Here is a 72,089-nt window from a genome sequence, read left to right as displayed (position 1 = left end):
GGAGAAGTGGCCCGGGTTACCGAGCTTGTTGCGGACGCCGTTGATGAAGGTGACGTAGTCGGCGGAGCTGGCCGGGACATTGAACGTCTCGGTGAAGAGCGGCTTGTCCACGCTCTTCGCCGGCATCACCGGTGTCGCCGCCATGGATAGATATAGTAGCGAGGGGAGGGGAGGGGGTGGGGTGAGATATGGGAGAGGATGAGTGAATTGGCGATCAATTTATAGGCGAGCGCATGCGTTGTTAGCTATCAAGTCCAAGAGCAATTTGGTTTGATTTTCTTCGGGGAATTACTAGATAGTGGATGCCCTTTTTGTGGCGAAGAACGATTCCTCGCACTTTCTCTGCTTGGAATGGGTCGCAGCATCTCGCAGTATCTTGAACTCGATGCTTCTAGTTCTACCGAGGGAGGCCACTGACCAAACCATGGCTGTTAACTTGAATAGGAAATCTGCAGCTCGAGATTTATTAGGGCATGTACAATAATGATATCTTAGAAGTGTCATGTAGGACAAATGATGAGTGGAAGAGAGAACTCATAAGAAAAGACTTGTCTTTTTTTATTTAAGAAAAGACAAGAGATGATCTCTTAGCACAATATGTCTCACCATATTTTTAGGAATGGCTAGTTTTGAAAATAAGACTAAAAGATGGCTCATTGTAGACATTTTTTTGTCATTTTTAAATTACATGTAAAATTTAAAATAAAATTATTTTATCAACCATTGTACATGTCCTTAATGCTAACTTGGACCAGCTCTGTCTTTTGACTTCTGAGTACATGTTACTACATGCTACATGATCAAAGGCGCAAAAGTCATGGCGGTGATTGGGAAGGATAGTACTCAGTGTCAAGCTGCAAGCATAATCGTTTTATAGAAAAATAGGCGATCAATCCCGGCTCCAGTTTCTATTATGAGGCATATTATCAGTGAGGCCAAGGTAGCAGGTTCCGGTACCGACGCGGATTTTTGGGACATGCGGCCACGCGCAGCCCATATTCAGGACGTCCGCCTATGCGTCGTGATGACTACTTTTAATAAGCCATCTGGGAATACGGGGCAGCTTAATTAGCAGCTTCCCAAATACCTCAATTTATACGCCCATGGTGTGGGATACGGCTGCATTTAATGTTCTATGAATACACGGGCCAGGCGACATCCAACCGATCCAATAATTTCTTTGGGCGTTGGGTGGACATAATTGATTTGTTGCCCAAGTTCGGTTCTCGCAGTGCGTATCTCGTCTTTCCTCAACCATGGACGAACAGAGCAAGGTGTGAAGATAAGCTCTGCACAGACGGAGAGCGGCATCGGTTGCACAACACACCCACTACACGCTTCTCTCGCGTTTAGCAAGTAGGAAAAATCCATCGCTGTCGTCGTCGTCTTCTAGCTGTGGCACGCCCGTAAGCATCTCTCCGAATTTTTTGTCGCGAGAGACGCAGCTAGGAGGCCGTTGCATTGACGGATCATCAATGGATTGTTGGGTGCATTTACATTTCGCAGGGGTAGCCGAGCGTATTCACTCCTCTGTTGTGTCTTTAATATGTGCATCGCATGTGGGGGGACATATCTAGTAAATGGGATCTCAGGAGCTACAATGCTCGAATGAATCTTGAACCGCTAGATCATATTCAGAGGGACATGATAAATGCAAGGGTGATGACCAGCTCCTCCACCGCACAATATACCAGAAGCACTCTGGATTCTATACTTAATTAAGCCCAAGGGAATGGGAAGATGAGGATTTTCGGATTTCCTTAATTTTGCCCATTGTTTATTTAGCAGGAGCATGCGTGAAATGATGCACGTAACCTTGTTATCACAAGAAAAAAAGTGACACCCTCTACTGGTAAAAACCATATACACATTCTAACCTGTAGGTGTCAACTTAGAAAAAAAAGCTGTGCATTTTAATTAACCACAACATTCACTCAATTAGATTCAGTTCCTCATTAAGATAGCTGGAAATGCTTGCTTGTACATTCTGTACAAAAAACTCAGTTAGCTTCCGTGAAAGCAAATATAGCATGTACTAGGTCAGTTGTCCAACTAGTTTCAGATTGTACAAGCTAGAAAGGCACATGGAATATGTGAAGACCACCAGCGAAAATGTTCGTTTATAATAGTACTCTTTGTGGATTATCATAATTGACATTATATGCAAATTTACGGACTAGACATGCCAGACTACTATTAGTGTTTCACGGGCAAAGTAACCAAAACATTACTAGATTTATTTTGTTGAACTTTTAGCAGTATAAAAGCAAAATACGAAGATGGCATAATTTCATATGGGGATTGCACAATAGCAAGACATGAGCGAAAACCAGGTTTAAGTTTCTGTGTTTGGGCAATGAAACTAAGCCTTTTTTCTGCCCGTAAGTGAAACTGAGGCTCATAAACTAGTACAGTACTACTAGGAAAAGGGCCTGATGCTTAATTAATAACATGAATCAGAGTGTTTTTGTATATTCTGCGATGGAGAGGCTGCTCATCACGTGTGCCTTCATCGCGTCCCTTCCAACATAATCGAAAGACCCATGATCCATCAGAGCATTGCATCACTTGAGTTGCGGTATCACCAGATACGTTGCCCGCATATGGGCTGCCAGATAGTTGAATTATTGCCGTTGGGCTGCTGGGTGTGGGATTAATGCACGCGCTGCCTCGCGGGCCATGCACTGCATGTGTCAGGTAAAAATACACACGCTATACGGAATGCTATACGACGAGGCAAATTCTTTATACGGCCAGAGGGTATTAAAGCTGCACGCATAGCGCGGCAGCGTGCGGTGTGGATTTCGGACGCGCGTGGTGGCATGTCCAATCGCGATTTATCGGTTCCGGTATAGAGAAATAAAAACAACGACACACGACAGGTTCAGGCAACTAGCCCAGCAGACACTAATTCACCCAAAGAAAGGAAAGGTAACACTGGTACGTGTCGGTGCTATACAAATGGTTTGTAACCCCTTTCCTCGACGGCATTCAGAACCGTCAATTAGTGAGTGTCGGCGATAGGGGGGTCCTTCCCACACGACCCAGAAATCGTCGGGGATATGCCCTTCTGGCACACACGCTCGGCAAATTAAGGTCGTGTGCGACTGGCGAGCGAGCAAATACGGTTATACGTATAGTAGTGCTAAAAATACAATTATACAGGCAAAATCATTTCCGGTTGTAATTTCATCGCACACGGTCAGTCCCCGCGAAACGTTTCCGTTCGTGTATACATCCCACATAGTCACTGCAAGGAAAACATTTCCGTTCGTAGGTACATCACACACAATTTCCCCCGTTAAATCGTTTGTGATGGCCTTCCCATCGCACACAATACTAATAATTTTATCGTTTGCCATGAATGCATCACACATGGTGCGTATAATAAACGGTGTGGCAAATGCTATCCATCACACACAGCTTTTATGTGGTAAATGTTTGCTCAAGGTGGCCTAACGCAAACAGTTTTGAAGAGAATGTTGTGTGTGATTGCTCATCGATCCAACATGGTTTATTGCTAGAAACTGTGTGCGTTGCCTTAGGTCATCGCCCACGGTATTTTCTCAATAACCGTTTGCAATAGCAAAAACCAATTAGCAGACTAATTTCCTTATTATTAATAATCCATTTATTAATCTAATTGACATTCATATTAAACACATATTATATTTCATTCCCATATTAAGGAAGCATGATTTCATAATTGAAATACATTAGAGTACAACATGATATAACTTCAGCACTCAGCTACCCCGTTACACAACTGCACCAGCACCAAGTTTCACATGCAACATCTAGAACCTTTCGAAATTAGCATCATAGACGGTACACAGACAAATGCATCTCATCGGGAAAACTGCGGAAGCGGAAGGCGAATATTGAGCCTTCATTGGTGTTGAAGGTCTTTGCAACTTTAGGCCAGCGCCTGTGGATGATTGACCGTACATATAGGTGGTTTGAGAGGTAATCATCAGTGAACTGTTTTGGAAAGGCCTGAAAACAAGGATGTGCATAAATATCTTCTCTATACTAGAAATGGGGCAAAGGAATAAAAAAGACAAGATATAATAGCATACAATAACAGAATGCAGCCACAACAATTGAACATCGCATTGCCGAATTAAACCAAGCAGTTAACTAAACACCACAACAAAGGAACCAGCCGTTAACCGAGCACCACATTGCACAAATATAGCATACTCCTAATAGAAGATCGGATAGTTAACCAAACCAGGCATGCTTAACAACTTGGAAATATAGCAATTGTATTTGTTTCTCATGTATTTAGTACACTAAAATCGATTGATTTCTCACATGGTATACAATAACAGAATGCACACACAATAATTGAACATCGCATTGCAGAATTGAACCAAACAGTTAACTAAACACCACAACTAATGAACCAAATGTTAACTGAGCACCACATTGCATAATATAACATACTCCTAATAGAAGATCAGACAGTTAACCAAACCAAGCATGCTTAACAACTTGTAATGTTTCTCATGTATTTAGAACAGCCAAATTCAATTTATTTCTCACATGGTATACAGTAACAGAATGCACACACAATAATTGAACATTGCATTCAAGAATTGAACCAAACAGTTAACTAAACACCACAACAAATGAACCAAACGTCAACTGAGCACCATAATGTACAATATAACATACTCCTAATAGAAGATCAAACAGTTAACCAAACCAAGCATGCTTGACAACTTGGAAAATTGCATCCTAAAGAATTGAACATCACATTTGCAGAATTGAACCAAACAGTTAACTGAACACCACATTGCATGACATATAAAACATATACACTAGAGCAGAAGATTGCATGGTAAAAATAGATAGCACAATTCACTAGAATTTGTTAAGGAAAGGCAATAGCTAGCAAAGTGAACATGGGTCCTTATAGTGAGCTAATAAGACAAACTACTCATTGTCGGAGATATCAATGACGATTGGCTCCTTGGACATGGAAGAGGGCGAGTCCTCCGCATCGTGGGTGCCCTCGTTGTAGTGGTGAGTTGCCTGAGCCGCTCCGGGAACCAACCTGCTAGCTCTCGAGATGAGGTAAGCACGTGCACGCCGAGAAAACACCTGGTAGTCTTCGTCAAAGGCACCGACGATGGCCTCGAGAAAACGCCATGAACTGTCGTTCAAAGCAGCCAGCCGCGCCACGACGTCGGTGTGCGAGGCGTTGATGGTGGCCTCGACGACGAGGTGCTCCTCCAAGATCTGGGGGTTGGCACGAATGGCAGCCATCACGACCTCATCCGCGCGTGCGGTCGTGATTTGCTTGTCCGCTGCCAAATGCTCCTTGAGATGTTGGCTATACTGCATACACCATGGCTTAGGACGGCACTTATTTGGTGGAGGGGTCGGTGATTTTGGTGGAAGGTGTCGCGCTCGCGCCGACGGTCGAGACATGTGGGATGTGGAAGGAGGAGGTGGATGGGGTTCGGGTCTGGATTACCTGCCTGGATAGGCGAGGCCGAGCAGCATGAAGGAGGGTCGCCGGCGAGGAGGCGGCGCTGCAACCAAGGAGTGAAGGTTTCAACTTCGAAAGGAAGGAGGAAACAGGGGAAATATGGCTTTTGGTAAGGTGGAGGGGGCGGGGAGGTAGATATTTCCGCGGAAGCCGAAAATTTGGAATCGCTTCAGCGAAAAACTGGCGCGCAAAGTGTCATCAGACATGGCCCCTTATTCAGAGCGGGCTGTGGACTGTAGCCAACGAACCTTCTCGAGTAAGCCAAAAATTTGGAATCGCTTCAGCGAAAAAACTGGCGCGCAAAGTGTCATCAGACATGGTCCCTTATTCAGAGTGGGTTGTGGACTGTAGCCAACGAACCTTCTCGAGTAAGCCATAGGTGTACTATACACCGACGGTGCTCCAGGATATTTTGTACTGCATCTCACACAGTTGGTGATAATAAACTGTGTGAGATCTACTTGATTTTTCATCTTGATTTAAATTACATAATGGGGTCACAGCTCCAAAGGATGGTGTTTGATTTGCGAGAACTTCTATCTATAGTGAACATGCAACTATAGGTGCGTCGTCAAAAAATTTGGAATTATTCAGGGTTTGTTTGGACATTTTTATATGGTAACTTGGTTTTCTAGGCATTTCAGGTGCACAATTCAAAATGAAACCACATGCACATGCTCCGGTGCACCAAAATGGGTTGTAAAATGATATATGTTTCCTTGGGTTGATGCTTACGTCCCATTCAAGAAATGGGGATGAATTTCAAACACCACGGCACCGTGGGTCTCCGGCAAATGTTGAGGTGCTTGCTTTTGTAATTCTAGTAAATAGAAAACTCGTCTGAAATTCATGAACCTTGGCATGCTATCATGGAACAACATCAAGATGCTGGGGTAAAAAAATATTGTCCCATTTAGGCCAGGTTATGGTATAAGCTTCTCGCAAACCATAGCTTCTCTCACAAAAAGTATGATGGTTTCGGTAGGGAACGTTTCACCTTTCTGGACGAAATGATATCCGTTGCATCTTCTCGATTTCAATTTTTTTCTTAGTGTCAACATAGAAAAACAGGAGTGTTGTGTCAATTTTTGGGATTTTTCGGGGTTCGCTTGGACATTTTTATACATTAACTGAGTTTTCTATGCATTCATGTGCACAATTCAAATCTGAACTACATGCACATGCTCTAATGTATATAAATTAGTTGAAAATTCAAATATGTGTCCTTGGTTGCATGCTTATTAGGTCCCATGCAAGAAATGGGAACGAATGTCAAACACCCTACCACCGTCACTCGGACGCAAACATTGAGATACCTGGTTTTTAAATTCTAGTAAATCCAAAGTTCGTCTGAAATCCATGAAACTTGGCATGCTGTAATGGAGCGGCATCAACATGCCGTGGTAAATTTTTTGTCCCATTTGGGACAGGTTTGGGGATATACTTCTCACAAACCAGAGCTTCTCACAACAAGCCCGATGGTTTCGGTAGGGAACGTTTCACCTTTCTGGATGAAACGATATCCATTGCCTCTTCTCGATTTTATTTTTTTTCCTATTGTCAACATAGAACAACAGGAGTGTTGTGTCAATTTTTGGGATTTTTGGGGGTTCGCTTGGACATTTTTATACATTAACTGAGTTTTCTATGCATTCATGTGCATAATTCAAATTTGAACTACATGCACATGCTCTAATGCATATAAATTAGTTGGAAATTCAAATCTGTGTCCTTGGTTGCATGCTTATTAGGTCCCATGCAAGAAATGGGAACAAATGTCAAACACCCTACCACCGTCAGTCAGCCGCAAACATTGAGATACCTGATTTTTAAATTCTAGTGAATCCAAAGCTCGTCTAAAATTCATGAAACTTGGCATGCTGTCATGGAGCGGCATCAACATGTCGTGGTAATTTTTTGTCCCATTTGGGGCAGGTTTGGGGATATGCTTCTCACAAACCAGAGCTTCTCACAACAAGCCCGATGGTTTTGGTAGGGAATGTTTCACCTTCCTGGACAAAACGAAATCCATTGCCTCTTCTTGATTTCAACTTTTTTTCCTAGTGTCAACATAGAACAACAGGAGTGTTTGTGTCAATTTTTGGGATTTTTGGGTGCTCGCTTGGACATTTTTATACATTAACTGATTCTATGTGTTCATGTGCATATTTAAAATGTGAACTACACGCACATGCTCTAATGCATATAAATTGGTTGAAAATCCAAATTTATGTCCTTGGTTGCATGCTTAATTAGGTCCCATGCAAGAAATGGGAATGAATATCAAACACCCTGCCACCGTCACTCGGCCGCAAACTTTGAGATACCTAGTTTTTAGATTCTAGTAAATGCAAAACTCGTCTGAAATTCATGAAACTTGGCATGCTATCATGGAGCGGCAACAACATGACGTGGTAATATTTTTGTCCCATTTGGGGCCGGTTTGGAGATATGCTTCTCACAAATCAGAGCTTCTCACAACAAGCCTGATGGTTTCGGTAGGGAACGTCCCACCTTTGGGGATGAAACGGTATCCGCTGCCTCTTATTGCTTTCAAAAAATTTCTAGTGTCAACATAGAACAACACGAGTGTTGTGTCAATTCTTGGGATTTTCGGGGTTTGTTTGGACATTTTTATGCATTAACTGAGTTTTCTATGCATTCATGTGCATAATTCAAATTTGAACTATAGGCACATGCTCTAATGCATATAAATTGGTTGAAAATTCAAATCTGTGTCCTTGGTTGCATGCTTAGGTCCCATGCAGAAAATGGGAACGAATGTCAAACACCCTGCCACCGTCACTCGGCTGCAGACATTGAGATTCCTTGTTTTTAAATTCTAGTAAATCCAAAACTCATATGAAATTCATGAAACTTGGCATGCTATCATGGAGCGGCATCAACATGCCGTGGTAATTTTTTTGTCCCATTTGGGGCAGGTTTGGGTATAAGCTTCTCACAAACCAAAGCTTCTCACAACAAGCCTGATGGTTTCGGTAGGGAACATCCCACCTTAGGGGACGAAACAATATCTGCTGCCTCTTATTGCTTTCAAAAAATTTCTAGTCTCAACAGAGAACAACAGGAGTGTTGTGTCAATTTTTGGGATTTTCGGGGTTCGTTTGGACATTTTTATGCATTAATTGAGTGTTCGATGCATTTATGTGCATAATTCAAGTTTGAACTACATGCACATGCTTCAATGCATATAAATTGGTTGAAAAATCAAATCTGTGTCCTTGGGTGCATGCTTAGGTCTCATGCAAGAAATGGGAATGAATTTCAAACACCAGGGCACCGTTGATTGCCGGCAAAACATTGATATACTTTGTTTCTAAATTCTACTAAATCCAAAACTCGTCTGAAATTCATGGAACTTGGCATACTATCATGTAATGGCACTGACATGCTGTGGTGTTTTTGGTGTCCATTTTGAGAGAAGATGCACTCGAATAACAGCCAACAAAGGCATTTTGAAACAAATAGCTGCCACTTTAATATCTCAAACGTTTGTATAATTCAAATCGTGTGCGTTCTCTTAAGCATTTACATGATGCCACGTGTCTTGGTTTTAATGGCTACAGGAGGTGCCGTGCGGACAGCTGCTTGACTGAACGGGAGGCGTGCGAGTGCAGTCCGGTGCGTAGGCTGACCGAGAGGCTCACCGGGAAGCGTGTGAGCTGTTTAACACAGGATTTGTGCATCTCTTCAACGCAAACGGTTCAGATTGAATACGGTATGCAAATTAAAGCCAGACTTCGGCGCTAAGCCAAGAGACAATGCGATTTGTCAAAATATGCAGCTAAAAATCACTAGCACTATCTAACTTTTGCAACTAAAATCACTACCACTATCTAATTCATGCGCGTGTTTGGTACGCACTCACCTTATGGGGCGTGCTAGTAGTTGTGTGAAACGACGGTAGGCGTGCCAGTAGTTCGCCACGCAGGCTCACTGGGAGGCGAGCCAGCCCTTTGACCGCCGCCCACCTTGCTCCCACTCCTCCATATTAATGGCGCGTCCGCCTCGCTCTGTGAAATGATGGTATAGAAATGCTAGAAGTCCGCCGTGCAGGCTCATCAGGAAGCGAGACAACCTTTGACCGCCACCCGGCTCGCTCCCACTGGTCTGTATTAATGGCGCGCCCGAGCGGCCGCACCCCCCATCCTTGCCACACACACAATCCTCTCTCTCCACCCGCATCCTCGACGCCGCTCTCAGTCCTCAATGTGCACCGGAGCATGGCGTGAATATGGAGATAGAGGTTTCCGTCGCCGCCGCCGAGGTGGAGAACGAGGCTGCCAACAAGCGGAGGCGGGTCGAGAAAGAACCGCAAGCGACTCCAGTAGACCAAGACTTCATCAAAAACATCCCCGATGATATGTTGAGAGTCATCATATTCCTCCCCCCAATCAAATATGGGGCAAGGACAGCCGCCCTTTCCTGGCGGTGGCGCCCCTAAGGCTCCTCACCCCAGTCGACCACCTCGACGCTGACGAGCTCTGCCATGGCTATCGCAAAAGCTTGGATGCATTCTCCTCGATCCTCGGCAGTCACCATGGCCCAATCAGAGACCTTATCACGGGCAAGTTCCGTTCCAATGGGAAGGACCGAGCCAAGCTTGACGAGTGATTACGATCCCCCGCCATAGATCAGCTCGAGAAGCTCATTTTTAATAATGGGCATATGCACTCGCTACCAACATCCGTGCTCCGCTTCGCACCCACGCTGCGCCTCGTCAAGTTCATCAACTGCCATCCCCCTTAATGACGCGCCCGCTCTTTTTCTACCACGACTGAAGCACCTCGAACTCGTTGCCGTCCGCATCCCAAAGGATGACATGGAGCGCCTGCTCTGCGGCTGTATTGCACTTGAGTTCCTTCATCTTCAGGCGATGAATTGGTCGAGTACCTTCCACATCACCTCCATAACTTGTAATGCACAGTGATTTTTTTGAAATTAAGTCAAATATTTTCAAAAATAAATAAAAATAAGTAAGAAAAAAAGTAAAAGTAAAAAGACGAAACCAAATGAATAAAAGGAATGAATGAACCAAACCAACAACTCCGGACTGGCCGGCCGCCATGAACTCCCTTGTGACGAGTTTTTCTTCCATCTCACTAGAACATTTTGATTCACCAATAAAGTTGGGCGAGAATTCTCAAGAAAAAGAATCTCACTAGAGGCAAGATAAAGACGATAATTCTGAATCCCAGCATAGGTCAACAGTTAGCGAGCAAAGGCACACCCTCACGCAATTGTAGGCACTATATTGTGCCAGCCCAGTTCGAGGTTTTTAGTGTGTTCCCCGTTTATAGAAAAGTACTAGAACCTTCATAGACCCTTTTTTCCTTTTATGTTTTTTCTATAAGCTTCCCATTTTATTTTTCTTTCCTTTTTTCTTTTCTCTATTTTTTTAACATTTTTTACAATTTCGTATAAAATGTAGGAGTAAAAGCATAAAAGGAATATGCCCCATATTTTAATTTTTTGAACATTCTCTAAAATGCAGGGACATTTTGTGAAATTCAGGAACATTTTCAAAAATGAGGAAACATTTTTTCAAACTTGTGATCACTTTTTTCAAATTAATGAACAGTTTCTAAAATCCAGAAACATTTTTCAAATTCGTCAACATTTTTCGAAATACAGATATTTTTGTTCAAGTTAATAAAAAAAGTTCAAACCAGCAGCAGCCATGTAGGAAACCGACACCCCCGGCCCACCCAATCACCCTCTCGGTTTCATTTCCTTCCACTCCGCGCCCTTCTCCCCCTTGCTTTGCATCTGCACGCTCCACCTCTGCTGCTGCCGTTGTACGTCTAGGGCCGCCACAGTGGCATTGCCGGACGTCCGCAACCAGCACCTACACGCCCACTGGCCTTTATGACAACGCTGTCCACCCTGGAGCCGGTGTACATGAATTTCGTCCAGCTAGTTGAAATGCGGGTTGAAATGTCTTCGGGCAGCGTTGGATGGCCCCCTCCTGCATTCATGTCCACGGACTGCCCCTTCCCCCTGTCCCAGACGAATGCAGGAGAAAATTTACGGGTCGTGGTTGGAGATGCCCTTAACACCTCCAAACATGTGGATTGTAAAAAAGCACCCCAAACATGTGAACCCTCGCCCTCGCAGGAACCAGTGGCACTAGAACAACCGCGTTGTCCCTGTCTCCGGCGGGGTACTGTCCCAGTCTCGTCAGGGTTGCTATACTGAGTCAACAACTCCTTGTGGGGTCTGGCCTTGAAGCTTTGCACCTTCTCTCCCAGGAAATCCACCTATTCAATGAATACCAACTGTATATAAACATAAAATCGACAAATAAAATATTGAAATGGCACAATATAAGCCAAACTTGTATGGCGTACGATACATATAGACTTCAACATTAATCCTTCAATTAGTAACACGTTATTTGGGACATGGCTAAATGGAGCGGATTCAAATATTGCAGGACATATTCGGATAGGGATATGTGCACTGTTTTGGGCTATATGAAATTGCAAAGGTGATATGATCTTTAATGGAAAAAACTTTATCAACTTTTGCAGGTTATCCACATAGCCACGGCTTGGATCCGTACGTGGTCGTTACTCACTCATGCGGACTCTAGGGGGCTTTTGGTTACTGGGTGCAACCATTGGGAGACGGTAGCACGGGTTATCTCCAACCAATTTAAATGGCGAACTAATAATAGGCTAGGTGTTTAGTCATCTTAACTTGTTTTTTCGACGGCTGTGGCATCTTTTTATCTTTACTGTTCTTGTGCTCCTTTTGTGAGCCAGTACTGGCCCTTAGACTCCGTTTGCATACTTTTGGTTAATAAATTGGCTGCATGCATCATTATGTGGGGCTTTCCTCCCTTTTAAATAAAGAAAAACAATATAACCGTGTATGTAAGTGTGAGAATTTTCTGGCCAAAAAGTACTAAAATATGTAGATTTTCTGGAGGGGAATTTGCGGTACACTAGTTGGTTACCATGGATCCCCCGGGATACCAAAAATGCTAAACGCACGGGCTCATTACGGGGGCATTACGGACCCTTCCTTCTAATTCTTTTTCACCCTCCTGATTTTCAGGTGGGTGGGGCCTCTTCCTCCCCCTTAATCCAATCAACATCTAACAAGTCACAAACACTTCGTAAACCCCCCGTATTAGTCCGTGAATGTAGCATTGCTGCCAGGATACCTGTCCTTTCCTCGGGCGAGAAACCCGCCTGCAATCTACACCCCGGATTTTCAGGCGATCCATTTGGTAACATCGTGGAAAGGGCTTTCTCGGCCCGATCCTCCCGAAATCCCCGGGCCGCTCGGTCCGACCTCCGCACTCCAGGAGAATTCTCCCGGGCTCCCCTCGTCTCTTTTCTTGTGATCTGAGTCGCCTTGGCGCTCTGTTCTTCTGCTCTTCTCCCTTCACTCTCTTCACTCTCCCTTGGTGCCCAAATGGCAATGGGATATTTCACATGGCAGGAGGAGGATCTCATATGAGCAGGGAAATCCCCTAGGGGAGTTTACTGCCCATGGTTTTTTCACCCCAACAACCAAATGAGCCCCTGGGAGTCTAAAAGGATGAACATAGTTCGCGCTTCTAATATGTGCATATGCAAAACATATGTTGGATAGCAATTCTATGGTTGGGCCCAATATAAACTAGACATGTTTATTTATTCATATCATTCACTGACTCTGTGACATTTATTTATTTATATCATTCAGTCACTCTGTGACATGTTTATTCGACTTGTACAATACCCATGCAGATATACCTGCACAACTACTACCTATTTCCCCCCACTCTTATGAAACAGCTCCAGCGCCTGGGCCACCGTCATCCCACCGGGCACCTGGACGAACAGCAGGATCCCCAGGGTGGCGGCCGCCTGCTCCGCCGTCCTCACGCCCATCTTCTCGATCGGCGTGAACTTCGCTGGCGCCTTTCCCGGCGGGGGCTTCGCGTCCGTCTTCAGCAGCGCTTCGGACAGGTCCTGCCATCCGTTCACCTGGGCCTTCATCTCATTGCCGATCCTCCCGCTCTTCTTCTCCTTGGGGTGCAGCACTCCAGCCACGAACCCCGACACGGTCTGGAACCGCGTGGCCTCGTGCACCATGAGGAGCAGCGTCGTCACCGCCTCCCTCGCCTGCTGCTGCTTCGGGCCGGAGGTCTTGTCGGCCTTGGTGCGCCCGTAGAGCGCGGTCACCGCGTCCGCCATCTGCTGCCGGCCGAGAGCGACGTTGGTCAGCTTGTCGGTGTCGCCGAGGAGGTCGCGATACGTGCCGCCGAACCCAACGTGGGTGGCGCCGGGGATGAGTCCGGGGGTGAGCTCCCACCAGGTGCCGTCGCTGCTCTTGAAGCCCTCCCAGTAGAGGTTGTCGGCGCGGGTGGCGAGCGTGAGCCCGGTGCTTGCCGGCGATGTCTTGAGCACGATGTGGAACCACCTGCTCGGCGGGACGTTGGGCTCGATCGGCGGCAGCACGGGGCGGTTGTGGGAGGAGTGCCCCGGGTTGCGGAGCTTGTTGCGGATGCCGTTGATGAAGGTGACATAGTCGGCAGAGCTGGCCTGGACGTTGAACGTCGCCGTGAAGAGCGGCTTGTCCACGTTCTTCGCCATCTTTGCCGCCATGGATACGAGGCTTAGATGAGACGTACTATCAAGCGAGAGGGGTTGAGATATGGAAGAGGATGAACGAACTGGAGATGAATTTATAGGCGATCGACAGGTGCATGCTGTCAAATGATAGGCTTTGTATACGTGTACGTGTCATATGTAACTTGTACGTGATGCTGTGCTTGTGTGTTGTATACAAGGCAGGTTGTCAGAGATGATCCTTATCTTTGTATAGCTTGACTTAAGGTCAATCCTAATACTACTACGTGATGTGTGTGCGTATGCTTACACGAAGGCGTTTTTGGAGCTGATCCTTATCTTTGTATTGCTTGGTTTAGGGGTCTGTCCTACTAAATAACCTGCCGCCAATTGCAACCCTATTGATCTATATAACATGCACGCGTCCTTACCTAGATGTATACGCCTACACGCCTTCACTTTTACATATGCTTGCTTTCCTAGCTAGCTAGTCCAAAGAAGGAGATGCCAAGATTCAATTTGGTTTGATTTGCAGCACTGCACGGCTACGCAGAAATATCGTTCTGGAATGGAGACGGCATGTTTTTCTTCTGAGGATTAACTAGTGGATGATCCCTTTATTTATGCCGAAGATCAGTTCATCACACTTTCTCAGCTTGGAATTAATCGGTCGCAGCATCTTAAGCGCTATCCTTCTACCACTAACTTGAATAAGAAATCTGCGGATGTCATGTCTCGATTTAGTGATGCAGGGATCAGTTCTGTCTTTGGAATTCTGAGTATATGTTACATTATCAAAGGCGCAAAAGTCACAGTAGTAATCCAGAAGGATTGTACTTGTGTCGAGCTGTAAACATGATCTTTCATAGAGAAACAGGAGGATCACTCTCGGCTCTATTTTTCTGTTATGAAGCCAATGATCAGGCAGAGCAAAGGTAGCAGGTTCTGCCTCGGGTAGGGAGAAATAAAAACAAAGACATGCGACATGTTCAGGCAACCATCCCCGCGGAAATCGTCATCAGTGGCGGGTGGAAATTGGTTATCAGTGGCGTGCCCCGGTCACATTACTGTCATGTACACTAGTAGTGTGCCTTCATACCTGCAGTAACCTCTTTCTTTTACTCTCACATCGCACATCAAGGCAGTCCTAATTGTGACAAGTACACAATGAAACTTGAAACATCACTAGTACAGAAAATTGAACGGGGGGTTAACTGGATTACATAGCTAAAATAACCGTTAGTTTGCTTCAATACACATCCAATGATTTGGACCCATTGTTTAAATCCAAAATGACATTCGATGAGCTCGTCGCAAAAAGAAATATGGACCATAGAAATATTGCACACTCCTAGTCCGCCCAAGCATCTTGGATGCCGAAAACTTTCAGTTTTTTCCGAACTATTTAACCTTTTTCTTTCAATCTTAGTTTCCACCAGGAGCAAATGAGGCTATGTCGGTTTTATTTCCTCTTTCCCTTTTGAAAATCTTCTATGGACTATTTCCGGCCGGTTTTAGAATCTTCCATGCATTTTTCTTCTTCTTTGTTTCTGTGTGTTTTCATCATTTTTCTTTCTCTCTGTTTGTTTTTTCTTTTCTTATTTATTTATTTTTTCAAATACGTGCCAAGTTTTCACTACAGGTTGAACATTTTTGGTATACACGTTGTCCAATTTTTAGATAGCCATTGAACATTTTTTTCTCATACATGTTGAACATTTTAACTGAATACATTTTGAACATTTGTCAAATGCACATTGAACGTTTTTATATAGGTTGAAAAAAATCAGATACACATTGAACATTTTCCGAATAAAGTTTTAACATTTTTATTAATATATGTTGAACATTTGTCAAATGGACACTCAACTTTTTAAAATACATAGTGAACATTTTTTTAATACAGTGAACATTTTCCATAAATACGATGAGTTTATTTCAAATTTGCAATATATTTTGTAAGTGTTATGAACATTTTTTTTTACTTGTATGAACATTATTGCAAAATTAGGGTACCAAATTTTTACATTCTATAAACATTTTTTAAAAAGCCTGAACATATTACGCAACGCGTCACATTTTATAAATATGTTGAACAATTATTTGAATGATATTAACTGTTTTTATCAAATTATGCGAAGATTGTTTTCTCATTACGTGATCGTTTTAATACGCGGTGAACTTTTCTAAGTCAAAGATTTTTTTAAAGATATATACTTAAAATATTCCAAAAATAAAAAAATAAAAATCGAAAATGGAAAAGGAGTAACAAACGGAACCAAAAGAACATTAGAAATGAACCAACTACCCTCGACTGGCCCGGCTCGTATGAGCTCCTTTGAGACGAGTCGTTCTTTCATCTCACTAGAGAAAACCGCTAAAAACAAGTCTAACTAGGGGCAAGATAAATTTTTAAGACTAGATTCAAGATAAATTCTAAAATAAAATAGAGGCAAGATAAAGACGCGCCCGCCACCCTCTACTCGTCCATGCATGAGAACACTATGGGAAGGGCTAACTAATAGGGTAAGGTGGGTTCCAGTGGGCTAAGCGCGCTAGATCATGTTTTTTTATTCTTGTCCAATGGATACTCACTAAAGCAAAAATATATGTTAGATAGCAATTTTATTTTTATGTTTTGAAAGAAAAGGTGGCTCAAGGCCAACCTTATATTTCAAAACAGGCTGAAAAGCCTGTGAAAGTAACATGTTACATCAAACTTGTGAAATGCACCCAGGTGCAAGGTCACAAGGGAAGGAGTGAAAGAGAAAAGGTGGAAAAGAGGTAAGGAGTACAGGAGGAAGAGGAGAAACAGCAAAGACAGCAAAAAAGGAGATAGCAATTTTATTGTTGAATACAACATGAACTCACCCACTTTGTAACATGTTTATTTATTTATTTATATCATGCACTCACTCTGAAACATGTTTATTTATTTATTTATATCAGTCCCACGCTCTGTAGCATGTTTATTCGAATTATACATACAATATACTCATGCAGATATACCTGCAAAACTAACTATTTTCCCCCACGCGCACGAAACAGCTGCAGCCCCTGGGCCACCGTCAACCCACCCGGCACCTCGACGAACAGCAGGATCCCCAGCGTGGCGGCCGCCTGCTCCGCCGTCCTCACGCCCATCTTCTCGATCGGCGTGAACTTCGCTAGCGACTTTCCCGGCGGGGGCTTCGCATCCGTCTTCAGCAGCTCTTCGGATAAGTCCTGCCACCCGTTCACCTGGGCCTTTAGCTCGTCGGAGATCTTCCCGCTCTTCTTCTCCACCGCCTTGGGGTGCAGCAGGCCGGCCACGAACCCCGACACGGTCTGGAACCGCGTGGCCTCGTGCACCATGAGGAGCAGCGTCGTCACCGCCTCCCTCGCTTGCTGCTGCTTCGGGCCAGAGGTCTTGTCGGCCTTGGTACGCCCATAGAGCGCGGTCACCGCGTCGGCCATCTGCTGCCGGCCGAGAGCTACGTTGGTCAGCTTGTCAGTGTAGCCGAGGAGGTCGCGGTAGGTGCCACCGAACCCGAGGTAGGTGGCGCCGGGGATGAGGCCCGGGGTAAGCTCCCACCACGTGTCGTCGCTGGTCTTGAAGCCCTCCCAGTAGAGGTTGTCGGCGCGGCTGGCGAGCGTGAGCCCAGTGCTAGCCGGCGAGGTCTTGAGCACGATGTGGAACCACCTGCTCGGCGCGACGTTGGGCTCGACCGGCGGCAGCACGGGGCGGTTGTGGGAGAAGTGGCCCGGGTTACCGAGCTTGTTGCGGACGCCATTGATGAAGGTGACGTAGTCGGCGGAGCTGGCCGGGACATTGAACGTCTCGGTGAAGAGCGGCTTGTCCACGCTCTTCGCCGGCATCACCGGTGTCGCCGCCATGGATAGATATAGTAGCGAGGGGAGGGGAGGGGGTGGGGTGACATGTGGTAGAGGATGAGTGAATTGGCGATCAATTTATAGGCGAGCGCATTGCGTTGTTAGCTATCAAGTCCAAGAGCAATTTGGTTTGATTTTCTTCGGGGAATTACTAGATAGTGGATGCCCTTTTTGTGGCGAAGAACGATTCCTCGCACTTTCTCTGCTTGGAATGGGTCGCAGCATCTCACAGTATCTCGAACTCGATGCTTCTAGTTCTACCGAGGGAGGCCACTGACCAAACCATGGCTGTTAACTTGAATAGGAAATCTGCAGCTCGAGATTTATTAGGGCATGTACAATAATGATATCTTAGAAGTGTCATGTAGGACAAATGATGAGTGGAAGAGAGAACTCATAAGAAAAGACTTGTCTTTTTTTATTTAAGAAAAGACACGAGATGATCTCTTAGCACAATATGTCTCACCATATTTTTAGGAATGGCTAGTTATTGAAAATAAGACTAAAAGATGGCTCATTGTAGACATTTTTTTGTCATTTTTAAATTACATGTAAAATTTAAAATAAAATTATTTTATCAACCATTGTACATGTCCTTAATGCTAACTTGGACCAGCTCTGTCTTTTGACTTCTGAGTACATGTTACTACATGCTACATGATCAAAGGCGCAAAAGTCATGGCGGTGATTGGGAAGGATAGTACTCGTGTCAAGCTGCAAGCATAATCGTTTTATAGAAAAATAGGCGATCAATCCCGGCTCCAGTTTCTATTATGAAGCATATGATCAGTGAGGCCAAGGTAGCAGGTTCCGGTACCGACGCGGATTTTTGGGACAAGCGGCCACGCGCAGCCCATATTCAGGACGTCCGCCTGTGCGTCGTGATGACTACTTTTAATAGGCCATCTAGGAATACGGGGCAGCTTAATTAGCAGCTTCCCAAATACCTCAATTTATACGCCCATGGTGTGGGATAGGGCTGCATTTAATGTTTTATGAATACACGGGCCAGGCGACATCCAACCGATCCAATAATTGCTTTGGGCGTTGGGTGGACATAATTGATTTGTTGCCCAAGTTCGGTTCTCGCAGTGCATATCTCGTCTTTCCGTCAACCATGGACGAACAGAGCAAGGTGTGAAGATAAGCTCTGCACAGACGGAGAGCGGCATCGGTTGCACAACACACAAACTACACGCTTCTCTCGTGTTTAGCAAGTAGGAAAAATCCATCGCTGTCGTCGTCGTCTTCTAGCTGTGGCACGCCCGTAAGCATCTCTCCGAATTTTTTGTCGCGAGAGACGCAGCTAGGAGGCCGTTGCGTTGACGGATCATCAATGGATTGTTGGGTGCATTTACATTTCGCAGGGGTAGCTGAGCGTATTCACTCCTCTGTTGTGTCTTTAATATGTGCATCGCATGTGGGGAGGACATATCTAGTAATACGGGATCTCAGGAGCTACAATGCTCGAATGAATCTTGAACCGCTAGATCATATTCAGAGGGACATGATAAATGCAAGGGTGATGACCAGCTCCTCCACCGCACAATATACCAGAAGCACTCTGAATTCTATACTTAATTAAGCCCAAGGGAATGGGGAGATAAAGATTTTCGGATTTCCTTAATTTTGCACATTGTTTATTTAGCAGGAGCATGCGTGAAATGATGCATGTAACCTTTTTATCACAAGAAAAAAAGACCCATGATCCATCAGAGCATTGCATCACTTGAGTTGCGGTATCACCAGATACGTTGCCCGCATATGGGCTGCCAGATAGTTGAATTATTGCCGTTGGGCTGCTGGGTGTGGGATTAATGCACGCGCTGCCTCGCGGGCCATGCACTGCATGTGTCAGGTGAAAATACACACGCTATACGGAATGCTATACGACGAGGCAAATTCTTTATACGGCCAGAGGGTATTAAAGCTGCACGCATACCGCTGCAGCGTGCGTTGTGGATTTTGGACGCGCGTGGTGGCATGTCCACTCGCGATTTATCGGTTCCGGTATAGAGAAATAAAAACAACGACACACGAAAGGTTCAGGCAACTAGCCCAGCAGACACTAATTCACCCAAAGAAAGGAAAGGTAACACTGGTACGTGTCGGTGCTATACAAATGGTTTGTAACCCCTTTCCTCGACGGCATTCAAAACCGTCAATTAGTGAGTGTGGGCGATAGGGGGGTCCTTCCCACACGACCCAGAAATCGTCGGGGATATGCCCTCCTGGCACACACGCTCGGCAAATTGAGGTCGTGTGCGACTGGCGAGCGAGCAAATACGGTTATACGTATAGTAGTGCTAAAAAATACAATTATACAGGCAAAATCATTTCCGGTTGTAATTTCATCGCACACGGTCAGTCCCCGCGAAACGTTTTCGTTCGTGTATACATCCCACATAGTCGCTGCAAGGAAAACGTTTCCGTTCGTAGGTACATCACACACAATTTCCCCCGTTAAATCGTTTGTGATGGCCTTCCCATCGCACACAATACTAATAATTTTATCGTTTGCCATGAATGCATCACACATGGTGCGTATAATAAACTGTGTGGCAAATGCTATCCATCACAAACAGCTTTTATGTGGTAAACGTTTGCTCAAGGTGGCCTAACGCAAACAGTTTTGAAGAGAATGTTGTGTGTGATTGCTCATCGATCCAACATGGTTTATTGCTAGAAACTGTGTGCGTTGCCTTAGGTCATCGCCCACGGTATTTTCTCAATAACTGTTTGCAATAGCAAAAACCAATTAGCAGGCTAATTTCCTTATTATTAATAATTCATTTATTAATCTAATTGACATTCATATTAAACACATATTATATTTCATTCCCATATTAAGGAAGCATGATTTCATAATTGAAATACATTAGAGTACAACATGATATAACTTCAGCACTCAGCTACCCCGTTACACAACAACACCAGCACCAAGTTTCACATGCAACATCTAAAACCTTTCGAAATTAGCATCATAGACGGTACATAGACAACTGCATCTCATCGGGAAAACTGCGGAAGCGAAAGGCGAATATTGAGCCTTCATTGGTGTTGAAGGTCTTTGCAACTTTAGGCCAGTGCCTGTGGATGATTGACCGTCCATACAGGTGGTTTGAGAGGTAATCATCAGTGAACTATTTTGGAAAGGCCTGAAAACAAGGATGTGCATAAATATCTTCTCTATACTAGAAATGGGGCAAAGGAATAAAAAAGACAAGGTATAATAGCATACAATAACAGAATGCAGCCACAACAATTGAACATCGCATTGCCGAATTGAACCAAGCAGTTAACTAAACACCACAACAAAGGAACCAACCGTTAACCGAGCACCACATTGCACAAATATAACATACTCCTAATAGAAGATCAGATAGTTAACCAAACCAGACATGCTTAACAACTTGGAAATATAGCAATTGTATTTGTTTCTCATGTATTTAGTACACCCAAATTCGATTGATTTCTCACATGGTATACAATAACAGAATGCACACACAATAATTGAACATCGCATTGCAGAATTGAACCAAACAGTTAACTAAACACCACAACAAATGAACCAAATGTTAACTAAGCACCACATTGCATAATATAACATACTCCTAATAGAAGATCAGACAGTTAACCAAACCAAACATGCTTAACAACTTGTAAATATAGCAACTGTATTTGTTTCTCATGTATTTAGAACAGCCAAATTCAATTTATTTCTCACATGGTATACAATAACAGAATGCACACACAATAATTGAACATTGCATTCAAGAATTGAACCAAACAGTTAACTAAACACCACAACAAATGAACCAAACGTCAACTGAGCACCATAATGCACAATATAACATACTCCTAATAGAAGATCAAACAGTTAACCAAACCAAGCATGCTTGACAACTTGGAAAATTGCATCCTAAAGAATTGAACATCACATTTGCAGAATTGAACCAAACAGTCAACTGAACACCACATTGCATGACATATAAAACATATACACTAGAGCAGAAGATTACATGGTAAAATTAGATAGCACAATTCACTAGAATTTGTTAAGGAAAGGCAATAGCTAGCAAAGTGAACATGGGTCCTTATAGTGAGCTAATAAGACAAACTACTCATTGTCGGAGATATCAATGACGATTGGCTCCTTGGACATGGAAGAGGGCGAGTCCTCTGCATCGTGGGTGCCCTCGTTGTAGTGGTGAGTTGCCTGAGCCGCTCCGGGAACCAACCTGCTAGCTCTCGAGATGAGGTAAGCACGTACATGCCGAGAAAACACCTGGTAGTCTTCGTCAAAGGCACCGACGGTGGCCTCGAGAAAACGCCATGAACTGTCGTTCAAAGCAGCCAGCCGCGCCACGACGTCGGTGTGCGAGGCGTTGATGGTGGCCTCGACAACGAGGTGCTCCTCCAAGATCTGGAGGTTGACACGAATGGCAGCCATCACGACCTCATCCGCGCATGCGGTCGTGATTTTCTTGTTCGCTGCCAAATGCTCCTTGAGATGCTGGCTATACTGCATACATCATGGCTTAGGACGGCACTTATTTGGTGGAGGGGTCGGTGATTTTGGTGGAAGGTGTCGCGCTCGCGCCGACGGTCGAGGCATGTGGGATGTGGAAGGAGGAGGTGGATGGGGTTCGGGTCTGGATTACCTGCCTGGATAGGCGAGGCCGAGCAGCATGAAGGAGGGTCGTCGGCGAGGAGGCGGCGCTGCAACCAAGGAGTGAAGGTTTCAACTTGGAAAGGAAGGAGGAAACAGGGGAAATGTGGCTTTTGGTAAGGTGGAGGGGGCGGGGAGGTAGATATTTCCGCGGAAGCCGAAAATTTGGAATCGCTTCAGCAAAAAAACTGGCGCGCATAGTGTCATCAGACATGGCCCCTTATTCAGAGCGGGCTGTGGACTGTAGCCAACGAACCTTCTCGAGTAAGCCATAGGTGTACTATACACCGACGGTGCTCCAGGATATTTTGTACTGCATCTCACACAGTTGGTGATAATAAACTGTGTGAGATCTACTTGATTTTTCATCTTGATTAAATTACATAATGGGGTCACAGCTCCAAAGGATGGTGTTTGATTTGCGAGAACTTCTATCTATAGTGAACATGCAACTATAGGTGCGTCGTCAAAAAATTTGGAATTATTCAGGGTTCGTTTGGACATTTTTATACGGTAACTTGGTTTTCTAGGCATTTCAGGTGCACAATTCAAAATGAAACCACATGCACATGCTCCGGTGCACCAAAATGGGTTGTAAAATGATATATGTTTCCTTGGGTTGATGCTTATGTCCCATTCAAGAAATGGGAATGAATTTCAAACACCACGGCACCGTGGGTCTCCGGCAAATGTTGAGGTGCTTGCTTTTCTAATTCTAGTAAATAGAAAACTCGTCTGAAATTCATGAACCTTGGCATGCTATCATGGAACAACATCAAGATGCTGGGGTAAAAAAATATTGTCCCATTTAGGCCAGGTTATGGTATAAGCTTCTCGCAAACCATAGCTTCTCTCACAAAAAGTATGATGGTTTCGGTAAGGAACGTTTCACCTTTCTGGACGAAATGATATCCGTTGCATCTTCTCGATTTCAAATTTTTTCTTAGTGTCAACATAGAACAACAGGAGTGTTCTGTCAATTTTTGGGATTTTTCGGGGTTCGCTTGGACATTTTTATACATTAACTGAGTTTTCTATGCATTCATGTGCATAATTCAAATGTGAACTACATGCACATGCTCTAATGTATATAAATTAGTTGAAAATTCAAATATGTGTCCTTGGTTGCATGCTTATTAGGTCCCATGCAAGAAATGGGAACGAATGTCAAACACCCTACCACCGTCACTCGGACGCAAACATTGAGATACCTGATTTTTAAATTCTAGTAAATCCAAAGTTCGTCTGAAATCCATGAAACTTGGCATGCTATAATGGAGCGGCATCAACATGCCGTGGTAAATTTTTTGTCCCATTTGGGGCAGGTTTGGGGATATGCTTCTCACAAACCAGAACTTCTCACAACAAGCCCGATGGTTTCGGTAGGGAACGTTTCACCTTTCTGGATGAAACGATATCCATTGCCTCTTCTCGATTTTATTTTTTTCCTATTGTCAACATAGAACAATAGGAGTGTTGTGTCAATTTTTGGGATTTTCGGGGGTTCGCTTGGACATTTTTATGCATTAACTGAGTTTTCTATGCATTCATGTGCATAATTCAAATTTGAACTACATGCACATGCTCTAATGCATATAAATTAGTTGGAAATTCAAATCTATGTCCTTGGTTGCATGCTTATTAGGTCCCATGCAAGAAATGGAAACAAATGTCAAACACCCTGCCACCGTCAGTCAGCCGCAAACATTGAGATACCTGGTTTTTAAATTCTAGTGAATCCAAAGCTTGTCTAAAATTCATGAAACTTGGCATGCTGTCATGGAGCGGCATCAACATGTCGTGGTAATTTTTTTGTCCCATTTGAGGCAGGTTTGGGGATATGCTTCTCACAAAACAGAGCTTCTCACAACAAGCCCGATGGTTTTGGTAGGGAATGTTTCACCTTTCCATTGCCTCTTCTTGATTTCAACTTTTTTCCTAGTGTCAACATAGAACAACAGGAGTGTTTGTGTCAATTTTTGGGATTTTTGGGTGTTCGCTTGGACATTTTTATACATTAACTGATTCTATGTGTTCATGTGCATATTTCAAATGTGAACTACACGCACATGCTCTAATGCATATAAATTGGTTGAAAATCCAAATTTATGTCCTTGGTTGCATGCTTAATTAGGTCCCATGCAAGAAATGGGAATGAATATCAAACACCCTGCCACCGTCACTCGGCCGCAAATTTTGAGATACCTAGTTTTTAGATTCTAGTAAATGCAAAACTCGTCTGAAATTCATGAAACTTGGCATGCTATCATGGAGCGGCAACAACATGCCGTGGTAATATTTTTGTCCCATTTGGGGCCGGTTTGGACATATGCTTCTCACAAATCAGAGCTTCTCACAACAAGCCTGATGGTTTCGGTAGGGAAAGTCCCACCTTTGGGGATGAAACGGTATCCGCTGCCTCTTATTGCTTTCAAAAAATTTCTAGTGTCAACATAGAACAACACGAGTGTTGTGTCAATTTTTGGGATTTTCGGGGTTTGTTTGTACATTTTTATGCATTAACTGAGTTTTCTATGCATTCATGTGCATAATTCAAATTTGAACTATAGGCACATGCTCTAATGCATATAAATTGGTTGAAAATTCAAATATGTGTCCTTGGTTGCATGCTTAGGTCCCATGCAGAAAATGGGAACGAATGTCAAACACCCTGCCTGTTGGGGAACGTTGCAGAAAATTAAAATTTTTCCTACGGTTTCACCAAGATCCATCTATGAGTTCATCTAAGCAACGAGTCTAGGGAGAGAGTTTGCATCTACATACCACTTGTAGATCGCGTGCGGAAGCTTGCAAGGTGATGATGTAGTCGTACTCGACGTGATCCAAATCACCGATGACCTGCGCCGAATGGACGGCACCTCCGCGTTCAACACACGTACGGAACAGCCACGTCTCCTCCTTCTTGATCCAGCAAGGAAGGGAGGAGAGGTTGAGGGAGATGGCACCAGCAGCAGCACGACGGCGTGGTGTTGGTGGAGCTGCAGTACTCCGGCAGAGCTTCGCTAAGCACTATGGAGGTGGAGGAGGTGTTGGGGAGGGAGAAGAAGGCAACCAAAGGCCAGGGCGTTCAGGTATGAAGTCCCTCCTCTCCCCCCACTATATATAGGGGTGCCAAGGGGGGGTGGCCAGCCCTAGGAGATCAAATCTCCTAGGGGGTGCGGCGGCCAAGGGGGGTTTTCCCTCCCCCCAAGGCACCTAGGAGGTGCCTTACCCTCCTAGGACTCTTGCCCCCCTTGAACCCTAGGCGCATGGGCCTATGTGGGGCTGGTTCCCTTGGCCCATTAGGCCAAGGCGCACCCCCACACAGCCCATGTGGCCCCCCGGGACAGGTGGACCCATCCGGTGGACCCCCGGGACCCTTCCGGTGGTCCCGGTACAATACCGATAACTCCGAAACTTGTCCCGATGCCCGAAACAGGACTTCCCATATATAAATCTTTACCTCCGGACCATTCCGGAACTCCTCGTGACGTCCGGGATCTCATCCGGGACTCCGAACAACATTCGGGTTACTGCATATACATATCCCTATAACCCTAGCGTAACTGAACCTTAAGTGTGTAGACCCTACGGGTTCGGGAGACATGCAGACATGACCGAGACTCTCTCAGTCAATAACCATCAGCGGGATCTGGATACCCATGATGGCTCCCACATGCTCCTCGATGTTGTCATCGGATGAACCACTATGTCGAGGATTCGATCAAACCCTGTATGCAATTCCCTTTGTCAATCGGTACGTTACTTGCCCGAGACTCGATCGTCGGTATCCCAATACCTTGTTCAGTCTCGTTACCGGCAAATCACTTTACTCGTACCGTAATGCATGATACCGTGTCCAACACCTTGGTCACATTGAGCTCAATATGATGATGCATTACCGAGTGGGCCCAGAGATACCTCTCCGTCATACGGAGTGACAAATCCCAGTCTCGATCCGTGTCAACCCAACAGCTACTTTCGGAGATACCTGTAATGCACCTTTATAGTCACCCAGTTACGTTGTGACGTTTGGTACACCCAAGGCACTCTTACGGTATCCGGGAGTTACACGATCTCATGGTCGAAGGAAGAGATACTTGACACTTGCAAAGCTCTAGCAAAACAAACTACACGATCTTTTATGCTATGCTTAGGATTGGGTCTTATCCATCACATCATTCTCCTAATGATGTGATCCCGTTATCAACGACATCCAATGTCCATAGTCAGGAAACCATGACTATCTGTTGATCACAACGAGCTGGTCAACTAGAGGCTTACCAGGGACATTGTGTGGTCTAAGTATTCACACGTGTATTACGATTTCCGGATAATACAGTTATAGCATGAATAAAAGACAATTATCATGAACAATGAAATATAATAATACTTTTATTATTGCCTCTAGGGCATATTTCCAACAGTCTCCCACTTGCACTAGAGTCACTAATCTAGTTACATTGTGATGAATCGAACACCCATAGAGTTCTGGTGTTGATCATGTTTTGCACGCGAGAGAGGTTTAGTCAGCGGATCTGCGACATTCAGATCCGTGTGCACTTTGCAAATCTCTATGTCTCCATCTTGAACATTTTCACGGATGGAGTTGAAACGACGCTTGATGTGCCTGGTCTTCTTGTGAAACCTGGGCTCCTTTGCGAGGGCAATAGCTCCAGTGTTGTCACAGAAGAGTTTGATCGGCCTCGACGCATTGGGTATGACTCCTAGGTCGGTGATGAACTCCTTCACCCAAATCGCTTCATGTGCTGCCTCCGAGGCTGCCATGTACTCCGCTTCACACGTAGATCCCACCACGACGCTCTGCTTGCAGCTACACCAGCTTACTGCTCCACCATTCAACATATACACGTATCCGGTTTGTGACTTAGAGTCATCCGGATCTGAGTCGAAGCTAGCGTCGACGTAACCCTTTACGACGAGCTCTTCGTCTCCTCCATAAACGAGAAACATGTCCTTTGTCCTTTTCAGGTACTTCAGGATATTCTTGACCGCTGTCCAGTGTTCCTTGCCGGGATTACTTTGGTATCTTGCTACCAAACTTACGGCAAGGTTTACATCGGGTCTGGTACACAGCATGGCATACATAATAGATCCTATGGCTGAAGCATAGGGGATGACACTCATCTCTTCTTTATCTTTTGCCGTGGTCGGTGACTGAGCTGAGCTCAGTCTCATACCTTGTAACATAGGCAAGAACCCCTTCTTGGACTGATCCATTCTGAATCTCTTCAAAATCTTATCAAGGTATGTACTTTGTGAAAGACCTATGAGGCGTCTCGATCTATCTCTATAGATCTTGATGCCTAATATGTAAGCAGCTTCTCCAAGGTCCTTCATTGAAAAACACTTATTCAAGTAGGCCTTAATGCTGTCCAGAAATTCTATATTATTTCCCATCAGGAGTATGTCATCTACATATAATATGAGAAATGCTACAGAGCTCCCACTCACTTTCTTGTAAACGCAGGCTTCTCCATAAGTCTGCATAAATCCAAACGCTTTGATCATCTCATCAAAGCGAATGTTCCAACTCCGAGATGCTTGCACCAGTCCATAAATGGATCGCTGGAGCTTGCATACTTTGTTAGCGTTCTGAGGATCGACAAAACCTTCCGGCTGCATCATATACAGTTCTTCCTTAAGATGCCCGTTAAGGAATGCTGTTTTGACGTCCATCTGCCATATCTCATAATCATAGTATGCGGCAATTGCTAACATGATTCGGACGGACTTTCGCTTCGCTACGGGAGAGAATGTCTCGTCATAGTCAATCCCTTGAACCTGTCGATAACCCTTAGCGACAAGTCGAGCTTTATAGATGGTAACATTACCATCCGCGTCCGTCTTCTTCTTAAAGATCCATTTGTTTTCTATCGCTCGCCGATCATCGGGCAAGTCTGTCAAAGTCCATACTTTGTTTTCATACATGGATTCTATCTCGGATTTCATGGCTTCAAGCCATTTGTTGGAATCCGGGCCCGTCATTGCTTCTTCATAGTTCGAAGGTTCATTGTTGTCTAACAACATGATTTCCAGGACAGGGTTGCCGTACCATTCTGGTGCGGAACGTGTCCTTGTGGACCTACGAAGTTCAGCAGTAACTTGATCCGAAGTACTTTGATCATTATCATGGTTTTCCTCTTCAGTTGGTGTGGGCATCATAGGAACGGTTTCCTGTGCTGCGTCACTATCCCGCTCAAGAGGTAGTACTTCATCGAGTTCTACTTTCCTCCCACTTACTTCTTTCGAGAGAAACTCTTTTTCCAGAAAGCATCCGTTCTTGGCAACAAAGATCTTGCCTTCGGATCTTAAGTATAAGGTATACCCTATAGTTTCCTTAGGGTATCCTATGAATACGCATTTTTCCGACTTGGGTTCGAGCTTTTCAGGTTGAAGTTTCTTGACATAAGCTTCGCATCCCCAAACTTTTAGAAACGACAGCTTAGGTTTCTTTCCAAACCATAATTCATACGGTGTCATCTCAACGGATTTAGACGGTGCCCTATTTAAAGTGAATGTAGCTGTCTCTAGAGCGTATCCCCAAAATGATAGCGGTAAATCGGTAAGAGACATCATAGACCGCACCATATCCAATAGAGTGCGATTACGACGTTCGGACACACCGTTTCGCTGAGGTGTTCCAGGCGGCGTGAGCTGTGAAACGATTCCACATTTCTTTAAGTGTGTACCAAATTCGTGACTTAAGTATTCTCCTCCACGATCTGATCGTAAGAATTTTATCTTTCGGTCACGTTGATTCTCCACCTCATTCTGAAATTCCTTGAACTTTTCAAAGGTCTCAGACTTGTGTTTCATTAAGTAGACATACCCATATCTACTCAAGTCATCTGTGAGGGTAAGAACATAACGATATCCTCCGCGAGCCTCAACGCTCATTGGACCGCACACATCAGTATGTATGATTTCGAACAAGTTGGTTGCTCGCTCCATTGTTCCGGAGAACGGAGTCTTGGTCATTTTGCCTAAGAGGCATGGTTCGCACGTGTCAAACGATTCATAATCAAGAGACTCTAAAAGTCCATCGGCATGGAGCTTCTTCATGCGCTTGACACCAATGTGACCAAGGCGGCAGTGCCACAAGTATGTGGGACTATCGTTATCAACTTTAAATCTTTTGGCATCTACACTATGAACATGTGTAATATTACGCTCGAGATTCATTAAGAATAAACCATTAACCATCGGAGCATGACCATAAAACATATCTCTCATATAAATCGAACAACCATTATTCTCAGACTTAAATGAGTAGCCATCTCGTATTAAACGAGATCCAGATACAATGTTCATGCTCAAACTTGGCACTAAATAACAATTATTAAGGTTCAAAACTAATCCCGTAGGTAAATGTAGAGGCAGCGTGCCGACGGCGATCACATCGACTCTGGAACCATTCCCGACGCGCATAGTCACCTCGTCCTTCGCCAGTCTCCGTTTATTCCGTAGCTCCTGCTGTGAGTTACAAATATGAGCAACGGCACCGGTATCAAATACCCAGGAGTTACTACGAGTACTGGTAAGGTACACATCAATCACATGTATATCAAATATACCTTTGGTGTTGCCGGCCTTCTTATCCGCTAAGTATTTGGGGCAGTTCCGCTTCCAGTGACCCTTCCCCTTGCAATAAAAGCACTCAGTCTCAGGCTTGGGTCCATTCTTTGACTTCTTCCCGGTAACTGGCTTACCAGGCGCGGCAACATCTTTGCCGTCCTTCTTGAAGTTTTTCTTACCCTTGCCCTTCTTGAACTTAGTGGTCTTATTGACCATCAACACTTGATGTTCTTTCTTGATTTCAGCCTCTGCTGACTTCAGCATCGAGAACACTTCAGGAATGGTCTTTTCCATTCCCTGCATGTTGTAGTTCATCACAAAGCTCTTGTAGCTTGGTGGGAGCGACTGGAGGATTCTGTCAATGACCGCCTCATCTGGGAGGTTAATGTTCAGCTGGGTCATACGGTTGTGCAACCCAGACATCTTCAGGATGTGCTCACTGACAGAACTATTTTCCTCCATCTTACAACTGTAGAACTTGTCGGAGACATCATATCTCTCGACCCGGGCATGAGCTTGAAAAACTAGTTTCAGCTCTTCGAACATCTCATATGCTCCGTGATGCTCAAAACGCTTTTGGAGCCCCGGTTCTAAGCTGTAAAGCATGCCGCACTGAACGAGGGAGTAATCATCAGTGCGAGACTGCCAAGCATTCATAATGTCTTGGTTCTCTAGGACATATTGTTTCCTGGCAGCTATGAGGATGATCCTCAGGTTCCGGACCCAGTCCGTATAGTTGCTGCCATCATCTTTCAGCTTGGTTTTCTCTAGGAACGCGTTGAAGTTTATGTTGACATTAGCGTTGGCCATTGATCTACAAGACATATTTGCAAAGGTTTTAGACTAAGTTCATGATAATAAAGTTCTAATCAAATTATGAACTCCCACTTAGATTAGACATCCCTTTAGTCATCTAAGTGTTACACGATCCGAGTCGACTAGCCCGTGTCCGATCATCACGTGAGACGGACTAGTCATCGTCGGTGAACATTCTCATGTTGATCGTATCTTCTATACGATTCGTGTTCGACCTTTCGGTCTCCGTGTTCCGAGGCCATGTCTGCACATGCTAGGCTCGTCAAGTTAACCCTAAGTGTTTTCGCTGTGTAAAACTGTCTTACACCCGTTGTATGTGAACGTAAGAATCCATCACACCCGATCATCACGTGGTGCTTAGAAACGACGAACTATAGCAACGGTGCACAGTTAGGGGAGAACACTTCTTGAAATTTTATAAGGGATCATCTTATTTACTACCGTCGTCCTAAGTAAACAAGATGCATAATACATAATAAACATCACATGCAATTATATAGTTGTGACATGATATGGCCAATATCATATAGCTCCATTGATCTTCATCTTCGGGGCTCCATGATCATCTTGTCACCGGCTTGACACCATGATCTCCATCATCATGATCTCCATCATCGTGTCTTCATGAAGTTGTCACGCCAACGACTACTTCTACTTCTATGACTAACGTTTAGCAATAAAGTAAAGTAGTTTACATGACGTTATTCAATGACTCGCAGGTCATACAAAAAATAATGACAACTCCTATGGCTCCTGCCGGTTGTCATACTCATCGACATGCAAGTCGTGAATCCTATTACAAAGAACATGATCTCATACATCACAATTCATCATTCATCACAACTTCTGGCCATATCACATCACATGATCAATCGCTGCAAAAACAAGTTAGACGTCCTCTAATTGTTGTTGCATCTTTTACGTGGCTGCAATTGGGTTCTAGCAAGAACGTTTTCTTACCTACGAATCACCACAACGTGATTTTGTCAACTTCTATTTACCCTTCATAAGGGCCCTGTTCATCGATTCCGCTCCAACTAAGGTGGGAGAGACAGACACCCGCCAGCCACCTTATGCAACTTGTGCATGTCAGTCGGTGGAACCGGTCTCACGTAAGTGTACGTGTAAGGTTGGTCCGGGCCGCTTCATCCCACAATACCGTTGAGCAAGAAAAGACAAGTAGAGGCAAGTAAGATGACAAAATCCACGCCCACAACAAAGTTGTGTTCTACTCGTGCAAAGAGAACTACGCATAGACCTAGCTCATGATGCCACTGTTGGGGAACGTTGCAGAAAATTAAAATTTTTCCTACGGTTTCACCAAGATCCATCTATGAGTTCATCTAAGCAACGAGTCTAGGGAGAGAGTTTGCATCTACATACCACTTGTAGATCGCGTGCGGAAGCTTGCAAGGTGATGATGTAGTCGTACTCGACGTGATCCAAATCACCGATGACCTGCGCCGAACGGACGGCACCTCCGCGTTCAACACACGTACGGAACAGCCACGTCTCCTCCTTCTTGATCCAGCAAGGAAGGGAGGAGAGGTTGAGGGAGATGGCACCAGCAGCAGCACGACGGCGTGGTGTTGGTGGAGCTGCAGTACTCCGGCAGAGCTTCGCTAAGCACTATGGAGGTGGAGGAGGTGTTGGGGAGGGAGAAGAAGGCAACCAAAGGCCAGGGCGTTCAGGTATGAAGTCCCTCCTCTCCCCCCACTATATATAGGGGTGCCAAGGGGGGGTGGCCGGCCCTAGGAGATCAAATCTCCTAGGGGGTGCGGCGGCCAAGGGGGGTTTTCCCTCCCCCCAAGGCACCTAGGAGGTGCCTTACCCTCCTAGGACTCTTGCCCCCCTTGAACCCTAGGCGCATGGGCCTATGTGGGGCTGGTGCCCTTGGCCCATTAGGCCAAGGCGCACCCCCACACAGCCCATGTGGCCCCCGGGACAGGTGGACCCACCCGGTGGACCCCCGGGACCCTTCCGGTGGTCCCGGTACAATACCGATAACTCCGAAACTTGTCCCGATGCCCGAAACAGGACTTCCCATATATAAATCTTTACCTCCGGACCATTCCGGAACTCCTCGTGACGTCCGGGATCTCATCCGGGACTCCGAACAACATTCGGGTTACTGCATATACATATCCCTATAACCCTAGCGTAACTGAACCTTAAGTGTGTAGACCCTACGGGTTCGGGAGACATGCAGACATGACCGAGACTCTCTCAGTCAATAACCATCAGCGGGATCTGGATACCCATGATGGCTCCCACATGCTCCTCGATGTTGTCATCGGATGAACCACTATGTCGAGGATTCGATCAAACCCTGTATGCAATTCCCTTTGTCAATCGGTACGTTACTTGCCCGAGACTTGATCGTCGGTATCCCAATACCTTGTTCAGTCTCGTTTCCGTCAAGTCACTTTACTCGTACCGTAATGCATGATCCCGTATCCAACACCTTGGTCACATTGAGCTCAATATGATGATGCATTACCGAGTGGGCCCAGAGATACCTCTCCGTCATACGGAGTGACAAATCCCAGTCTCGATCCGTGTCAACCCAACAGCTACTTTCGGAGATACCTGTAATGTACCTTTATAGTCACCCAGTTACGTTGTGACGTTTGGTACACCCAAGGCATTCTTACGGTATCCGGGAGTTACACGATCTCATGGTCGAAGGAAGAGATACTTGACACTTGCAAAGCTCTAGCAAAACGAACTACACGATCTTTTATGCTATGCTTAGGATTGGGTCTTGTCCATCACATCATTCTCCTAATGATGTGATCCCGTTATCAATGACATCCAATGTCCATAGTCAGGAAACCATGACTATCTGTTGATCACAACGAGCTGGTCAACTAGAGGCTTACCAGGGACATTGTGTGGTCTAAGTATTCACACGTGTATTACGATTTCCGGATAATACAGTTATAGCATGAATAAAAGACAATTATCATGAACAATGAAATATAATAATACTTTTATTATTGCCTCTAGGGCATATTTCCAACACTGCCACCGTCACTCGGCTGCAGACATTGAGATTCCTTGTTTTTAAATTCTAGTAAATCCAAAACTCATATGAAATTCATGAAACTTGGCATGCTATCATGGAGCGGCATCAACATGCCGTGGTAATTTTTTTGTCCCATTTAGGGCAGGTTTGGGTATAAGCTTCTCACAAACCAGAGCTTCTCACAACAAGCCTGATGGTTTCGGTAGGGAACGTCCCACCTTAGGGGACGAAACAATATCTGCTCCCTCTTATTGCTTTCAAAAATTTTCTAGTCTCAACAGAGAACAACAGGAGTGTTGTGTCAATTTTTGAGATTTTCGGGGTTCGTTTGGACATTTTTATGCATTAATTGAGTGTTCGATGCATTTATGTGCATAATTCAAGTTTGAACTACATGCACATGCTTCAATGCATATAAATTGGTTGAAAAATCAAATCTGTGTCCTTGGGTGCATGCTTAGGTCTCATGCAAGAAATGGGAATGAATTTCAAACACCAAGGCACCGTTGATTGCCGGCAAAACATTGAGATACTTTGTTTCTAAATTCTACTAAATCCAAAACTCGTCTGAAATTCATGGAACTTGGCATACTATCATGTAATGGCACTGACATGCTGTGGTGTTTTTGGTGTCCATTTTGAGAGAAGATGCACTCGAATAACAGCCAACAAAGGCATTTTGAAACAAATAGCTGCCACTTTAATATCTCAAACGTTTGTATAATTCAAATCGTGTGCATTCTCTTAAGCATTTACATGATGCCACGTGTCTTGGTTTTAATGGCTACAGGAGGTGTCGTGCGGACAACTGCTTGACTGAACGGGAGGCGTGCGAGTGCAGTCCGGTGCGTAGGCTGACCGAGAGGCTCACCGGGAAGCGTGCGAGCTGTTTAACACAGGATTTGTGCATCTCTTCAATGCAAACGGTTCAGATTGAATACGGTATGCAAATTAAAGCTAGACTTCGATGCTAAGCCAAGAGACAATGCGATTTGTCAAAATATGCAGCTAAAAATCACTAGCACTATCTAATTTTTGCAACTAAAATCACTACCACTATCTAATTCATGCGCGTGTTTGGTACGCACTCACCGTATGGGGCGTGCTAGTAGTTGTGTGAAACGACGGTAGGCGTGCCAGTACTTCGCCACGCAGGCTCACTGGGAGGCGAGCCAGCCCTTTGACCGCCGCCCACCTTGCTCCCACTCCTCCATATTAATGGCGCGTCCGCCTCGCTCTGTGAAATGATGGTATAGGAATGCTAGAAATCCGCCGCGCAGGCTCATCAGGAAGCGAGACAACCTTTGACCGCCACCCGGCTCGCTCCCACTGGTCTGTATTAATGGCGCGCCCGAGCGGCCGCACCCCCCATCCTTGCCACACACACAATCCTCTCTCTCCACCCGCATCCTCGACGCAGCTCTCAGTCCTCAATGTGCACCGGAGCATGGCGTGAATATGGAGATAGAGGTTTCCGTCGCCGCCACCGAGGTGGAGAACGAGGTTGCCAACAAGTGGAGGCGGGTCGAGAAAGAACCGCAAGCGACTCCAGTAGACCTAGACTTCATCAAAAACATCCCCGATGATATGTTGAGAGTCATCATATTCCTCCCCCCAATCAAATATGGGGCAAGGACAGCCGCCCTTTCCTGGCGGTGGCGCCCCTAAGGCTCCTCACCCCTGTCGACCACCTCGACGCTGACGAGCTCTGCCATGGCTATCGCAAAAGCTTGGATGCATTCTCCTCGATCCTCGGCAGTCACCATGGCCCAATCAGAGACCTTATCACGGGCAAGTTCCGTTCCAATGGGAAGGACCGAGCCAAGCTTGACGAGTGATTACGATCCCCCGCCATAGATCAGCTCGAGAAGCTCATTTTTAATAATGGGCATATGCACTCACTGCCAACATCCGTGCTCCGCTTCGCACCCACGCTGCGCCTCGACAAGTTCATCAACTGCCATCCCCTTAATGACGTGCCCGCTCTTTTTCTACCACGACTGAAGCACCTCGAACTCGTTGCCGTCCGCATCCCAAAGGATGACATGGAGCGCCTGCTCCGCGGCTGTATTGCACTTGAGTTCCTTCATCTTCAGGCGATGAATTGGTCGAGTACCTTCCACATCACCTCCATAACTTGTAATGCACAGTGATTTTTTTGAAATTAAGTCAAATATTTTCAAAAATAAATAAAAATAAGTAAGGAAAAAAGTAAAAGTAAAAAGACGAAACCAAATGAATAAAAGGAATGAATGAACCAAACCAACAACTCCGGACTGGCCGGCCGCCATGAACTCCCTTGTGACGAGTTTTTCTTCCATCTCACTAGAACATTTTGATTCACCAATAAAGTTGGGCGAGAATTCTCAAGAAAAAAAATCTCACTAGAGGCAAGATAAAGACGATAATTCTGAATCCCAGCATAGGTCAACAGTTAGCGAGCAAAGGCACACCCTCACGCAATTGTAGGCACTATATTGTGCCAGCCCAGTTCGAGGTTTTTAGTGTGTTCCCCGTTTATAGAAAAGTACTAGAACCTTCATAGACCCTTTTTTTCCTTTTATGTTTTTTCTATAAGCTTCCCATTTTATTTTTCTTTCCTTTTTTCTTTTCTCTATTTTTTTAACATTTTTTACAATTTCGTATAAAATGTAGGAGTAAAAGCATAAAAGGAATATGCCCCATATTTTAATTTTTTGAACATTCTCTAAAATGCAAGGACATTTTGTGAAATTCAGGAACATTTTCAAAAATGAGGAAACATTTTTTCAAACTTGTGATCACTTTTTTCAAATTAATGAACAGTTTCTAAAATCCAGAAACATTTTTCAAATTCGTCAACATTTTTCGAAATACAGATATTTTTGTTCAAGTTAATAAAAAAAGTTCAAACCAGCAGCAGCCATGTAGGAAACCGACACCCCCGGCCCACCCAATCACCCTCTCGGTTTCATTTCCTTCCACTCCGCACCCTTCTCCCCCTTGCTTTGCATCTGCACGCTCCACCTCTGCTGCTGCCGTTGTACGTCTAGGGCCGCCACAGTGGCATTGCCGGACGTCCGCAACCAGCACCGACACGCCCACTGGCCTTTATGACAGCGCTGTCCACCCTGGAGCCGGTGTACATGAATTTCGTCCAGCTAGTTGAAATGCGGGTTGAAATGTCTTCGGGCAGCGTTGGATGGCCCCCTCCTGCATCCATGTCCACGGACTGCCCCTTCCCCCTGTCCCAGACGAATGCAGGAGAAAATTTATGGGTCATGGTTGGAGATGCCCTTAACACCTCCAAACATGTGGATTGTAAAAAAGCACCCCAAACATGTGAACCCTCGCCCTCGCAGGAACCAGTGGCACTAGAACAACCGCGTTGTCCCTGTCTCCGGCGGGGTACTGTCCCAATCTCGTTAGGGTTGCTATACTGAGTCATCAACTCCTTGTGGGGTCTGGCCTTGAAGCTTTGCACCTTCTCTCCCAGGAAATCCACCTATTCAATGAATACCAACTGTATATAAACATAAAATCGACAAATAAAATATTGAAATGGCACAATATAAGCCAAACTTGTATGGCGTACGATACATATAGACTTCAACATTAATCCTTCAATTAGTAACACGTTATTTGGGACATGGCTAAATGGAGCGGATTCAAATATTGCAGGACATATTCGGATAGGGATATGTGCATTGTTTTGGGCTATATGAAACTGCAAAGGTGATATGATCTTTAATGGAAAAAACTTTATCAACTTTTGCAGGTTATCCACATAGCCACTGCTTGGATCCGTACGTGGTCGTTACTCACTCATGCGGACTCTAGGGGGCTTTTGGTTACTGGGTGCAACCATTGGGAGACGGTAGCACGGGTTATCTCCAACCAATTTAAATGGCGAACTAATAATAGGCTAGGTGTTTAGTCATCTTAACTTGTTTTTTCGCCGGCTGTGGCATCTTTTTATCTTTACTGTTCTTGTGCTCCTTTTGTGAGCCAGTACTGGCCCTTAGACTCCGTTTGCATACTTTTGGTTAATAAATTGGCTGCATGCATCATTATGTGGGGCTTTCCTCCCTTTTAAATAAAGAAAAACAATATAACCGTGTATGTAAGTGTGAGAATTTTCTGGCCAAAAAGTACTAAAATATGTAGATTTTCTGGAGGGGAATTTGTGGTACACTAGTTGGTTACCATGGATCCCCAGGGATACCAAAAATGCTAAACGCACAGGCTCATTACGGGGGCATTACGGACCCTTCCTTCTAATTCTTTTTCACCCTCCTGATTTTTAGGTGGGTGGGGCCTCTTCCTCCCCCTTAATCCAATCAACATCTAACAAGTCACAAACACTTCGTAAACCCCCCGTGTTAGTCCGTGAATGTAGCATTGCTGCCAGGATACCTGTCCTTTCCTCGGGCGAGAAACCCGCCTGCAATCTACACCCCGGATTTTCAGGCGATCCATTTGGTAACATCGTGGAAAGGGCTTTCTCGGCCCGATCCTCCCGAAATCCCCGGGCCGCTCGCTCCGACCTCCGCACTCCAGGAGAATTCTCCCGGGCTCCCCTCGTCTCTTTTCTTGTGATCTGAGTCGCCTTGGCGCTCTGTTCTTCTGCTCTTCTCCCTTCACTCTCTTCACTCTCCCTTGGTGCCCAAATGGCAATGGGATATTTCACATGGCAGGAGGAGGATCTCATATGAGCAGGGAAATCCCCTAGGGGAGTTTACTGCCCATGGTTTTTTCACCCCAACAACCAAATGAGCCCCTGGGAGTCTAAAAGGATGAACATAGTTCGCGCTTCTGATATGTGCATATGCAAAACATATGTTGGATAGCAATTCTATGGTTGGACCCAATATAAACTAGACATGTTTATTTATTCATATCATTCACTGACTCTGTGACATTTATTTATTTATATCATTCAGTCACTCTGTGACATGTTTATTCGACTTGTACAATACCCATGCAGATATACCTGCACAACTACTACCTATTTCCCCCCACTCTTATGAAACAGCTCCAGCGCCTGGGCCACCGTCATCCCACCGGGCACCTGGACGAACAGCAGGATCCCCAGGGTGGCGGCCGCCTGCTCCGCCGTCCTCACGCCCATCTTCTCGATCGGCGTGAACTTCGCTGGCGCCTTTCCCGGCGGGGGCTTCGCGTCCGTCTTCAGCAGCGCTTCGGACAGGTCCTGCCATCCGTTCACCTGGGCCTTCATCTCATTGCCGATCCTCCCGCTCTTCTTCTCCTTGGGGTGCAGCACTCCAGCCACGAACCCCGACACGGTCTGGAACCGCGTGGCCTCGTGCACCATGAGGAGCAGCGTCGTCACCGCCTCCCTCGCCTGCTGCTGCTTCGGGCCGGAGGTCTTGTCGGCCTTGGTGCGCCCGTAGAGCGCGGTCACCGCGTCCGCCATCTGCTGCCGGCCGAGAGCGACGTTGGTCAGCTTGTCGGTGTCGCCGAGGAGGTCGCGATACGTGCCGCCGAACCCAACGTGGGTGGCGCCGGGGATGAGTCCGGGGGTGAGCTCCCACCAGGTGCCGTCGCTGCTCTTGAAGCCCTCCCAGTAGAGGTTGTCGGCGCGGGTGGCGAGCGTGAGCCCGGTGCTTGCCGGCGATGTCTTGAGCACGATGTGGAACCACCTGCTCGGCGGGACGTTGGGCTCGATCGGCGGCAGCACGGGGCGGTTGTGGGAGGAGTGCCCCGGGTTGCGGAGCTTGTTGCGGATGCCGTTGATGAAGGTGACATAGTCGGCAGAGCTGGCCTGGACGTTGAACGTCGCCGTGAAGAGCGGCTTGTCCACGTTCTTCGCCATCTTTGCCGCCATGGATACGAGGCTTAGATGAGACGTACTATCAAGCGAGAGGGGTTGAGATATGGAAGAGGATGAACGAACTGGAGATGAATTTATAGGCGATCGACAGGTGCATGCTGTCAAATGATAGGCTTTGTATACGTGTACGTGTCATATGTAACTTGTACGTGATGCTGTGCTTGTGTGTTGTATACAAGGCAGGTTGTCAGAGATGATCCTTATCTTTGTATAGCTTGACTTAAGGTCAATCCTAATACTACTACGTGATGTGTGTGCGTATGCTTACACGAAGGCATTTTTGGAGCTGATCCTTATCTTTGTATTGCTTGGTTTAGGGGTCTGTCCTACTAAATAACCTGCCGCCAATTGCAACCCTATTGATCTATATAACATGCACGCGTCCTTACCTAGATGTATACGCCTACACGCCTTCACTTTTACATATGCTTGCTTTCCTAGCTAGCTAGTCCAAAGAAGGAGATGCCAAGATTCAATTTGGTTTGATTTGCAGCACTGCACGGCTACGCAGAAATATCGTTCTGGAATGGAGACGGCATGTTTTTCTTCTGGGGATTAACTAGTGGATGATCCCTTTATTTATGCCGAAGATCAGTTCATCACACTTTCTCAGCTTGGAATTAATCGGCCGCAGCATCTTAAGCGCTATCCTTCTACCACTAACTTGAATAAGAAATCTGCGGATGTCATGTCTCGATTTAGTGATGCAGGGATCAGTTCTGTCTTTGGAATTCTGAGTATATGTTACATTATCAAAGGCGCAAAAGTCACAGTAGTAATCCAGAAGGATTGTACTTGTGTCGAGCTGTAAACATGATCTTTCATAGAGAAACAGGAGGATCACTCTCGGCTCTATTTTTCTGTTATGAAGCCAATGATCAGGCAGAGCAAAGGTAGCAGGTTCTGCCTCGGGTAGGGAGAAATAAAAACAAAGACATGCGACATGTTCAGGCAACCATCCCCGCGGAAATCGTCATCAGTGGCGGGTGGAAATTGGTTATCAGTGGCGCGCCCCGGTCACATTACTGTCATGTACACTAGTAGTGTGCCTTCATACCTGCAGTAACCTCTTTCTTTTACTCTCACATCGCACATCAAGGCAGTCCTAATTGTGACAAGTACACAATGAAACTTGAAACATCACTAGTACAGAAAATTGAACGGGGGGTTAACTGGATTACATAGCTAAAATAACCGTTAGTTTGCTTCAATACACATCCAATGATTTGGACCCCATTGTTTAAATCCAAAATGACATTCGATGAGCTCGTCGCAAAAAGAAATATGGACCATAGAAATATTGCACACTCCTAGTCCGCCCAAGCATCTTGGATGCCGAAAACTTTCAGTTTTTTCCGAACTATTTAACCTTTTTCTTTCAATCTTAGTTTCCACCAGGAGCAAATGAGGCTATGTCGGTTTTATTTCCTCTTTCCCTTTTGAAAATCTTCTATGGACTATTTCCGGCCGGTTTTAGAATCTTCCACGCATTTTTCTTCTTCTTTGTTTCTGTGTGTTTTCATCATTTTTCTTTCTCTCTGTTTGTTTTTTCTTTTCTTATTTATTTATTTTTTTCAAATACGTGCCAAGTTTTCACTACAGGTTGAACATTTTTGGTATACACGTTGTCCAATTTTTAGATAGCCATTGAACATTTTTTTCTCATACATGTTGAACATTTTAACTGAATACATTTTGAACATTTGTCAAATGCACATTGAACGTTTTTATATAGGTTGAAAAAAATCAGATACACATTGAACATTTTCCGAATAAAGTTTTAACATTTTTATTAATATATGTTGAACATTTGTCAAATGGACACTCAACTTTTTTAAATACATAGTGAACGTTTTTTTAATACATTGAACATTTTCCATAAATACGATGAGTTTATTTCAAATTTGCAATATATTTTGTAAGTGTTATGAACATTTTTTTTACTTGTATGAACATTATTGCAAAATTAGGGTACCAAATTTTTACATTCTATAAACATTTTTTAAAAAGCCTGAACATATTACGCAACGCGTCACATTTTGTAAATATGTTGAACAATTATTTGAATGATGTTAACTGTTTTTATCAAATTATGCGAAGATTGTTTTCTCATTACGTGATCGTTTTAATACGCGGTGAACTTTTCTAAGTCAAAGATTTTTTTAAAGATATATAATTAAAATATTCCAAAAATAAAAAAAATAAAAACCGAAAATGGAAAAGGAGTAACAAACGGAACCAAAAGAACATTAGAAATGAACCAACTACCCTCGACTGGCCCGGCTCGTATGAGCTCCTTTGAGACGAGTCGTTCTTTCATCTCACTAGAGAAAACCGCTAAAAACAAGTCTAACTAGGGGCAAGATAAATTTTTAAGACTAGATTCAAGATAAATTCTAAAATAAAATAGAGGCAAGATAAAGACGCGCCCGCCACCCTCTACTCGTCCATGCATGAGAACACTATGGGAAGGGCTAACTAATAGGGTAAGGTGGGTTCCAGTGGGCTAAGCGCGCTAGATCATGTTTTTTTTATTCTTGTCCAATGGATACTCACTAAAGCAAAAACATATGTTAGATAGCAATTTTATTTTTATGTTTTGAAAGAAAAGGTGGCTCAAGGCCGACCTTATATTTCAAAACAGGCTGAAAAGCCTGTGAAAGTAACATGTTACATCAAACTTGTGAAATGCACCCAGGTGCAAGGTCACAAGGGAAGGAGTGAAAGAGAAAAGGTGGGAAAGAGGTAAGGAGTACAAGAGGAAGAGGAGAAACAGCAAAGACAGCAAAAAAGGAGATAGCAATTTTATTGTTGGATACAACATGAACTTACCCACTTTGTAACATGTTTATTTATTTATTTATATCATGCACTCACTCTGAAACATGTTTATTTATTTATTTATATCAGTCCCACGCTCTGTAGCATGTTTATTCGAATTATACATACAATATACTCATGCAGATATACCTGCAAAACTAACTATTTTCCCCCACGCGCACGAAACAGCTGCAGCCCCTGGGCCACCGTCAACCCACCCGGCACCTCGACGAACAGCAGGATCCCCAGCGTGGCGGCCGCCTGCTCCGCCGTCCTCACGCCCATCTTCTCGATCGGCGTGAACTTCGCTGGCGACTTTCCCGGCGGGGGCTTCGCATCCGTCTTCAGCAGCTCTTCAGATAAGTCCTGCCACCCGTTCACCTGGGCCTTTAGCTCGTTGGAGATCTTCCCGCTCTTCTTCTCCACCGCCTTGGGGTGCAGCAGGCCGGCCACGAACCCCGACACGGTCTGGAACCGCGTGGCCTCGTGCACCATGAGGAGCAGCGTCGTCACCGCCTCCCTCGCCTGCTGCTGCTTCGGGCCGGAGGTCTTATCAGCCTTGGTGCGCCCGTAGAGCGCGGTCACCGCGTCGGCCATCTGCTGCCGGCCGAGAGCGACGTTGGTCAGCTTGTCACTGTAGCTGAGGAGGTCGCGGTAGGTGCCGCCGAACCCGAGGTAGGTGGCACCGGGGATGAGGCCCGGGGTGAGCTCCCACCAGGTGCCATCGCTGCTCTTGAAGCCCTCCCAGTAGAGGTTGTCGGCGCGGGTGGCGAGCGTGAGCCCGGTGCTAGCCGGCGAGGTCTTGAGCACGATGTGGAACCACCTGCTCGGCGCGACGTTGGGCTCGACCGGCGGCAGCACGGGGCGGTTGTGGGTGAAGTGGCCCGGGTTACGGAGCTTGTTGCGGATGCCGGTGATGAAGGTGACGTAGTCGGCGGAGCTGGCCTGGACGTTGAACGTCTCGGTGAAGAGCGGCTTGTCCACGTTCTTCGCCGGCTTCACCGGTTTCGCCGCCATGGATAGATACAATAGCAGAAGGGGGGGGGGGGGTTGAGATGTGGGAGAGGATGAGCGAATTGGCGACCAATTTATAGGCGAGCACATTGGTTTGCTAGCTATCCGTGGCGGCCCTTTTTTGGTTTGCTAGCTATAGATGAGCGAATTGTCCAAGAGCAATTTGGTTTGATTTTCTTCTGGGAATTAGATAGTGGATGCCCTTTTTTGTGGCGAAGAACGATTCCTCACACTTTCTCAGCTTGGAATTAGATAGTGGGTAGCAGCATCTCAAAGACTCGAACTCGATCCTTCTACCGAGGGAGGCCACTGGCTAAACCATGGCTGCTAACTTGAATAAGAAATCTGCAGCTGTCGTCTCGCGATTTATTGATGCTAACCTGGATCAGCTCTGTCTCTTTTGACTTCCGAGTACATGTTACTACATGCTACATGATCAAAGGCGCAAAAGTCACGGCGGTGATTGGGAAGGATAGTACTCGTGTCAAGCTGCAAACATAATCGTTTTATAGAAAAACAGGCGATCAATCCCGGCTCCAGTTTTTATTATGAAGCCTATGATCAGTGAGACCAAAGGTATAGCAGGTTCCGGTACGGAGAAATAAAAACAACGACACACGACAGGTTCAGGCAACTAGCCCAGCAGACACTAATTCGCTCAAAGAAAGGAAAGGTAAGGGCAACTCTAACCGATCCTCTATCTGGCTGTAAGGGAGAATAAATTCGGTTTTCTTCCCTTATGCTGCACATAGCCAATCCCCTAAACATATTAGTGGAGTAAAAAAATTCCTCCGCCACCGAACCCTCCCCCCAATCTCCCTAAATATACTCACTCCTCGCGCTGCTGGGAAAATGGCCTCCCTCTTTCTCCCGCCGTCTCGCCCGCTCCATTCCCGCCGCAGCCGTCACCGATGACCGGTCCTCCGGCAGGAATGGATTGCTCGGACCCCTCCGCCACCCCGCCGGCCACCGCCGAGGAGGCTGCCGAGAAGAAGAAGAAGAAGAAGAAGAAAAAGGCCACGACGCCGTGCCATCCAAGGCCGGCGCCGTCCAAGGCCGGCGCCTCATCCAGCGTATGCGGTGACACCTATGGGCACTGCTCCAGCGCGTCCGGCGGCGGCAGCCGGCAAGAAAGGTCGCTGCCACCAAGTGCTTGATGAAATGCCGACAAGGTAAAATAATCATCTTCAACATTTCGGCCGATGGTGACGAAGTTTGTTTGTTTCGCTGTCATAGTGCGGAGATGAACACGACCAAATTATTAGCGTCTTTTGAGTCCTCGGCAAAGATGGGACTTGATGAGCTCAACTATGACCCAGTTTGGCATCAATCGGAGGCGGCCGAAGAACAGGAGGTGGCCGAAGACATGGAACAAGAGGAGGAGGCCAAAGAAGAGGAGGATGTTGATGAGGAGGTGGTGGTGGCGATGATGTTTTCTTCGGCGATCACCTCGTTTGAGTTCGTGCATGCCATTGGTTGGCTCGATCCACAACATATGAATGTTATGTTTGTGGTGATTTTGAATCGAGTTAATTGCACAGAAGTACCACAATTCGGGCATCACATGCAGATTGGTACCACGATTGCTAATTTTTGCGTGTCAGTATCAACATTGGTCCAATTTTTTGCAAAAAAAAAGCTGATTTATACGTATTGACAGTGTATCTGACCGTTGGGGCCCGTCCGTCAGGTGCCGACATGGCATATTTTTTGCAGAAAACCCCTTGGCTTTATATGTAATCAGGTCTGCGGCTGCGCGCGCTAGCCACTACATCACAGCGTAGCCGTTGACGTGATTCAAGTGAAAGGTCTATTATACTAGCACACACACGCTGGGCCGGCAGTTGTCTAAGCAAAGCCTTTTCTTGTTTATTTTACCGTATTTCCTATTTTTTGTTTATTATTTCTTTTTCTTTTTTCTTTATTATTATTTTTTCAAGTTTATTTTTCTTTCAAAATTTTCAAGAAAAAGTTCATATTTCCAATTGTGTTCATAAATTAAAAAAATCATACTTTTTAAAAAAATGTATGGGAATTCCAGATGTTTTTGAAGGTACTTATTCCCGGCCAGCGGTATCATTGCTGCTCCCCGCCTAATGCGGATCATTGTGCAATGCTTATGTGAAATCTCAATCCAAAACTTATACGTTTCGTTGGAAAAACCGACACCGATGTCAAGATCAGTCTCCTTTCCTTTCTCTTTAGTTTGGGAGCAGAGCTTAAAAAGATGGGGGGTCACGATGGATCTTTTTTTATCCCTAATTCCATGGACGGAATGATTGTGGAATTTAACCCTTCGTCGTCATACCCAAACTCGGTCAATGGGCCGGCTTTTAGCGTTGAAAGTGTGAGTTCGAACTACATGGAGTTGGAGAGAAACGTAAAAACTTGTTCCTCTTATCAATTTTTTTCCTCAGAGACTAAAAACATGTTCGTGTTTTTGAAAAATATTCAGGAATTTCAAAAAAATGTCTGTGATTTTCAAAAATTTATTAGGATTTGAAAAAACTCATTATCAGATTGTGTTCACAAATTAAAATTGCATTTTTATAGAAAAATATGTGAGATTTCCGAAAAATGTTCGTGTGAAATTTTCCTCATATATTAGTTAAGAAGAGAATAGAGTTAGTGTTACAAGTCCCAAACTACCATGGCAGGTTTGTTGAGCAGGTTGATGGTGCAAGAACAGAGTACCGTGGCAGATTTGGCAGCCTGAACAGCACCGCACACTTGACAAGCTGTCATTAATTTCTTTTTCTTTCTTTTCTATTTTCTTTTGGGTGTGCTTGTGTTGTCTGCCCCAACAATGGATTCTCAGATGTATCAGATGGTTGCTATATCTATATAGCGAAAGCTTATTTCAAGAGAGCGCGCGTGAAATTAATAAAGGTTTATTGGGAAAGCTAGCTGAAGCCTGCAGCAGCCAGCAGGCGGTGCAAGAGCAGCAGCAGCAGCAGAAGGCCAGACCAGATGGCTGGCTCGCACCGAACCTGCCGTGGCAGGCAGGAACTGCAACGCACGGATTTGCTTGGATCTTTGCCATCTGCTGCTGCATCTCGGATTGCTTCAGATACAGTAGGAAAAATTGAGATAGAGCACCGAATAATAACCAGGGGCAGCACCCAATCATCTCACTACGTACAAGCACAGTCACAGGACATGGGTGAGTGAGTGAAAAACAAAAGCAAAGAAGGCATTGGCCAAAAGAAAAGAAATCCGTTTCGAAAAGAAAGAAAAGAAACGATCTTGATGAGTTTTGCTTGCCACACGCACACGCACACAGAGGCACAGTGCTGCTGGTTCTGCTAAAGAGCAAAAGGGGTATGGCAGAAGCAAAGCAACGCGGTAGAGCGGTCATGCGTGTGAGCGCGCGTGAAATTAACAAAGGCTTCCTCTCTTCTCTGTGTTTGCTTGGCCCAGCTGCCGGCCCAGCGTGTGTGTGCTAGTATAATAGACCTTTCACCTGGATCATGTCAACAGCGACCCTGTGGTGTAGTGGCTAGCGCGCGCAGGGTCGCGGGTACGAATCACCCTCGCGTGTGTTTTTTCGTTTCGGTTATTTATTTGTTCACTTCGCCGGAAACTTTCGAACAAGTCCGTGAAAAACTTGCGAACGAAAAAAAAATCCCTCTCAATGGCGGTTTTCCTGCGAAAAAATGGGCATTTACGTGATTACATATAAAGCCAAGGAGTTTTCTGCAAAAAATATGCCACGTCGGCACCTGACGGACGGGCCCCAACGGTCATATACACTGTCAATACGTATAAATCAGCCTTTTAGCCTTTTTGCAAAAATTTAGACCAATATTGGTACTGACACGCAAAAATTAGCAATCGTGGTACCAATCTGCATGTGATGCCCGAATTGTGGTACTTCTGTGCAATTAACTCTTTTGAATCGAACATTGTGTTTGAAGTGATGCTTTTTGGGTAAACTATGCATGTTTTTATTTAATCGCGACGATGAAACTATCTGTTATGACGGTTATGTTATGCATGTTTTAATTTCAATGTTTTTATGATATATATTGTTAAGTGCTTGAAGTTCATGTGGCCAAGACACAAAATCTATATAATTTTTTCCTTCACTAAAGTTTAGGGGATCGGCTAGGTGGGGCCACATATAGAGGAGAATAAATTTACTCCTCTAACTTTACTCGGTCCTCTTTTAATTTCTAGAGGATCGGTTAGAGTTGCCTTAAGCACTATATCAGCCAACGATGACCCAACTTTTCATCATCCCAATGGCTTGAGACCTCTCCTCACTTTCTTTAGATCGGCGCGGCAGGTGAGGGAGGCCCGCCAGAGGCAGGATCTTAGGGTCAACGGAGGGCTGGTAAGGTCAAAGTGGCCATGGCGATCTTCACGGGAAAGACCTTCAAGGCTTTAAACGTCCACAATTTGCAACGACAGAAGAACTGGGAAGCTGATTGGGGTGAACAGGCGGAACAGACCTTCAAGGCTTCACATCTGTCTTTTTGTGTTGGAGCAGCTTTTTTGGCAAAAAGTGATGTAAAATAGTCATTTTTGTGGTCCCCCGCTGCCCTAAAAATTTGCGATGACTGCGCGGCTGGTGTATATTTGTAGCACTTGGTGTTGTATTTAGGGTTGCCTAAAAATTTTTAGAGCAAATTTTACAAATAGGACAGCTATTGGAGCTGTGCTTGTGAGCTAAAAGGCTAGGGGTCGTGATTGTTGATCCATTATAGAGCAGCTATTGGATATGATCGAAAAGTTTAAAATCTTTTTGTTGTCATCAGAAGTTGCTTATCACACATACCTTAAAAGGCTTTAACAGGCTTGAGCCTGCCCTCCATCGATGCAATTTTTTTGGTACTGGTTTCAACGCCCAGCCTAGCCAGTCGTTACCTCTTTCCAGCCCATCAATTCCAATAGCAGAGAAGCTACATGGACGGAACGAGCAACTCGCTCCATCGTCTCGCCCAGTCGTCATGCCAGAGACCAGAAAGCCCACGCCCGCACGAGCAGCTCCCTTGTGCGGGAAAATCCTATAGGACGCTCACTGCGTCGTAATGTCGAGACTTCGCATAGAGGATCTGCGAGCGAGCGATGCAGTGGGCCGGCCCATTATCAAGCGTTCGTTTTTCTGTACCCTTTTTTTCTTCCGGTTTTGGGAACCTTCTAGAAGGTTCCTAAACTGGTTATTTCTCCTGATTTTATCCTTTTTTTGGTTTTTCATTTTTGACTCTTCCTATATTTTTTTTCCTGTTTTTTCTATTACTTCTTTGTTTTTCCTTAAATACAATTTTTTTATGAAATGTTCCGACTTTATTTTGTTTCAAAAATTAAAAAAATTGTTCACTTTTTGAAAATGTTCAAAATTTCAAAAATTGTTTGCAAATTTAAGAAATGTGCATGTTTCCAAATTTGTTCGGGAGATTCAAAAAAATGTTCCCATCTTAAAAATTGTTCAAAAAAATGAGAAAATATTCATGTTGCAAAATATTGTTTGAGGTTTCAAAAAATGTTCCCATTTAAATAGTTTCTCACAAATTATAAAAAAGTTCTAATTTTCAAATTTTGTTTCAGAGCTTCAAAAAAAGTTCGATTTTTAAAATTTGTTCGTGTTTCAAATTCTGGTTTGGAATTTGAAAAGATGTTCCTGTTTTGAAAAAAAAGTTCATGTTTCAAATTTTGGCTTGGAATTTCAAAGAAATGATCCAGTTTTGAAAAAACTGTTCGTGTTTTCAAATTTTGTTCTAGATGTTCAAAAAATGTTCGTGCTTCAAATTTTGGTTTGGATTTTCAAAGAAATGTTCCAGTTTATGAAAAAAATGTTTGTGTTTTCAAATTTTGTTCTAGATGTTCAAAAAATGTTCGTGTTACAAGTTTTTATGGAATTTTTAAAAAATGCATTTTGAATTTTTTTTCAAGAGTTTAGGAAAGTTGTGTTTAAAAAAATTGTTCATTATTTTCAAAAAAGTTCCTGTTTTTTGAAAATGGCTGATTTTTCTAAAATTTCTTCACAACTTTGGAATGCGTTTGTGTTTCGTAAACATTCACACTTATTCAAACAAAATTGGTTTGCGTTTGAAATTTCAAAAAAATAGTATCGGCGCTAGTTTTTTTTTTGAGAATGGTATCGGCACTAGTTATGGTTCATAAGTATTTCGCGCAATAAATTATACAGCAATGTACCCTAGCTCAACTGGTACTAGCACCTCTTCGCGAGCATGAGATCCAGTGTTCGATTCCTACAAAAGCCTCATTTGTTTTAGTTCGGCTACTGTTCGCTAGTTTGGGCTGGCCCAGTCGCGTCGCCCCCTGTGCGTCGGCGCCCTGTTGGACGCAACGAGCGTCCAGTAGGAGCTCCCCCTTGTGCGGTTGTGCCCTAGCGACCACCGGCCGCCGGATCTCTCCATCACATAGCCACCGACGACAGCCGGCCTCCTCGAAAGCGGCTCCCGGCTCTCCTCTAATCTAATGCTCGTCCCCTTACCCAATACGGTGTCCGGCTCTCCCTAGTCTGATTCGTCCCCTCCCAGCGTGGTCGTGGATTAGGGGGGCTTAGCTAGTTGCTCCATCTCTGGCTTGCCATCAGCGACCTGCATCTGGACTTCGGGATCATGTGCCATTTGGCTGCTGTTGTCGCTGCTCCGTTCTACTGCTCCTGATTCCTGAAGGCTGAACTGCTGAAGGTTGTATTTTGTAGTTCTATAGTATATATCTGTAGCTACTCGCTAGTTGTCCGCCTATTCATATGATTTGCTATTTGTCTACTATAATTCATGGTAATTCTAACTAGCTAAGAGTGGTTGGTTCAAGTACTAGAGAAGAGAAGCAATATAGCTATCTGTTTTTATGAGATTAATCCAGTACTAATCCCCATTGTTGTTTGTAGAAATGAAGGGAAAGAGAACTTTCTACAATTGGTTTGCAAGCAATTCAAATGCCCCAATCTTATTTCCGAACCGGATACTCCTCCAATTGAAGTTGTTATTCAACCAGCCCCAGTTGAGAATATAATTCATCCTACTCCAACAAATGAGGGCATTCCCTCAACAATTATCGATAAGAGCACTAACCCGCTGCAAATGAGAGTACCAATCACCCAACTAACGAGACCACAAAACCAACCACCAAGGAACCATATACTAGAATTCCACCCAAGTCGGATTTTTGGTGATGCGGCCCATCGAATACCAATAGAAGATTATGCCCCTGAAATTCGAAGTGAAGTGAGAATAACTTGTTTGTTGAAACAAAGAAACAAAGCTACCATGCATAAATTTGAAGTGGGATTGGATGGTAAAATTTGGAGATCCTTCAACCACAAAGGCTAGATAAATTATAAGAAACATGTCGGTGGTCCATCTAGTTACCACAACATTGCTATGGGCTTGTGCGTTGATTTCAACAACCAAAGGGCCAATGTGGCTACCAAACTCCGAGTTTACAATAAAGAGGATGATATAAAATACAAAATCCATTTGACTATATCATTGGATTGTGCAGGGTATCTCATAGCTCAAGGGGAAGCTTTTCGTGGACATGATGAATCCTCCAATTCCATTAACAAAGGCAATTTCAGGGAGTTCTTGGACCGGTATAAGGACAAGAATAAAGATGTGAAAGATGCATTCGATAACGGGGCAAGGCCTTGTCAAATGCCAATAATTTTGAGATAATCCACATGAATTTTCATAGTCTTATATTTTACGTCGGTGTTCGTATGTTCTTTTAACTTGCAGCTTCCAAAATGTGCATTGGATGATCATGGGCAGCTTCAGGAGAGATTTCTTGCTATTAAGCACATCACAGATTGTACATCTGCCGGAATTAAAGAGGCATTGGCTCATGTGTTGAAGTATCATGGCCTGCCTATTAATAGGCTACGTGGACAAGGTTATGATGGGGCTTCAAATATGAGAGGAGAATTCAACGTTTTGCAAAAAACTAATTTGTGATGAGAGTCCATATGTGTTCTTTGTTCATTGTTTTGCCCATCAATTGCAATTAGTGGTTATCACAGTGGCTCAGTGTTGTACGGTTATTGCTGATTTTTCAACTATCTTCCCTTGATAGTGACTCGGGTGGGTTCATCCTATAAAAGAGAGATGCATTGCTTGCAAAGCATCAAGACAACTTGATAGAAATGATGGAGAATTGTAAGATATCATCTGGAACAGGGTTACATCAAGAAACTTATCTAGCTAGACCAGGAGCTACCGTTGGGGCTCACATCTTAGAACCTTGCTTCGTATTTACACAAAGTGGAATGTAGTGGTGGACGTGCTTGCAATTGTGGATGACGATGCCGGGGAACACTCTTCTCAAGGTGGAGCTTCAGGTTTGATCATACAGATGGAATGCTTCCAATTTGTGTTCATCATGCTATTCTTAATAAACTTGTTGAGCATCACTAATTTGCTATCACAAGCTTTGCAAAGAAAGAAACAAGGTGTTGTTGAAGCCGTGCGTTTGATCTTGGATGTGAAAGAAGCTTTGTAAGCTATGAGGGGTAACGGGTATGAGTCATTATGCGACCATGCAATAAACTTTTGTGTGGAACATGGCATTGAGGTGCCAAATATGGATGATCCTATTGGAGCTATGGGGCAATCTGTTGGCTCCAAGAATAAGGTGAGTCGACATCACTATTTCAAGGTTAGCATATTCAATGTTGCTATTGATGCAACCCTCAGTGAGATGAATCACCAATTCAATGAAGTCAATACCGAGTTTGTGGATTGCATGTCTTGCCTTAATCCAACAAACCACTTCTCAAAGTTTAATGTTGACAAATTTATTCGGCTTGCTAAAATTTATGCTGAGGATTTTACACAAGTTAAACGGTTGTTGCTAAGAACTCAACTTCCAACATTCCTTAGAAATATTAGGAGAAGTGATGAATTTAATGGATGTTTGGATGTTTCTACCCTTGCTCAGTTGATGGTTCAACAACAAAACATCAAACTTTCCAATATGTATATTGCCTCAACGAGTTGACATTAATTCTTCCAGTGGCAGCTTCATCGATCGACCAAATATTTTCAGCAATGAAGATCATGAAAACTGATTTGCGCAATAAGATATAAGATCATTGTCTCAATGATTTAATGGTTGCTATTGCTAGAAAAGGATATTCAAAATTGTTCCTGATGATCAAGTTATGATACGATTCCAGAAAATGAAAGATGCAATGGACATTTGCCTCATGACTATAATGTGATTTCTTAGAGGCATATCTCAGTTTTACTATGTTAACAGTCACTTATGGATGCCTTATATTGTTGTACCATTATATTGCTAATAATTATGCTAATTTTCCCAGATGGCTAGCTGTTGGACAACCGGGCATCTGTTCTATATTTTTGTTTCTAGGTGTTCTGCAACCATTAGTAAGCAACATTACTATAATTGTTGTTGCTTTTCTAATCCTTCTGTATTGGTCTATGAATTGTATTGCTTTCGAATATGAATCTTTCTAGTAGGGTCAAACATGTTACTATATTTGTCCGAAATGATCGCTATTCTGCTACAAAGGTCTCACATTTGATATTTTCAAAATAATTTCAAAAAATTACAATAAATACTATGTGTGCCCAGTAGTATTCTTGGAAATTCTGAGCTAATTTGGACTACAAGATTTTGAGCTGTTGGCTATTTTGCTAAACAGAACCATTTTTTGGTCCAAAATTCCATGTTTTCAAAACATTCTTAAAGAATTCTATTAAGTACATGTAGCGAGTAGTATTCTGGCAAATTTTAACTTTCTTTGGACCAAAATAATTAGGAGTTAGTGGCATTTCTTTCACTTAGTGAACTTTGAGCCCACCCTGGATTTCTTCCAAGATTCGCCATTGCTTGTGATACGTAACGTTATGTTGTCGAAGAAGAGCTATGCACATGTATGTTGGGCGCACAACAATTGCTTCAAGTGATGGACAAGATTTCACATAGACCCCTATACATCCAAAAAAATGCTCTGAGTCCTCCAACGAGGCGGGATGGGGCTCAACGCGCTCGAGGCGAAATCCTATTCAGCGCCTTATGCGCCTGATATATGCTATTTGGTAGGCAGTGCACACCCCCTTCTCTTCTATCGATCTAAGTGGGCCGCCCCATCTTAACGCATCTGAGGGTTTTCTCTCCCGGTCTGAAAAGCTTCCTGAAGCCTCCCAGCCGCTTTTTTTCCTTTTTTTGGATTTGGGTTTGCTGGACCGGTTTTCTTTCTTTATCCTTCCTTTTTTATGTTTATTTTATTTTTCTTTACTCTTTTTCTTTTTTCCAAATGCATGAACTTTTTGAAATTTGCTGAATTTCTTAAATTGATGAACTTTCTTTTCAGAATCGATGAACTATTTTAGAATTTGTGATTTTTAAACTGATAATTTTTTCTTTCAAAATTAATGAAGCCTTTTCAAAATTGATGATTTTTTTGAAAAAATGATGAAATTTCAATTTTGTGAAACTTTTAAAAAATTGATAGACTTTTTTCAAAAAAATCATTTTTCCAAATAGAATGAACTTTTATATTTGTGAATTATTTTTCAAAGTCAATGATCCTTTTTCAAAATAGATGACTCTTTTGATTTTTTTGTGAAAATTTCTGAATTCCTGGTATATTTTTCAAGAAAATATGTTTTTATATCGAAAATTTAAGCGATCAACCATGATTAGCCAAGAGGGAAACCGACTGATGTGCTCGCAGCAAGCGATTTCGTCCTTCTTGGGCTGGCCCACGAAGGGGCGCGTGGTGGCCGCTTGTTCCCTTTTCTGGCGCAGAGGGCGCTAAAGAGGAGCTCCCGCACTTGAGATGGCCAAGACTTTCTTGGAACATGCAACTGGCCAACAGGCGGACAACAGGCGACTACAGGGGTACCTTGGTTGCGGCACACGCAGGCCCTGATCCGGCCATGTCCACTAGCTCACGACACGACCAAAGCAGGACGCCGACGTCCACCTACAGGGCCCACACACCATGCCTCGTCAGAGCTAGCCAGCACCGCGCTACCAAAGCCACGTTGTTCAGGGAGCAACTACAATAGAAGAAGGGCCTCTGGTGAAAGAATAGAAAAACAAATCCGAGCCATTGGATAAAAGATAATTGGTACAGATTTAGGTGGAGGGTTTTTAGTGTACATTTCTTGAAAACCCCCTACTACTAGTTACATATAGAATATAACTTTTGCAATAACCACCTCAATCTCTCATATATCAATCAGTTTGTCGTTCATAAATAAGACATTTTTCAGGCCTGGACGGGTGCCTCTCTTTTCTTAGGTTTACACAAAAACTGCACACATATATGTATTCTACAAAATTTATGTATATTTAAGTTCATTTGTAGCTTCTGCTACATCACGAATCATGCAAGAAATCCGAGCATGTTGGTCAACAAAAGTATGTGAACATCATCACAAATATTAGACTGCATGAACATTAATCCGTCCACTTCAAATCGTAACTATACATACATTTCAAATTGCATGATCCCAGGTCAAAATATCAAGTGTTACATAGCATGAGAGGATCATTTTTGGTACATCACAGGCAAGACTAAATATGATGGACTGGAATAATGACCGTTCAACAAGCATTGCCACTAGAAACTGCATCAACTTTTGGTACTTGATGGTACACAACTGAAAAGCTATAGCCTTTTTTGGCCAAATAGAAAAGCTATAGCCTTTGCCTATGTTACTAGTGCTTATTGTTCATCGAGCTTCTTGTGCTGGGAGAGATCAGACCTAATAACAAATAAGATTCAGTTAGCACAGGTCCATACAAGTATCATGCATTCATACTTAATCTTATCACTCATGATCTAATCAAATGAATATGCATCAACAATGCAATCTGACTGTACTGCACATACCACATGGAAGGAAAAATAGAGATGAATTAAACTCATACCGACACATAACCCAAAGTATGCTTGTATGCTTCTATGTTGGAACTGCAGAGAAGCCAGCTATTTTATGGATCATCCTAACTTACTTATAATGAAACATATAATAAAACATTATTTATCTTGTACAAAAAACCCACTCTAGGTCATTTTGTTCATATAGTGAGATTGGCAACCACCGGCGGAATTAGGCAATACAAGTATTTACATATAAGTTCAGATAAATTTGAGCTAACATGCAAATGCAGCATCATATTAGACATCAATCCTCTAAACCTTGGGATTTTCTAAATAAACCATCATATGTTCAAATAAGAAAATAGCATATCGTATGATGAATTAGTATGTAGAACCACGAAGCCACTGGACAGTTTATTACTCAAAAGCAGTCATGGCTTTGACAAGAACAATAGTAACTTTAACCAGTTGACCACATAGATATCTAATATTAGACACACAACAATGGCGATTGTTTGCATGTGAAGCAGGGACAAAATATGTACGTTGCGTAGTCATTTGATCATTTCTATAGTCCCGCTACTACCCTCCATTTCAGTTCGAGATGCAGCAGCAAAACAACGGAGGATGAGCTTAGTACTGGTCGCAAACTTCTATCTATCCATCATACACAACAGTTTTCGCCAATATCGCCTCAAAAAGAGCAAAAAGGAGAAATGATTGCCAATTCCGAGGTTGCAAAGTTAAGGTTGCAAATTAAAAAGACATACAGAAAGAGAGTCTTCTGTTTTAGGTAAAAGAGTTGCAGTTGTTCTTTTTACAGTATCTGGCAAGATGACATAATTTCACAATTCGGAACTGCTCGAAAATCTAGTCTAAGCAAACTATAGCAAGCTTGTCCAGTGATTATTTTTCTTGGTTTTGTGGCTGCTAGTATAGCCCTCTCCTTTCTATGCCTAGTCAGCCGATGCTGGAATTGAAATCAGAAGCAGTGCATGTAACTAGTGTTGTACAGGTTGCTTCTGCTAGCACGCCCATGTGCCAGCTAGCTAGTAGAATGCATTATTCAGTGCTTAGATTAGTACTCAACGATGTTATAAAAATCTGCATAAGTTGGCCTGTTTAAACAGAGACATAAAATCCTCTCTAACCATAGCAAGGCGTTCATGTTAATCACCTAGACTGACTTGCTGTTAATAGCAAGTTTATACATACATGTACTGTACAGGAAGGATGGAGTTAGTTAAATTCCATCGACACTCAAGGTCAGATATATGACTTAGAACCCAGCAACCTGATTCCTTAACTTTATGCATGCATACAGCGAGATATCCTTGTACTACTGAAGCATACTTCTCTGAATTTGGTACAGAGAAGTATGTGTACATACTAGTGGGTTAGGTACTGTACTACTGAAGCATACTTCTCTGAATTATCCTTTGCCCCAAAATAATTGTAAGCTTCCAAAGCTACTGCTACTCATGATAAAGAGTATGTTATCTAAACTAAATGTCCATATGCTTAGAATTTTATAAATGTTGCCATTCATACCATTTCCAACGATGCAGAAATTCTGAATCTTATCCTAGAGGATACGTTGGTGAAAAAAATAATTATACATCATCCAATAGCGATAGAACATAGCTCCAAGCACACTTTTAAAGCAAGAGTACATTCGGGGATCAATGACCACAATATTCTGTAGATGATATGCATAGATGAGTCAAAATATTTTCTAAATGAAATGCTATAGAATTAACTATGAAAATTGGTAGCAACCTCACAGAAAAGGATACCTGAAGATTGGAGTTTTATTCTCCGCCGTTCCCAGGTGGCGGAGCTAGATGCGCAGGGGTGCGGGCGACATGTGGAATGGGCTGATTGGGGTAGGACAAAGGATGGGGCGAGGTTGTTCTGTGGACGTTGGAGGAGAGTACCTTGGAGAACTTGTCCGCACAAGGTCGCAGCTCAGAACAGGGGAGGTCCGCCGGGGCAATCAGGCCGCCGGTGACAAGATGGTCAGGAGCTGGATCTGGATCTCCACTGGGCGCAATGGCCCAGCTAGGCACCGGATCTGGCCCGCCTCCACCATCGGCAAGCTGGAGAAAGTCGAGAGGGTTGGTCCAGGAGGCGGCTGCTACACGATGGGGAGATTTGGCTCGGCGTTGTTGCGTTCCTAGGAAGGAGAAGGTGATTCTGAAAGCAAAATGAGTAGACCCAAGGGAGCTTTGTGCAAAGAACCAAGTATCTGTGCGCTCAGATCCATCCGATGGAATCTGGACCATTCACCCTGGATCTGATGGCCCAGCTATAGTTTTTCTATTTTTGCACCCATGCCTCTTCTTCTATTGTAGTCGCTCCCCGTTGTTCATGTGCGAACATGCCCTAGGCTCACATGGGCCAAGAACGGGTCCGGACAGCCACGACCATCATCGCGTTTTGCCACAACCACGACGATAGTCGCTGCCTAAGATGATGCTGGTGGTTTAGCAATAGTGGGAAGATATATCTAGAAGACACAAATTTTGTAGGTGCAATCTTGCTGTAAGAGCAAGTATAATAGCAGGTTTATAGTCTGCTTACATGTAAATTTTGCCTATGTGAAGAACAGAGACATGAAAAAGTAAGGGGAGTAAGCTCTCATGCAAAAGTCTGGCTATACATGTGCTCCTAGCAGATGCAATAAATGTGAAGAAAGAGATAGAGAGGAGATGAGAAAAAGTGTTTCCTCCGTGTTTATTTAGTCCGCGTATTAGCTTTGGTCAAAGTCAAGCTTTGCAAACTTTGACAAAGTTTAAACCAAAATATTAACATATACAGTAACAAATGAGTCAATTATGTTGGTAGTGCTAGAACTTGGCCTAAACAGTCACTTTGGTGCTAGAAGTTGTGATGTACATTGAAGTGGTGAAAAAACTTGGCTCGAACGTGCAAATACAGTGGTAATCGTGTGGGTATACGGATTATGCGTTGACTAGGCGTGTGGGTCCCACTGTCAGCCACTGGACCTAAGAGAGGAGGTGCGTGGTCTGTTTTTTTTTAAACCCCCTCGGAACATATCCTTTTTCAAAAAAGTATGTATGGGCATGTCATTTTACATCTTTAATCAAGGCCCGCTGGTCAAAATAAACAGGAAAAAGGCGAGATCAAGACTCGAACAAGCAAACACAGATAGAGAGCAAACCAGTACAACTAGTACGCTGTGGCTGTGACGACGTTCTCAATGGATAACTAACCTATATGTAATCACCAAGTGTTTTTAGCAACATGAATTTAACAGGTACGCATCTTATATTTAAATGGGCTGCAGATATTGCGGCCCATTTTGCACACGCTCTTTTTTAAAGATATATTTATAAAATGTAAGTTATCAAAATTATGTTTAAATGTATGTGTGCTATAAATTTTATACAAACAAACCATGACTAGTAAATAAAAACATTTAAATATACACCCATGTACTATATAAAATATTTAGTTAATACAGAAATTTAAAATGTATATTAAATAAAAATGTTCATGTGTTACTGTCAAATCATTGGTACATTTATTTTAAAAACTACCAAGCATACAAACGAAATACCTTTTTTTAAAAGAAGTCGTGTATTATTTCAATACACACTAGTATATTGAAAATATTTATCAATTATAAAAATGTATCAAAATTTTTAAATTATACAATGTATTTTAAAATTATATTTTAAAATATAGTTTTATTATAAAAATATTTCAGTAATTATAAGAACATTTGTATAGTTCAATTTTTATAATTAAAAATATCATAATTTTAATTTTAAACTTCTGATATGAATATTAAATCATGTATAATATTCAAAAATATATACTGTTTTTTAATATAAGTCATGAGTAAAAAATATAGATATGTGAATAATTATAGATATTAAGTAAATGTTTGTATTCATCATTTTAAAATTTAAATATAAGCCATGAGTGTATACTTAATATTGGAACATAATTTTTATTACGTTTTAAAATATCTTATAAATATAGCTTGTGCAGAATATTTACTCTGTCATTATCTTTGTGTACAAGTTGACCTATAGGGTGAAGTGGTTAGTTGGTTTTTTGGTAGCATGTGGTCGCGGGTTCGAAACCTGCTCGAAATCTTTTTCCGTTAAATATTTACAGGCGGGACCCACTGGGCATAAAGAAGTAAAGTGCCACATCCATATGGTCTCTTTTGTCAAAATAATGTTTTTTGTTGAGGGGCTTTTTGGGGCATAGAGAAGTAAAGTGCCACATCCATATGGTCTTTTTTGTCAAAATTATATTTTTTGTTGAGGGGCTTTTTGGAAAAAACATTCTGGGCTGACAGCGGACCCCACACGCCTAGTCAACACACATAATGTATACAAAACAGGATATGCACTGTATTTGCACGTCTAAACCAAGTTTTTGCACCGCTTCGAAGTACAGCGCAACTTCTAGCACCAAAGTGACCATTTACGCCAAGTTCTAGCACCACCGGTGTAATTGACTCATAACAAATCAATACCATCAGATTCACTGTTGAATAACTTTCACATTATATACATTTGTTATGGTAAATGTTTATATTGTTTTCTATAAACTTAGTTAAAATTTATGAAGTTTGATTTCAGTCAAATCTAATATGTAGAGTAAATAAAAAACGGAGGGAGTACTAATCTTATAGCTAGTCTTGTTGTATGAGTGACTGTAAATGATGGCTATAGATGACATGACAACATCTTATTAGCCATGCTCTAAGTGCTAGCCCAAAAGATAGGTAATTAGTGACCTCCCGCTGAACCAGAACAATAACCATTTTGGCAATTCAGTAGTGGTCACTTCGTACGGGATTTTAATACTAATACTCACTCCTGCCCAAATTTTTTATCTTTGATTTGTTTAGATACAAATGTGTTAGATATGGGCACTAGATACATTTTCATCTAGACAATCTCAGACAAGAATTTTGGGACTGAGGTAATAGAATGAAGTCAAATTTGATGCATTATTAGATTTACAATTTAGTGTTGCTTGTCACATCAATCTCACGATCACTTCTGTAAATTTTGCATCTTCCCATCACGTAACATGTATTTGAGGCCAAAGTGCCAGACTTGGTCCACCCTTCCCGAGAAATGTCGCCAGTTCAACATGCCGCGACCCATTCCACGCTGACTCGTGTGGCCTTCAAGACGTATCCCAGGGGTGACCAGCTGTGCTGTGTTGCAAATCGAAGTTGGCCTTGGCTTCTTCTTTGATTCAACAAGTAAGCATATACGCGCGCCTGTCGCCTATAAATTCATCGCCAACTCTTTCTTCTTCGTCCATCTTTCCATCATTCATCTCGCATTAGTCTGTCCATAGCATCGAACCATGGCAACCAACCCGCGCTTCGTGGCGTCATTCGACGTGGAGAGCAGCGACAAGTACACCAGCTTCATCGCCGGCATCCGCAGCAGGGTCGCCAACACGAAGCACTACTCCCACAACGTCCCCGTGCTGCCGCCGGCGGACCCGCCCGGCACGCCGCCGCGCCGGTGGTTCCACGTGGTGCTCAGGACGCGGACCAGCACGCTCACGCTCGCCATCCGGGCCGACAACCTCTACCTGGAGGGCTTCCGGGGCAGCAACGGCGCATGGTGGGAGCTCACCCCCCGCATCATCGCGGGCGCCACCCACCTGGGCTTCGGCGGCACCTACCGCGACCTCCTCGGCGACACGGACAAGCTGGCCGGCGTCGCGCTCGGCCCGCAGCAGATGGCCGAGGCCGTGAACGCGCTCGCCGCGCGCACCGCGGCCGACGCCGGCTCCGGGGCCAAGCAGCAGCAGGCGAGGGAGGCCGTGGTGGCGCTGCTGCTCATGGTGAACGAGGCCGCGCGGTTCCAGACCGTGTCGGGGTTCGTGGCCGGCCTGATGCACCCGAGGGCGGCGAAGAATAAAGGGAGCATCACCGGGGAGATGAAGGCGCAGGTGAACGGGTGGCAGGACCTCTCCGCGGCGCTGCTGAAGACGGATAAATATGGAGACGCGTCTACTAGCAAGAACTCTAAAGACAAGAAGCCAACGCCGAGAGGCCCGGAAAAATCAGCTCCTGAAGGCCCGGCAACGTTCCCGGCGTTTGACAAGATGGGGGTGAAGACGGCGGACCAGGCGGCCGCCACGCTGGGGATCCTGCTGTTCGTCGCCGTGGAGGGCGGGATGGCCAGGGACAAGGCGCTGCAGCTGTTTCGTGGGACTCCAAATTACTAGTAGCTTGGTTTGTAGGTGGATTGATTGTTGCTTTCAGGGCACAGAAATGCTACGAGCGATTATACTTTGCTTTACGTGTGTGTACATAGAGGTGTTTGTTTTCAGGGACTTATTGGCTTAGGGACTTAAAAAAGTTCCTATAAGTTTCATCTAAACCAAACAGGAAAGACTTATAGCAACTTAAAGTGAGCATTTGGAACTTATGAAATAAGACTTTCAAGGAGGGACTTATAGGGACTTATAGTTGTAATATGGTTTTATAGGAACTTATAAGTCACAGGAACCAAACAGGTAGGGACTTTTTAGGGACTTGAGACTTATAAGTTGAGACTAAAAAAAATCCTATGACTTATGAACCAAACAGGGCCATAGTCTGGTATGTACGTTCTGCGTGCAGTGAGCAGTGTAATTCGAATAATTATGTTAAATCAATAAATGGAAATATATTTTTTTAGCAAAATAAATGGAAACAGTTAAATTAGAACATACAATCGGACTTTTCGTTCCCATGAGTCCGGACAGACATCAGATAGAAGAAACGAAAACGTAAATTAACCGCATAGAAGCTATATGTCGCTTATACTGAGATGTACACTCTGCTCGCCTCAAGCTTTTCACTGCGCATTATAGTACTAGAGCGGCACACTTTCGCGTGTTCGTTCATTCACTCGTTGTCACTGTTTTTTTTTTGTTTTTTTCTTTCCCTTTTTCTTTTGGCTTTGTCTAATCGTCACCGGTGTTTTTTGTTTTTTGTTTTTTTATCGGGTTTCTTTGCTTCTTTCACGTTTTAAATTGTTTTTATGTGTTTCTTTCTCGGTTTCACTGTTTCACATATATTTTAGTTTTTCTCTGGTTTTTCAGGTTTTTTGTGCGGTTTCCTTTTCTTCTTTCCTGCCGTAGTTGATTTTTCTTTCTTTATTTTCTATTGTTGATTTTATTTTTCTGTCTATAACTGATTTTATTTTGTTTCTTCACTTTCACTGTTTTCACTCCTTTGCATTAGTTCTCGTCAAAAAAATAAATTGTTCTTTGTTCTCCTTCGTTTCTTTCCTGGGTTTCTTCATTTTTCTTTGGTTTCTTTGCCGTTTTCATCGATTTTCTTAAAGAATTCAACACATGTCTACTTGTTTTCATCACATAATATACATATTTAGTTACATGTTAAACATTTTTATGATACACATTGAACATTTAATACATGATATACTTTCTTAAAATACATGTTTTGAACATTTTTTTTATATACATGATAAAAATTTCAAATACAAGTTGACAACCAATTTCTCAATGGCACTAACAATTTTTCCTCTACATCATCAAGATTTTAATATATATGTTTAACATATTGTAAGTACATATTAACATTATTTTAAAAATATATGTTTTGATGCGTACTTTATTTCATGTCAGTTTTACATTTTTCGTACATAACAGGAACATTTTTACATACATATTTACATTTTCAAATACATGTTTACATTTTTAATACATGATAAATTTTTGTCATTTTTCTATTTTATTTGTATTTTCTTTTTTTTATTTGTTTTTATTTTTGTCTTCGGTTTTCTTTCCATTTTTTTATCTTTCTTGATACATGTAGTACATGTTTCCGTATATAGCTGAAACTTTTTTCACACATATTAAATACATGAGTAACATTTTTTATATACAGGTTTGGAGGTCTACTTTTTTCATACAGGTTGCACGTTTTTTGTGTACAGTAGAAACATTTTTTATACTCAATTAACATTTTTCAAATACATGGTTGACATTTTTTTTCACATATATAGTTTGGTATCTACTTTTTTTTCATACAGTTGGCACACTTTTCCTATATATGACAAACATTTTTTATGTCTGTTTAACATTTTTAACATACATGATTAATTTTTTTTCAGATATATGTTTTGCTTTCTACTTTTCTCATACAGATTCCTCATTTTTCATGTACATTAGAAATATTTTTATTATACATGCTTAACATTTTTCAGTACATGGTCAAAATATTGTACATTTTTTATACATAAAATACTTTTTTATACACATTTAACACTTTCAAATATATGATTTACATTTTTTTCATTTCCACAAACATACTTTTCAAAACTACCAACATTTTTCAAAATTGCCTTAACCAATATTTTTATATTACATTAACATTTTTTAGATTCACCTTTATATTTTACAAAATATATAAGTTTTTTCAAATATATCAATTTATAACAAAGTTATAACTGGAAGGGGCAAAAATGATGTGATGTCATCGCAATATTAGCATGACGAACACATTCCTTAGCGGCTCAGTCGATTACTGGCTCCTGTTTTGTGAACGCGGGAGAGGATGGCTACCACCTTGCATTAAGGGAGGCATAGTCACGCCCTTCTAACTAAACCACCCAAATCATCCTCCTATGTCCGTCCTGCCCGCACACCCCAAAACTGAGCATGTATCTGGGAAGGAATGAAAAATCCTATCTGGCACTCGCTGCGGCAGATTGTCGATTGTCGACTGGACACCAAACGACGTGCGAGGCGAGCGCTCTGTGTGTGCAGGACCATTTTTAGCGTAGGCAGTCCACTGTTTTAACCGGTTTTGGGAACTTTTTAGAATGTTTCTGAACAGTTTTTATCTTTTTTCTATAGTTCTACAGTTTAATGGTTTTAATTTTTGGATTTTATTTTTTTTTGTTTTCCATTTTTATGTTTTCATTTCTGGATTTTGATTTTTTTTATCTTTTTGTGCCTCCTTTTTAGTTTATTTTATTTTTCCAAACAATGTTTGAAAATTTGTGAAACGATCACGCTTGCAAATTTCGTTCAGGGTATCAAAAATTATTCCTGTTTTAGAAAAGCACAAATAAAAAATTGTTTGCCTTTTCCTAAATTTTGAGCGGAGTGTGTTTGCACTTTCAAAAGATTTACATGTTTTTTTAAAGTTGATCGTGATTTTGAATAATTTCTCTTTTTTATAAAAAATATTAAAAAAATAAAAACTATTCATGTTTATAAAAATCATTCAAGATTTAAAAAATTATTCATGTTTTTGAAAGATGTTTGTGTTTTTCAAATTTCAAAAAAATCAGTGCTACAAAGTTGTTCGCAATTTTTAAGAAATTATTTTGAAAATTTTCAAAAATGTTTCAAAGCTCGACGTTGTTAGTGTGGTTCTCAAATATTTCGTGCTTCCCATCTTTCACGAGGACGCATTTTCTAGTGGCTAGAAGCAGGCGTTAATCAGTAAGAGGTTACGAGTTTGAGTCCTCACAATCATGCAGCATTTTCTTGGATTTTTATATCTACGCTACATAACACAGCTGGCTCGCGCCCAGTGATGAAGTGTCTTGATGTGAGCAACTTCATCTTGAATCCATGAGTAACTAGGAGTTCGGGTTGCGCATTTGTAAGACCAGCACATTTGCGCAAAAGGACAGTGCAAAAACAAATGATCCATTATTTCAAATACCTGCATGTCACACATGACACAAATGTAGTCCTCGATGAAGAAATTCTTTCTTTGGAGCATGGCCTTGGTATTAATCATGTTGTACACCATTAACCAGAAGAAGATTTTGTGTTTTAGTTGACAACAAGTTTTCCATATCCATCTGAGGACTGGAAGAACCTCATGAATTGGAGTGAGTAGTTGATAGGCTAGTCTTCCAAACATTGTTTGCCATCCAATGCGGACCTTTGTCGCGGACGTAGACATGTGTCTATTTTTCATAAACTGTAAGCAACCCAGAGGGCTTTGCGGGAGTCTGGATCGTCTCCACGCACGACTTGGCACCCCCGGCCCACCCAAAGCGAAGGTGGAGCCCACACATTTAGAGCGGTCCACACTATTTCTGCACTAAAACCCAACTTCTCCACCCCCTCCGCTCCGATCGTTGCCATCCTTCACCCCAATTCCCACACTTTTCGCTTTAGTGGCCGCATGGACGCGTACAAAGAACTAGCGAAGCCGCAGAGGTTGAGGATCAAGAGAAGGTGGCGCCCGCAAGGTCAACTCGGCGACACGACAAGCCTGCCGCCTCAAAGTGAAGGCAAAGGATGGTGCGGTGGGTGGGGTAGGTGAAAGTGCAACTATCCCTAGGTGGTTTTGGTAATTCATAACAACATATAGCTCATTGAGCTAATGCTATTCCAAGACAAATATTTCAGGAAAGCTCAATGAATGGCATGGCATGGATTATGAAAGTGGATCCCTCAAAATATTAAAAACAAAGGATTGGCTCAATCTCAAAAGCTCAAGATTCTATATTTTACATTTTAGTGATCCAAGATCACATTGAGTCTATAGAAAAAGCCAATACTATCAAGGAGGGATGAGGTGTTGCTTAATGAGCCTCTTGCTTCAAGTACTTAGTGACATGCTCCAAAAACCCTCAACTACTTTCTCACATCCACATATGACCTAAACCTAAAGTCAAAATCGGTCCCACCAATTCTTTCTATCTGGCGCCACCAAGTTCAATTGTCATAGCCACTGCCACAAACCCTAGGCAAATCGGTCTCACCGAGATGGGATTGTAATTTCTTTGTTTCCCTTCGTAATGTTTTGGTCTAACCGAAGTGAGCGATCGGTTCCACCGAGATTGCAATGTAAACTCTCTGTTTCCCTTTCGTAACATTTCGGTCTCACCGAAAAGAGCGAATCGGTCCCACCGAGTTTACCTGACCAACTCTCTGGTTAACTAATTACCAAAATCGGTCTCACCGAGTTTGTGTAATCGGTCTCACCGAGATTACATTATGCCCTAACCCTAACCATATCGGTCCTACCGAGTTGCATGTCGGTCCCACCGAAAATCCTAACGGTCACTAGGTTTACTGAATCGGTCCGACCGAGTTTGTTGATTCGGTCCCACCGAGTTTGGTAAATTGTGTGTAACGATTAGATTTGGTGTGGAGGCTATATATACCCCTCCACCTCCTCTTCATTCGTGGAGAGAGCCATCAGAACAAACCTACACTTTCAACTTACCAGTTCTGAGAGAGAACCACCTACTCATGTGTTGAGGCCAAGATATTCCATTCTTTCCATATGAATCTTGATCTCTAGCCTTCCCCAAGTTGCTTTCCACTCAAATCTTCTTTCCACCAAATCCAAATCTTGTGAGAGAGAGTTGAGTGTTGGGGAGACTATCATTTGAAGCACAAGAGCAAGGAGTTCATCATCAACGCACCATTTGTTACTTCTTGGAGAGTGGTGTCTCCTAGATTGGCTAGGTGTCACCTCGAAGCCTCCGACAAGATTGTGGAGTTGAACCAAGGAGTTTGTAAGGGCAAGGAGATCGCTTACTTCGTGAAGATCTACCGCTAGTAAGGCAAGTCCTTCGTGAGCGACGGCCATGGTGGGATAGAAAAGGTTGCTTCTTTGTGGATCCTTCGTGGGTGGAGCCCTCCGTGGACTCACGCAACCGTTACCCTTCGTGGGTTGAAGTCTCCATCAACATGGATGTACTATAGCACCACCTATCAGAACCACGACAAAAACATCTGTGTCTCCAATTGCGTTTGAATCCTCCAAACCCTTCCCTTTACATTCTTACAAGTTGCATGCTTTAATTTCCGCTGGTCATATACTCTTTGCATGCTTGTTTGAATTGTGTGAAGATTGCTTGACTTGTGCAAAGATAGCTAAAATCTGCCAAAGTCTAAAATTGGGAAAAGGTTAAGTTTTTAATTGGTCAAGTAGTCTAATCACCCCCCCTCTAGACATACTTCAAGGTCCTACAAGTGGTATCAGAGCTTTGGTCTCCATTTGCTTTAATTTCCATAGCTTTTGGTGGTCATAGCCTTGGTTTCACAACCTAGGAGAGTATGGCGTCTAGCGAGGGAAATTATCACCATAGAGGTCCTTACTTTGATGGCAGTAATTTTGCTAGTTGGAAGCATAAGATGAAAATGCATATTCTTGGACATAACCCCGCCGTTTTGGCTATTGTGTGTATTGGCTTGCAAGGTGAATTCTTTGATGGGAGAGACCGAACCGTGAAGCAAGTGCGGATGAATTGAAGATGCTGCGATACAACGCTCAAGCTTGTGATATCCTCTTCAATGGCTTGTGCCCTGAAGAATTCAACAAAATCAGCCGTCTTGAGAATGCAAAGGAAATTTGCGATACTTTGATTGATATGCATGAAGGTACCGACTCCGTCAAGGAGACCAAGTTGGATGTGCCCCAAAGTTAGCTTGACAAGTTCAAAATGAAGGATGGCGAAGGTGTCGCTGAAATATACTCTAGGCTTGCTCTTATCACAAATGAGATTGCCGGCTTAGGAAGTGAAGAGATGACCGACAGATTCGTCATCAAGAAGATCCTAAGAGCATTGGATGGAAAATATGATATAGTGTGCACATTGATCCAAATGATGCCAAATTACAAAGATCTCAAGCCAACAGAAGTCATTGGAAGAATTGTTGCTCATGAGATGTCACTCAAGGATAAGGAGGAACTTCACAACAAGTCAAGTGGTGCTTTCAAAGCCTCATGTGAAGCCCCCACATCATCAAGTGAGAAACAAACCTTCAATGAAGAATTGAGCTTAATGATGAAGAACTTCAACAAATTCTACAAGAGTAGAAGCAAAGAAAGAAGCTCTAAGTCAAGGTCTTACAATGACAAAAGATCTTCTAGTCGAGAGCGCAATTGCTACAATTGTGGAAGACCCGGACACTATTCCAATGAGTGTACGGTACCCTACAAAAGAAGAGAAGATTCTCCAAAAAGAAGAAGTAGAAGAGAAGAATCACCACTAAGAGAGAGAAGGAGTAGAGATGATCGTTATGAATGAAGACCCTCACGGAGAAGCAAGGATTCGGAAAGGAAGGACAAGTCATCAAGGAGCTACACAAAACGAAGACATCAAGCTCATGTTGGTGAATGGGTATCCGGTTCCGACTTTGAACATCACTCCGAGAGAAGCTATCACTTCGACTCTGAACATACTCAAGATGAAGGTGTTGCCGGTCTAGCACTTGTTTCAACCAACTCCTACGACATATTTGATTCACAAAATGAAGGAATTCGAAGATGCTTCATGGCCAAAGGTCCTAAGGTAACACACCCCAAGTATGTTGATTTTAATAGTGATGAAGATGACTTGTTAGGTGATGATGATTTACTGATTGACAACTCTAGTAATGAATACTATGATGAAACGTCAATTAATCATGCTAATCAAGATAAAACGAATGACAATGATAAGGAGAAGATTGAGCGTCTAACTAAAGAACTAAACACTCTTAAGTTAGCTCATGAAACTATCTTCGAAGATCATCGAGAACTTTTAAGGGCTCATGAGAAGTTACGCTTTGAAAAGCTCAATCTTGAGCAAGAGCATGAGTTCTTAAAGGCAATCAATGATGATCTCTGTAAGAAAAGTTCTTCTTACATTGCCAAGCGTTTACTCTTATCTACTTACATGCCTCAAGTCAAGTCTAATAACAAGAACAAGAAAGATTCTTCCTCTAGTAGTAACAATAATAATGCTAAATCCAATATTGTTGCTTCTAGTAGTTCTCTTGATTCCACTAATGATTCTCTTAGCCAAGTTATACTTGAGCAAGAAAATAGCTTATTGAAGGGAATTATAGAGAAAGGTGTATACAAGAGCCTTGCCGGGAGTAAGCAATTCGAGAAAATTGTACGCAAGCAAGGAAGGCACCGGAAGAATCAAGGTGTTGGTTTTGAACGAAAGTTCAATGCCAATGGAGTTGAGTGGGAAGAAGATCAATACCCCAAGACGAAGTTTGTTCCTCAACAAGAGAAATATGATCCTACTTCCTTCAAGGGAACAAAAGCACAAGATGATCTTCCACCACAAGACCACGAGAACAAAGGCAAGGACAAGCTTCAAGAGGAGATTGATGCATTTGAAGAAGCACCCAAGGCCTTGGTCAAGTGGGTTCCCAAGACTACGTCAAGTTCTACTTCATCAAGTACAACTACAACGAAGAAGAAGAACTAGAGTATTCTTGAGGGTGACTCCGCCAACATTCTTCACTCATATCATTATGGCAAGGACATGTGCAATCAACTTCCATATCTTGCACTAGTTCAAGGAGTCACAAACCCTCATGTTGGTAAGGCAAGGGACAAGGTAACCAAATTTTTTCATGGACATCATCTTGCGTGTGCATCACTCTATGTCTATGGATATTCTTGTTCGTTCCTTCTGGGACTAACCCATGTACGTATTGAAAGTGCAACTCACTCCAAAGGATTGCTCCAAATGATCTACATCAACATTGAGCATCCACATCTTCAACACCTACATGAAGTCATCATCGACAAAACCCAAGGCTAGTTCGTCCCCTAAGGGGGGATCTCACATCTAGGGGGATCTTAACTCTAAGAATTGAGTCAAAGCAACTCTAATGATGTGAACACATCAATGCATTATGTAAAAGTGGTAACCCCACTTGAGCTTAAACGATGAGCGTGACCTATGATCAAATGTTCTCATTTGACTCCTAAGTCAATATACTCATATATAGATGACCTAGTCATCGCCAATTATTTGATAGATACTAGAATTGGTTATGCATGCTTTGCCACATATTTCATTTGCCATTTTATTGTGTGAGCATGTTGGTTGCATATTTTACTCATTCGAGAACATCCACTTGTTGATTTGATTGATTGGTTTCTTTTTCTTTGGCCAAGTGGATGGACAAGAATGCCTAGGAACCTTCTCTAGCTATCTATGCTTTTCTCGTCTCAAACTCTATTCATGCTACATCACAAAATTTGATCAATTTAGATTCGAACCACTCTGTGTGAGGAGCACTCGGAGTCCCCGATTCGTCATAGACTTAAACTTCCAAAACTTCTTTGTGATTTTCGGTCTGACCGATTCTTCCATTTCGATCATACCGAGATCACTAAGTCGATCTAGGTTTTTATTCTCGGTGCAACCGATTTGAACTTTTCGGTCTCACCGAGTTGTTGTAACTGTCAACAGTTATGCATCTCGGTGCCACCGAGTTGTTCCACTCGGTCACACCGACAGTGTTGGGCTATATATACTAAAGGGCAAATTTGGAAACTTTCTCCAAACCTCTTCGCCCGCGCATAGCTTGCTCTGCCTTCTAGGTCTCCGGATCATCGACTTCGTCGCCAGCCGCCTCCAGTCGCTAGTCTCCGCCGCCGTCAACGGATTTCATCTCCGCCATTGCCACTGTAGCAAGTTCATCACCGAATGTCGTGGTGTTCTCACGGGGGGTGTTGCAAGACGACATATGCCACAAGGGCTTAGTGTGAGGGTAAGACTGCTGCTGATAGGCCCGGGAGTGGGTATGGGAGTAGAACGCAGTGGTTTACCCAGCTTCGGAGCTCTCCGGAGAGATAATACTCCTACCGCTGCATGTTTGAGTGTATCTATCTGGGGTGTACATCAGGCAGTACAAAGTGCTCCTGGAGCTGTATCTGAGATCAGTGCCAAGTGCATCTGATCTCGTATATATGCGGGTGGCCGGATGAGCATGCAGGCTCTAGTGGCTGAATGGCCCTTGGCCGTGGGTGTGTGTGTGTGAGTCCATGGGGATCCATCCCCTGGATGGATGGATGTGTGCCTTTATAGGCATGGCTAGCTTATTTCCTAAGCTAGGTGAGTGGGCATGGGACATGGCGTTGGTTGTAAGCTACCTTGGGTAGCTTACAAGCCAAGCCATGTATGGGGCATGGTGCATGTCATGCTTGTCCTCTGGGCACTTTATAGAATAGTGCCAAGGGGACAGGTACACTATAGATGACATCGCAGTATGGCCGTCTCATCGATGTCTTGTCGGTGTCGGGTCGAGCTGCAGTCGGTAGCCGGCTGGTGGGCGCAGTCGGCAGCCGGCAGCCGGCCGGGCAGAGCAGTCGAATGGGGAGCCGGCAGGAGTGGCCGGGTAGTCGGACTGAGGGGCTTTGCTAGCCCCGATGTCTTGAAATATTGTCCTGCCGTCTTCGGGGTACCCGTGGTCGATTACTCCGACAGTAGCCCCCAAGCCTCCGGGCAACTTGGCAAAGTTGGGCGGAGGTTTTTTGGCGAGTGTTCATGGAAATGATCATGAAAAAAGACAAAGTTAGTCCATGCAGATATATCAAATGCTTGCTTTTAGCATTGCAAGTTTTATGCGGAGGGTGCCGACTCGGTTTCGTCCGAGCCCCCTTCTATCTTTTTCATGTTCCCTCCGCTCTTTGGCTTGTGCTCTCGCTAGCCGGACAGCCGCTCTGCGGTCTGTGGCTGAGAGTGGGCCGCGGAGTGGAGCGTACAATACTCAG

The 72,089-nt window shown here is 43.5% G+C and overlaps 6 protein-coding genes and 1 long non-coding RNA gene across 7 annotated transcripts in view; 1 reads left to right on the top strand and 6 right to left on the bottom strand.

Annotated features, from left to right (window-relative positions):
• The window catches only part of LOC119306588 (protein synthesis inhibitor II-like), a 1,011-nt gene extending 846 nt beyond the window's left edge, over positions 1 to 165 (bottom strand). The window contains exon 1 of the mRNA XM_037582768.1: positions 1 to 165. This exon is cut by the window's left edge and continues 846 nt beyond it. Coding sequence (XP_037438665.1) covers positions 1 to 144 — 144 coding nt within the window. The 5' untranslated portion in view covers positions 145 to 165.
• A 12,984-nt stretch (positions 166 to 13,149) lies between these two features.
• On the bottom strand, positions 13,150 to 14,410 carry LOC119312499 (protein synthesis inhibitor II-like). Its single transcript, XM_037588233.1, has one exon. The coding sequence runs from the start codon at positions 14,122 to 14,124 to the stop codon at positions 13,285 to 13,287; it is 840 nt and encodes a 279-aa protein (XP_037444130.1). The 5' UTR covers positions 14,125 to 14,410; the 3' UTR covers positions 13,150 to 13,284.
• A 2,554-nt stretch (positions 14,411 to 16,964) lies between these two features.
• LOC119306587 (protein synthesis inhibitor II-like) lies at positions 16,965 to 17,987 on the bottom strand. The gene has a single exon (XM_037582767.1). It carries the CDS (start codon positions 17,962 to 17,964, stop codon positions 17,110 to 17,112), a length of 855 nt encoding a protein of 284 aa, XP_037438664.1. The 5' UTR covers positions 17,965 to 17,987; the 3' UTR covers positions 16,965 to 17,109.
• A 20,941-nt stretch (positions 17,988 to 38,928) lies between these two features.
• On the bottom strand, positions 38,929 to 40,179 carry LOC119312498 (protein synthesis inhibitor II-like). Its single transcript, XM_037588232.1, has one exon. The coding sequence runs from the start codon at positions 39,901 to 39,903 to the stop codon at positions 39,064 to 39,066; it is 840 nt and encodes a 279-aa protein (XP_037444129.1). The 5' UTR covers positions 39,904 to 40,179; the 3' UTR covers positions 38,929 to 39,063.
• Positions 40,180 to 42,743: 2,564 nt separating this feature from the next.
• Positions 42,744 to 43,797, bottom strand: LOC119312497 (protein synthesis inhibitor II-like). The gene has a single exon (XM_037588231.1). The coding sequence runs from the start codon at positions 43,744 to 43,746 to the stop codon at positions 42,892 to 42,894; it is 855 nt and encodes a 284-aa protein (XP_037444128.1). The 5' UTR covers positions 43,747 to 43,797; the 3' UTR covers positions 42,744 to 42,891.
• Positions 43,798 to 55,115: 11,318 nt separating this feature from the next.
• On the bottom strand, positions 55,116 to 57,860 carry LOC119312496. The gene is made up of 2 exons (XR_005151375.1): positions 57,373 to 57,860; positions 55,116 to 55,457 (listed from the first exon to the last, which is right to left on the bottom strand). It is a non-coding gene; the product is annotated as an uncharacterized LOC119312496 (long non-coding RNA).
• Positions 57,861 to 60,910: 3,050 nt separating this feature from the next.
• LOC119306586 (protein synthesis inhibitor II-like) lies at positions 60,911 to 61,952 on the top strand. Its single transcript, XM_037582766.1, has one exon. The coding sequence runs from the start codon at positions 60,941 to 60,943 to the stop codon at positions 61,814 to 61,816; it is 876 nt and encodes a 291-aa protein (XP_037438663.1). The 5' UTR covers positions 60,911 to 60,940; the 3' UTR covers positions 61,817 to 61,952.
• The last annotated feature ends 10,137 nt before the right edge of the window (positions 61,953 to 72,089 follow it).

Source organism: Triticum dicoccoides, chromosome 5B (genome assembly GCF_002162155.2).
Source record: "Triticum dicoccoides isolate Atlit2015 ecotype Zavitan chromosome 5B, WEW_v2.0, whole genome shotgun sequence".
NCBI lineage: Eukaryota > Viridiplantae > Streptophyta > Magnoliopsida > Poales > Poaceae > Triticum > Triticum dicoccoides.
The sequence above is the reverse complement of the archived record's forward strand: the minus strand, read 5'-3'. Positions and strand labels throughout refer to the sequence as shown.

What these genes read in the sequence shown, in the direction of transcription:
- LOC119306587 (XM_037582767.1), bottom strand. Translation starts at nt 17,964, where the DNA reads ATGGCGGCGACACCGGTGATGCCGGCGAAGAGCGTGGACAAGCCGCTC.
- LOC119312497 (XM_037588231.1), bottom strand. Translation starts at nt 43,746, where the DNA reads ATGGCGGCGAAACCGGTGAAGCCGGCGAAGAACGTGGACAAGCCGCTC.
- LOC119312498 (XM_037588232.1), bottom strand. Translation starts at nt 39,903, where the DNA reads ATGGCGGCAAAGATGGCGAAGAACGTGGACAAGCCGCTCTTCACGGCG.
- LOC119306586 (XM_037582766.1), top strand. Translation starts at nt 60,941, where the DNA reads ATGGCAACCAACCCGCGCTTCGTGGCGTCATTCGACGTGGAGAGCAGC.
- LOC119312499 (XM_037588233.1), bottom strand. Translation starts at nt 14,124, where the DNA reads ATGGCGGCAAAGATGGCGAAGAACGTGGACAAGCCGCTCTTCACGGCG.